Source organism: Microtus oregoni, unplaced genomic scaffold, assembly GCF_018167655.1.
Source record: "Microtus oregoni isolate MIOR12 unplaced genomic scaffold, Mior012 000015F_ref0000493, whole genome shotgun sequence".
Lineage (NCBI taxonomy): Eukaryota > Metazoa > Chordata > Mammalia > Rodentia > Cricetidae > Microtus > Microtus oregoni.
The window spans coordinates 26,071,304-26,129,975 of NW_024543074.1; the positions used below are offsets into that span (position 1 = coordinate 26,071,304).

The following is a 58,672-nucleotide window of genomic DNA, read 5'->3' on the forward strand; positions in this document are numbered from 1 at the left end:
GCCCTGTTTCCTTCCTTCCTTCCTTCCTTCCTTCCTTCCTTCCTTCCTCTAGGATTGATGAGTGTTTTCCTGCACCACTGGGAAGAGAAAGTATAGACACTCAGTCTGTAGATACTTCAGATCAAGAATACTTGTTTACGTAATTATACAGTGCTCTAAACCTGAGTACATTTGACTGATATGACATTTCCTCTTTATCTGCTTTCTGTACTCTAATTTTATCCATTCATCCAGCATTGCACATTTCCTCTTCAGTACAGAAGCTGGGTTAGGGTTCTGGGTTGCATGTGATTGTTAGGTTTTCTCCCTCCCTTCCTCCCTTCCTTCTTTCCTTCCCTCCCTCCTTTCCTCCCTCCCTTCCTTCTTTCCTTCTCTTCTTCCCTTCCTCCCTTCTCTGCCCCCAACTCTCCAGGATCTCTCTGTGTAGCCTTGGCTGTTCTGGAACTTGCTTTGTAGACCAGGCTGGCCTTAAACTCACATTATCTGCCTGCCTCTGCCTCCTGAGCGTTGGGATTAAAGGCATGATCCACCACTGTCTGGATTATTATTATTTTAATTATTATTTTTGGTTTTTTCCAGACAGGCCTGAACTCACAAAGATCCTCTTCCCTCTGCCTCCTGAGTATTGGGGTTAAAGGTGTGTACCACCACCACTGCCTAGCATTTTAATTAATTAATTTAATTAATTTCAGACAGGGTCTTTCTCTATAACCCTGGTTTGAAATTCTATTTTTTTTCTTTTTCTTTTTAGATTTATTTATTTATTAAGTATACAGTGGTCTGCCTGCATATGTCCCTGCAGGCCAGAAAGGGCACCATATCTCATTACAGATGGTTGTGAGCCACTATGTGGTTGCTGGGAATTGAACTCAGGACCTTTGGAAATGCAGCCAGTGCTCTTAGCCTCTGAGCCATCTCTCCAGCACTCTTTTTTTTTTTAAAGAAAACAAACTACCTCTTTTCATTTACATACCAATCCAAGTTCCCATGCCCTCCCCTTCTCCCATTCCTTCCATATATCCTCCTACCCCACACCCATCCAATCCCTTAGAGAGGGTAAGGCACATTGCTTTGGGGAAAGTCCAAGGCCCTCCCTACTATATCTAGGCTGAGCAAGGTATTATCCAAAGAGAACAGGTTCCCAAAAAGCCAGTACATGCAGTAGGTATAAATCTTGGTGCCACTGCCAGTGGCCCCTCAGTCTGCCCCAGCCATGCAACTGTCACCCACATTCAGAGGGACTAGTTCGGTCCTATGCTTGTTCCTTCCCAGTCCGGCTAGAGTTGGTTAGCTTTCATTAGCTCAGGTAAACTGTTTCAGTGGGTGAACCCATCATGGTCTTGACCTCTTTGCTCATATTCTCATTCTGCCTTCCTCCTTCTCTATTATCCCATTCCCTCAAGTTCTCCTCACCTGTCCCCTTCTCCCCTCCTCTTCCCCTTCCACCCTCCTTTATCCTCCTACCCCCATTTTTTAATTGATTATTTAGAATTTTGATGTTTAATTTCTTGAGTTCTTTATACATTCTAGAGATCAGTCCTTTGTCTGATGGGGGGGGGGGGTTGATGAAGATCTTTTCCCATTCAGTAGGCTGCCTTTTTGTCTTATTGACTGTGTCCTTTGCTTTACAGAAGCTTCTCAGTTTCAGGAACACTTCTGTCCTTGCACATGAACTTGTACGCTTCTGTTCATGTTATCGTGTAGGGGTCAGAGGACCACTTTGTCTCCCCTTCCACCATACGGGCTCTGGAGATGTCAGTAGGCTTGGTAGCAGGTATTTTGCCATCCCCTAATTGAGTAGTTTTATGTAACCGTCTCTATGTCTCCAGTTCCTTCTGTTATCTTGTTCTGTTCCTCTGGGCAATTTTCTCACCACCTAGTCTGGTGGTCTCCCAGATAACCCCACATACTTGAATCTGACCTGGCTCATGGCCCTGCTCACAGATCAGAGGCAGGCCAGTTTGTAGTGATCAGGGCTTGGGGACACTTCTTTCATTTTCTGTCTTTGAGCTTCCCTTCCTCATGCAGCTGCAGCAGCCATAGGCTAGATGGAGGGCCCACGGAGCTATCCAATCACCAGTACAAGACCCTCTTTCCCCAGCAGGGCGAGGAGGCTGAGAGTGATGAAATCCCACCAGGGTGGTTGCAGCATGTTCAGCAGGACCCTATGATAAGATGTCTAACAGTTTCAGGGCAGCTGTTTTGAGGTTGAGAGGCTGGGAGCCCACAGGAAGTGACTTGGTGCTGAGCTGATGCAGCTCTGTTCAGCACCCGTCCTGGCACGGAGGCTGCAACTGTCACTCCTGGGAATGTCCACAGAGTGCATCGATCCTTGGACAGGAGGGCCACAGAGCCAGACTCAGAGTCCAGGTGGGGGGTATGGAACCTTGGCTTCAGGTGGGTGTCTGCCTCCCCCCACATCTGCCTCCTGGAACCTGCCCCGCTGGAGAGCATCCTTGGCTGCAGCTGTTCTCTGCTACATCAACCTTCTGAACTACATGAACTGGTTCATCATCCCAGGTGAGCAGGGAAGGGGTGACCCAGGGCAGGATCTCCAGGTACCCCCACCCTATAAGCCCATGACTATGCACCCATCATGGTCTTCCTCCCAGCACCCATCCTTCTCTTGAAGCACATCTCTGGTGGTCTCCCCTCATTAAGTGGTCTCTAGCCTCTCCTGAATGGTCCCAAGCCAGAATGGGACACAATGTTTGGGGGCAGGGACATTAGGAGGTAGATGGATAGGATCGTGCTCTGCAGCAAAGGCCTCAGGTTGAAGATGGAGCTGCAGGCAGGGTTATGGAGAGCAGGACAGCTTGGCCCAGCTCCCCAGTGAGAGTGGCTCTTCCTGGACTGTTTCTGGGGCAGCTGGCTGCTGGCCTACCTTGCGCAGTTTGCCTTCCTTCTTGTCGGAAACAGGGCACAACCTGCTTCTGTGTTTTGTGGCTCGCTTATGCGTTCGCTGTGGTGAATGTTTTTCTCGTTTGCTTTTCTCTTCTAGGCATTCATTCTTTCCTTCATCAATTCATAGGCAATCCTTTCTTAGAAAGATCATTCTAATCTGTGTGTGCATGGGTGTGTATGTGTGTGTGTGCAAGCGGTCAGAGGACCCCTCCATGGAGTCGGTGCTTTCCTTCACTTTTATGTGAGCTCCAGGGATTGAACTCAGGTTTCCAAGCTCGTTCAGCAAGTGCCTACACAGGCTGAGCTAGCCATCTTGCCAGCCTTCTTTTCTTTTCTGAGGCCTCATGTAGCTCAGGCTATACTCAAACTCACTATGTAGCTGAGGCTGACCTTAAGATGCTGACATTCCTGCCTTTGCCTCCTGAGAGCGAGGATTACAGGCATGCCACTGCAATGGTTTATGTTCTTCTAGGGATTGAAGTCAGGGTTTTTGTGCATGCTACGCAAGCTCTCTACTAACTGACTGATGTCCCCACCTCTTTTGTTTCTTTCTTTGTTTTTGAGACAGGGTCTTAAGTAAGACCAGTTTGGCTTTGAATTCACTATGTAGTTGAGAATGCTTCTGTCTCCCAAATGCTGAGACATGCCTAGCCAACCTTCACTTTTCATCACCCACATCACCACTGTGCACTGTGAGCAGGAGCCTCTGGTAGGACCCAAGAGAAACTCAGATGTGTGGTCCCTACTGCAGGGACAACTGTCTTAAGAGGCACAGAAAGAAGCTTACCAATAATGACCATGCAAGGCAGAGAGATGGGGAGCAGTGCAGATGAGGGGGCTCAGGCCAGGCTGGGAAGCCTACTCGAGTAACTGTAACTGCTGGCCATGCCCAAAGCCAGGACGTTGAGCCATCAGTTATGAGTTTAGGATAGCCAGGAACCTCTGGAATAATGGGAATCTGGGGCTGCAGACATTACCAGAGCAGGACTGTGTCGTTGAGGAACTCAGAGGGACACAGAACATGGGTCCAGCTTGCTCAGATGTGAGGCAGAGTCGGGTGAGTGCCCGCAGAGCAGCCCCGAGGATGAGTGACTACAGAACTGACACACAGGGACCGTTTTTCCTGGGCCTTGGGAACTGGGATGACTGGAAGGCAGGAATCATAGATGTGAATGGAGGCAGGTGAGCGTATTGATCAGAAGTGGCAAGAGGGAGAAAAATCAGGAAACAATCCTCCAGAGGGTGTTTGGTGCAAGATCACAGGCTTTTGAATGGCTGCCTGGGAGCTTGTACTTTCTGATCCAGGCAATGGGGAACCATGGGAGAGAACCTCAAGTGGATTTGGATCCTTGGAAGATGCAAGGTGAGCTGGGGAGGTCAGTTCAGAGGCTACCACAGGGGATCAGGCTGACCAGGAGGCCAGAACCTCAGTATGGGCTGAGGGGCTTGGGGCAGTGGGGCGCGGTGAGAGGCAGGGGGCTGCTGGGAAGTGTCACTGTGCACCCTTCTGAGACTTAGCCCCAACTGCAGCACCCTCTCTGCCCTGGGAGCCCCTAGTGGGGCTGTCAGACCCTGAGACCTGCCTGCCAGAGTCCTTCCTTCTTGGGACTTCCTTTGGCTGTGGTCACAATGGGGAAGGCGTGGAGAAGTGAAACCATGCAGGGGTTCTTGGGGACTGCTGGGGTCAAACATTGGTGTAGAAGCTAAGGTCTCCTGTGGAAGTAGTGCTTAGGAAGACCAGGGTGGTAGAGACTGGGGGAAGAGCTGGCTTTGCCCTTGGCCTTAGGTTACCCACAAGGTTGAGAAGTTCTCAGGAGACAGATCAAGGGGACTCTCCTAAAAATGGAAAATGAGTGCACTCAGAGGACTTTTAGGTAGCTATTTTTCTTGCTAACTTATGTTGCATATTTTCCTTTCTCTCTGATGATTATGCCATCTGGTGTCATTAAAAGATGAAAAAGGGCCGAGGATGTAACTAAGTTGGTCGAGTGCTGGTTTGGCAAGCGTGAAGCCCTGGGTACCATCCTCAGCAACCCATAAAACCAGTGCAGTGGCACATACCTGTAATCCTAGTACTTTGGATAGAGTCAGGAGGATTAGAAGTTCAAGGTCATCCTTGGCTACATAGAGAGTTTAAGGCCAGCTTAGGCTATATGAGGATTTTTTTCTCAAAATAATAATTTTTAAGGTGAAAAAGATATATAGATGTATATGTTTGGCTGTTATGGAGATCAGGTTCAAACCAGATGAATAAATGAACTCTCCTACCTGGTGCCTTTAGTTCTTTGATCTTCATCTAATGGCTGTAGAGATCATATCAGAGGGGTGGATGCAGGGCTTCTTGTGGGCGGGGCCCCATGTGGGGACTTTTGTTCCCCTTCTGTGATGCTGGATGGGGGAGCTGCCTCTGTCAGAGTAGCAATCCTTGCTCCTCCCATTCCAGCTGGACAGTCTTGGGCAAGTGGAGTCTGTGTATCAGGCACAGTGATGGTCCCGCCTCTCCTTTTGAGACAGGGTTTCATATACCTTAGGCTGGCTTTGATGTCTGCTGGCCTCAAACTCCTGATCCTCCTGTCTCTACCTCCTGACTGCTGAGATTACAGGTATGTGCTGCCATGCCTGACTTTGGTGTGTGTTTTCTACGGGCATGTTTCTGTTTTTTTTTTTTTTTTGTTTGTTTGTTTTTGTTGTTGTTGTTGTTGTTGCTGTTGCTGCTATTGCTGTGTGGTTGTAAAAATGTCCAGGTCGGTGGGGATGAGGACTATGGGTCCAGCTGCCATGTCCTGTGCTGTGCTGCCCATCTGGGCCTGTCCTGATTTCAGAAGAAGCAGCCTGGGAGGGCAGCCAGGTGGGTTGCTTCCCATTAATGCTGTCTATCTGTCCCTAGGAGTGTTACTGGATGTCCAGAAGTATTTTAACATCAGTGACAGCCATGCTGGTTTGCTGCAGACAGGTAAGGAGCCAGTTCTGGACCCTGGAACAAGGGCTCTTTTGTTATAGTGTGGTGGGTTCTGTGTCCAGTTCCAGACCCTAATCTTCTACAGGAGAGAGCTGGGTCTCGAACAGGCTCTGGAGCTGGAGTCAGCTGCAGGATGTACTGAGGGAGACAGACTGGGGAAGGCTCCTGAGTGTTCCTAGTTTCCAACCTGCTTGTAGCTCAGCTGAGTATTCCAAACAGAGAAGCCAGAAATCCCAGTGTGTGCTTTTCTCTCACAGAGCTGAGAAATCTGACTAACAGGCTCATAGACAGGTAGACAGATGCACCTTGTGCCTCAGGTGGGCTCAGAAGGGCTCTGGGTCGCAGAGAATCTATTAATCCAGCATCAGGAAGCAGCCACACTCCATTCCAAGGGGTTGGTTTATGAGACCATGAAACATAGGTTAACCTTCCATGTAAGCTTGGGTAAGTGATACACACCTATGTGCATGCACAGGAACACACATGGTCACATGATGCCACATGGACATTGTGGGTCCTCTCTGCAGCCTGTCTCTTGCCCCAGCTGCCCTCTATCTTCTGGGGACCAGTTCCAGGACCAAGAGTTCCAGGCCAGTCTGGAACTTAGTGAGTTTTAGACAGCCAGTATTACATAGTGAGACAGACCCTGTTTAAAATAAAAAGGCATGTCTGGGTGTAACGGCGCATGCCTTTAATCCTAGCACTCAGGAGGTGGAGGCAGGTAGATCTCTGTGAGTTCCAGGCCAGCCTGGTCTACAGAGTGAGTTCTAGGTCAGTCAAGACTATCTACAGAGACCTTGTCTCAAAATTTAAAAAAGGCATAGTGTTTGCAGATTCCCTACTACAGCTTCCTCTAAATTCAGGTCATCTCCAGACAACTTGGTATAGCTAACACAAATCTATGAAAACCATTGCTGCAGTGTTTCACTTAGGGGCTGGTAAAAAGGAGAAAAGTCTGTTCGAGGTCAGTGTGGATGTTATGCTTATTGAACTATTTTATCTTAGGCAAAGGTTTTACTTATTTATTTTTATTAAAATTATATTTACATCTATTTTGTTTTGCTTTTTGAGACAAGGTTTCATTACGTAGCGTTGACTGGCCTGGAACTCTCCGTGTAGAGCAGACTGGCCTCAAACTCACAGACGTCCCTCTGTCTCTGCCTCCCAAGTGCTGGGATTATTGGTGAATATCACCATTCCTGGATTTATTTATTTTTAAATATTTATTATTCTATGTGTACAAATGTTCTGCTTGCTTGTGTGTATATGTGCTACGTGTATGCTTGGTGCCTTTGGAGGTCAGAAGAGGGCTCTAGAGCCTCTGGAACTGGAGTTACAGATTGTTCTGAGCTGGGAACAGATAACAGATTGTGGACGCTGGGAGCTGAACTTGGATCCTCTGCAAGAACAAGTGCTCTTAACTCTGATCCATCTCTCAAAAACATACATTTATTTATTTATTTACTATTTATTTATTTATTCATAAGGCCTCATGTAACTCAGGCTGGCCCTGAAACCATCAAGTAACCAAGAATGATCTTGAACTCTTGATCCATCTGCTTCTGGCTTCCCAGAGCTGAGACTATAGATTTTATACAGATAATAAAAACGTTTTAAATGTCAACTGAAAGCATATGAAGGAATAAATAGTTCTAGAAGGAATGAAAGGAACAACACAGATTTTGCTAACACTGGGACTGGTGACACGTGCTTCAGGAGGCAGAATCACGTAGATCTCTAGGAGTTGGAGGCTAGCCTGGCCTACATAGTGTGCTCTAAGTCAAACAGGCCTCACAGGGAGACTCGGTCTTGAACAGAAGAAAACAAATAAAACATCACCGAGAGCACTGGGTGTAGGTATAGTTGTTATCCCTGGGAAGTAGCGGCAGGAAGAAGAATCAAAGTTATCAGCTACATAAGGAAAGAGAGGTTACCTGGGCCTGAGACCATTTGTTCAGTGAGATACCATGTGTTTTTCATGAGACAGACAAAATTGAAATTCTAGCTCGTATCAGTTGGTGGCAAGAGCTCTAACATGCATTTCTATGCCAGTGTAAATTGATATAGCCTTTTTGGAGCCCTGTTTTGGCAGCAGCTATTAAAATTTTAAACGCCGTCAACACTGGAGATCACTCTCTGTGGAGTAGTAGGTTGAACCATATTAAATTGCTGGTTTTGTAGGTCAAAAGTGGCCTAATTTCCACAATTACATATTGCTTAACCAAGTACTACAGCAGGTCATGGGAGAGTGGGGGGACTGGGACCTGAGCTGGACATTCATTGGGCTAAGGACTCGTCAGTAATCTATGATCAACAAATAGAGTCCCAGGTTTTAGACAGAGCACTCCTGAATCTTGGCCTTTTCACAGTGGATAAGGTAAAAGGGGAGGGGTTTTTAGGCCTTCATTATCTACCTGCTAGCTTTACCAACTAGGAGGGCAGGACTCAGCATCTTGCAAGGAAGGAGGAGATTTTATTTTAGACACAGACATTGTGCATTAGTTTATCCACATGCTAGCCAGCTGGGCAAACCCAAAACTAGGTCTTTGTTCTCACAGAAGAGCAAACACAACACTAATAAGTGCTTTGCTTAGTTTTAGCTATTACAAATATTGTTATAGTCTGCAACAGTGACTCACCAGTTAAGAGCACTGGGTGGACTGAGCAGCGGTGGCACATGCCTTTAATTCCAGCCCTTGGGAGGCAGAGACAGGAGGATCTCTGTGAGTTCAAAGCCAGCCTGGTCTATAGAATGAGCTTCAGGATGTCAGAGCTGTTACACAGAAAAACCCTGTCTTGAAAAACAAAACCAACCCACTGAGACAGTGGAGCTGATCTATTGGGAGCTCACCAAGGCCAGCTGGACTGTGACTGAAAAAGCATGGGATAAAACCGGACTCTCTGAACATGGCGAACAATGAGAGCTGATGAGAACCCAAGGACAATGGCACTGGGTTTTGAACCTATGTAATGTGCTGGCTTTGTGGGTGCCTAGCCAGTTTGGATGTTCACCTTCCTAGAAATGGACGGAGGGGGGAGGACCTAGGACTTACCACAGGGCAGGGAACCCTGACTGCTCTTTGGACTGGAGAGGGAGGGGGAGAGGAGTGGGGGGAGGGGGAGAAGGGTGGGAGGAGGGGGAGGGAAATGGGAGGCTGGGAGGAGGAGGAAACTTGTTTTTTTTTTCTCCTTTTCTCAATAAAAAAAAAGTTAAAAAAAAAAAAAAAAGAAAAACCAAACCAAACCAACAACCCAAAAATGAGTACTGGTTGCTCTTCAAGAGGACATGGGTTGAATCCTGTGTCCTTACAGCCATGAAACTTTAGTTACGGAGGATTCCCACACCCTCTCTGGCCTCTGAGAGCATTGTATACATGAAGTACACATACACACATGCAGGTAGAACAATCATACACACAAAATAATAAAAGTTTTTAAAAAATAAAAGAAACATTTTATTACATTTAGTGTTGTGTCTGTGTGTGTGCTCTTGTGCTTGTGTGTGTGTGTACGTAAGTCACGATGTGAGTGTGGAGTCAGAGGACAATTTTCAGGAGCTGATTTTGTCCTTTCACCGTGTGGGTCCCGGGGATCAACCTCAGGTCTTCGGACTACCTTTACTCACTGAGGCATCTCAGCTGGCCCCTTGTCTTTGTGTTTTTGAGACAAGGTCTTGCTGTGTAGCCCAGGTTCCCCTGAAGCTCTGGTCCTTTTGTCTCAGCCTCCTGAGTGCTGTAATTTCAGCATATACCATACCCGGCCTGATGCAGATGTAGCTGTAGTCCCCTTAGTAGGTGCTTGTGTAGGATGCACAAGGCCCTGGGTTCTATTGCATTGCATAAAAATGGGGTATGGTGACACACACCTGTAGCACCAACAGCCAGGAGGTAGAGATAGGAGGATCAGAAGCTCAAGGTTCTCCTCGGCTACATAGCAAGTTCAAGGTCAGCCTCGGATACCTGAGATCCTGATCTAGACATAGGTGTCAGTGTGGAGAATAGTACGTGTACTGAGGCATACCAGTTCTTCCCCCAGCATCCCGCATCATCATTGGTTTGTAGTCCATGTGCTTGTTTCAGATTCCTCCTCTGCTGGTCCAAAGGTCTGACCTCTTTTTCCTTTTGCCAGCAGCAGGTGTATGAGGGAGAGGTCAGATCAGTACCTACACCCAAGCTCACAGAAGCCATGCATTCTTGCAAATCCAGAAGGCTAGCTTTTACTCTGTGTTGGTGGTTCTACATTCTCTTTATGCTGTCTGATGTCAGCTTCCCAAGACTGGGGTGATGTTCAGAGGCCATATAGTAACATAAATCAGAGTTGAGATTTGGTCCATGCTCAGTGTCGTACACTCTGGGCTGTGGGTTGTATAATGGACCAGGAAAGTAAGATTCAACTTTTTATCTCTTCCTTTTCTTGCCCTGGGCCCACTGCCAAGGTGCCAGCTTGTGGCATCTGTGCCAGGCCTCTTCCCTGGGCCAGAAGGGCTGTCTGCCCAGCCACCCTCTTGGAGGATCCAGGCAGTCCCTTGTGTGTCTCCTCCAGTCTTCATCGGCTGCCTGCTGGTGTCTGCGCCTGTGTTTGGCTATCTGGGTGACCGCCACAGCCGCAAGGCCATACTGTGCTTTGGGATCCTGCTGTGGTCAGGGGCTGGCCTTTCCAGCTCCTTCATCTCCTACCAGGTAAGGCCTACATCCCTGCCCAGTCCCTGGAACCTTCCCCATCTGCTTTCTTCCTGATCCAGTTGCCTCAGAGTTCCCTTCTGGTCCAAGCCATCTCAGGGACTGTACTGCCAGGGCCCTGGAGGGAGCTGTGGTACAGCCTCTAAGCCTGAGTAGGGAGGCTGTTAGACATGTTTTGTTGTTTTTGTTTTTACTTTTTTGAGACAGGGTCTCACTATAAGAGCACTGGCTGTCCTGGAACTTACTTTGTAGATCAGGCTGGCCTAGAACTCACAGAGATCTGCCTGCTTCTGCTTTCAGAGTGCTGAAACTAAAGGCGTGCACCACTAAAACCAGCTGTTGTTTTGGAAACAGTTTCTCACTCTGTAGCTCTGGTTGGGTTAGACTCTTCATGTAGAAGAGGTTGGTCTTAACTCTCAGAAATCTGCGTGTGTCTGCCTCCCAAGTGCTGAAATCAAAGGCATGCACCACTATGTCCACCTGGCCCATCAGATTTTCTTATGTTTCTTTCTTTTCTTTTTCCTGTCTCTTCTTCTTTTTTAAATGTTTTTTAAAGATTTATTTCTTTGTTATGCATATAGTGTGCTGCTGGCATGCATGCCTACAGGCCAGAAGAGGGCACCAGATCTCATTATAGTTGGTTGTGAGCCACCATGTGGTTGCTGAGAATTGAACTCAGGTCCTCTTGAAGAACAGCCAGTGTTCTTAACTGCTGAGCCATCTTTCCAGCCCCCTTTTCAATGTGTTTTTTTTGGGGGGGGGCAGAGTTTCTCTGTGTTTTGTTGTTGTTTTTGTTTGTATTTTTTCGAGACAGGTTTTCTCACTATATAGCGACGGCTGTTTTACAACTCACTTTGTTGACCTCTCAAACTCACAGAAATCTGCCTGCCTCTGCCTCCCAAGTGCTGGGTTTAAAGTGTGCCACCACGGCCAGCGTGGACCGTTAAACTTTCTTAACAGGAGGCTTCCTGGCCCTTCACTTCCCTTTTTGGGGGGCTTTGCGGGAGTTGGGGGATGTTGGTGTAATAGGTACTGTCTTGGGAAACTGCCCCAGCTAGCAGAGAGCCAGAAGAAGGATTTTCACTCTCTTCTGAGCAGGCAGTGGCTATAAGCACCAGTAGGACCACACATGTGAGTTTGGGAGCCTGGAAATGTTTCTCCCTCCTTCCCTATGGGCCTTTGTCATGAGATCCCTTTAGGCCTTCTGATTCATCCTCTGGCCCCTTGTCCCATGGGAAAATTCCGGATCTCACCATGGTCTTGTGCCGGCTTATCCAGTATTCCTGGCTCTTCTTCCTGTCCCGGGGGGTCGTGGGCACTGGTGCAGCAAGCTACTCCACCATTGCACCCACCGTCCTGGGTGATCTCTTCGTGAAGGACCAGCGAACCTGTGTACTGGCTATCTTTTACATCTTCATCCCGGTCGGAAGGTTGGTATCCAATTCTCCAAAGGTAAACTGAGGCCAAAGGAATCAGTACAGGGGCTGCGCTGTGGGTAGGAGAGATCAAACCAGGAGGGAGGGGTCTGAATCCCATCGTTGCTCCTTCCTTCCCCATCACTGCATCTCTCTTTCTGAGCCTGTCTTCTTGGCTGTAGTGAGGAAAACGCTGCCGCTCAATGGGCTAGTGGGGAGGGAATTAAGTTCCCGGAAGGGGCGAGACGAGGCAGTGTGGCCCAATGGGGAGGGTAGCCTTGGGAGACCAGCGAGGAAGTGTGCTTTGTAGCCCTGCAGCCAGGCCCCTGAGCTCTGACCCTCATTTCCTGAACCTGCCTGACTCAAGCAGAGGCGGGGTTGGTGGTGGGTTATGCCACTCCTTATTTGGAGGGAATGGCACAGGGCCTGGGCTAGAAACCAGAGGTCACTAGGGTTCTGATCAAGGGTGGCGTAAAACTGGCCCTTTCTCAGGGAATGGGCTCTGAGGCTCAGAGAACTGTCTCCCTGGGCGGGGGAGCCAGTTCCCTGCAGTCAGACTGGCTTGGGCCCCGCCTTCCACCCCTCATTGCCCTCTCTCTCTTACTCCACTGTTGCAGTGGTTTGGGCTACGTGCTGGGGTCAGTTGTGGCGGAGCTGACAGGGAACTGGCGTTGGGCCCTCCGAGTGAGTTCCACTTCCTTTTTATCCCTCTGCTTTGCCCCCTGGGTTGGCTGGGACTTTCCAATCTTCTGTGGCCTTAGCCGCTTGGCATAGTACCTGGCGCCATGTGGGGTGTTGGGATGCTGGTGATTGGGGCCTCATGGGGAATATGGACTGTGGAAATTGTGACCTTGGGGTTAAATCTCAGCTGCTCAGTTTGCTGGCTGTGTGTCCTCAGGAAAATTGCCTTCCTGTTTGGGGCCTCAGCTTCCCTTGCTGTAAAAGTTAAGGCTACCAATGGACTCTTAAGGATTATTTGGACAAGGACTGGTAAATTTCTGGGCGAGGCCAGGCACAGAGCATCCCTAAGGACTGCCATCCGGGGTGACTTGGTAGTGGAGTCAGGACAACTGGGAACATAACCTGGGAGATTCTGCTGGCCAGTGGCTCTCATTAGAATAAGAATATGACTGGTGGAGAATGCCCTTAATCCCAGCACTTGGGAGGCAGGTGGATCTCTGTGAGTTCGAGGCCAGTCTAAAAAAGAACAAGGATATGGACCACTCAGAAGAGACAGAAACTGGGTAGCCAAGGGTGCTGGGGCTTGGAAGAGACTGGGGCAGGAAGAGGCTGCGAGGAAGCCGGCCTGACTTGCTTTGAACAGAAGCCTTCTCGTGGTCTAAACTGTTTGAAGCTGCCCCAGGGTAGGCAGTGAGATTCATGTCCTGCGGACAGGGGTGCCAGGAGAGGAAGGCAGGGTGGGACTGGTGTGGCAGCTTTAAGTGTGAGCCAGGAAAAGGGCTTGTGAATACTCAGTGGTCTGAGTTTCCATTTTCGACTACCTTAGGCTCCCTGGTGCCAGTAGGGGACAGTTTGTACTGAGCAGGGGGGGCGTTAATTGGGTGTCAAGGTAACCACACTGGCAAGAGAGTCTATCCTAACTCTATAAGGGCGAGGGCAAGTGTTAGGGCCAGCTCTATATAACCAGCACCTGGGACTCCAGGCTAGACTAGAGTTCAGCTACTGTGGTGGGTCATCTCCTGTCTCCCTAGGCTACAGTAGAATTTGTCCCTGAGCTCCCTGGCCCTCCTTTCCTAGATCATGCCCTGTTTGGATGCTGTGGCCTTAGTTCTGCTCATCCTGCTGGTTCCAGACCCACCCCGAGGAGCAGCTGAGAAACAGGAAGAAGTGGCTGTGAGGGCTCCGAGGAGCAGTTGGTGTGAGGACGTCAGATACTTGGGGAGAAAGTAAGTGTGTCCCCGCTCTCTGTTGCAAGTCTCAAGAAACCCTTCTGCCAGGCCTAATAACTCCAACCTCTGTCTCTCTGCCGCTAGGATGGCCTCAGTGTTCATTGCCTTTTTCCTCTTCTGAGCTCCACACTTACTGAGATGCCCCTCTCTTATGTTCCCTCTGCATGTGGCAGAGGGTGGGGCAGGCTGCATGAGCTCTAGCCTTGTGCTGTGTTCATTTATCCAGTGGTCATATTTCTCTAGCCCCACCTGCTTCCCCAGGCTTCTGGAAGGATGTTGTGAGTTCATTGTCCATCTCTTCAAACTGCATGGGAGCTACATTGGCCCAGGTGCCTACCAGGTCTCGAAGAGAAGCAGGACAAGCTCTCCTCACTGTGGTCTCAGGCCTTATGAATCACTGCGGCATGGATAGCTGGGGACATTAGGGAGGCTGGATCCTGCATGCCTGGGGCACTGGTCAGGCCCTTTCAGTCCTGGCCCTATCACTTTCTCTTGCAGCTGGAGTTTTGTGTTTTCAACCCTCGGAGTGACGGCCATAGGTTTTGTGACTGGAGCTTTGGGCTTCTGGGCACCCAAGTTTTTGTTTGAAGCTCGCGTGGTCCACGGCCTACAGCTTCCCTGCTTCCAGGAACAGTGTGGCAGTCAGGACAGGTGAGGAGGGGCTGAGGGCACTGGCCTGGTTCCTGGCTCTTGCTGGGACAGTTCCCTGGAGGCTGTGAGCCCAGGCTCAGTCTTTCCAGGCAATCTGTGAAGATGGCTTATCTTCACAGATCACTCACGGCAGGTCAGGGTTCCAGCTCTGACCTGAGCTGGCTATCATATGTGTACAGACATCTCCACTGGTTCTTGTGGGTACTGGAATCCTTGGCTTCTTACTCTTGTGGCTATTCCGGGAGTTCCAAAGACACCAGGGGGAGGATATGAGGCTTCTGTGGAGCTTCAGGGGGTGATAGGAATCATAGATTCCTTGCCTTTCAAATGGGCCCCAAGTGTCTTCTGTGAGGTCACCCCACTTTACAGATTGCAAACTAAGTCACTGAGAAGCTCCTTCTTGCGTTTGGCTTAGGGATGTCAAGGATGTGTTCACTTCTTCTCTGTCCCATCAGGGCTTCTAGACAGCCAGGAGAGTTGTTGAGGTATCATTTCATTTCCTCCTGACCGGTCCTCTGGTTCTGTTGGGCTCCCTACTGTCCCTACCACCTCTTGACGTATTCTCCAAAGACTCCATTGACCTCCTGAAGGGAGTCAAGAATATCTCCTAGGCCTACATCCCTTGTCTCCCCTCCTCTTTGACGCCCCTAATTCCTTGCCCCCTCCTCTGAAAGCATGCTTTCTCTTCTGTATTCTTTTTCCTCTTTGACTTTGCCCTTCTGATTTCTTGGACTTTTAAATTAAGTGAAATTAAATTTTATGTATATTGGTGTTGAACGAGCATGTATGTCTGTGCACCACATGTATGCAGTGCCTGAGGAGGCCAGAAGAGGGCACCAGGTCCCCAGCACTGAAGTTACTGATGGTTGTGAGCTGCCATGTGGGTGCTGGGAATCAAACCTGGTCCTCTGCAAGTGCAGCTAGTGTTCTTAGCAGTGCTCTTAACCATCGAGCTTCTCTCCAGCCCCTCCTTGAGCTTCTAAATCCCCAGCCTCCCCTCTGCCTGGTTCTCTGCTGGTCTCACCAACACCTACTTTCTCTTCTCCAGCCTCCTTTTTTGCCTCAATTTTACTCCCCGATGCCCAGAGGGAGCTTGTGTGATTTCCAGAATGTCTGTGCGTCTGCCCCAGTGTTATCTCTGCCCCCAGTTTCCTTCCCTTTCTCATCAATGTTTATTAAACTTACTTATTTTCCAGTTCTGGGGATTGAACTCCAGGCCTTGCACATTCTAAGCAAGTGTTCTTTGGGGCGAACGCTAGTCAAATATTCCACGGATGAGCCACGCACCCAGCCTCTCCAGCAGGTTTTTGTGAAGGGCTCTATCAATGAGCCCCACCTCCAGCTCTAAACATTTGCTTCAGGCCTCATGCCAATTGTTTTACATAGAAAACCTGCCTAGGAAGGTATTTATGCTGTCTCTGAATTACAAATGAGATGCAAGGTCACACAGATTAAGTGACTTGTCTAGGATCACACAACTACCAAGCAATAGTCAAGATCGAATCTATCTAACACCGCAGCTGTTGTTCTGAAGCTCCACACCCTGTTGCCACTGCAGACAGCAGCTGTCAGTAACCTGCCCCACCAGCTGGCAGAGCTGTCAAGGATATAGAAAAAATCCTGTGAACAAACACATAGAGGTGGAGAGGTTTGCCCTTGTTCCCCACTGGTGCAGTTGTACTCCCTGGAGGCAGAGACAGCTTCCGGAAACAGCCCCGAAGACTCAATCCCATTGCAGGTATTGATACTTGTTTATAGAAGCCGTTGTCTCTGCTCAGCTTCCACTCTCCGGCCTCTTCACACCATCTGTCTGAGAACTGAGGGGCATATTTGTTTCTTGTGCTTGATAAAGTCAGTGACCACACACTTACTGGTCTCAAACCACAGAAATGTGGGCTGGGGCTGTGACTCAGGTAGCAGCTTTCCTGGAGTGCATGAGGCCCTGCATTTGAGCCTAGAATTGCACAAGTCCCGAATAGTGTCCCACACCCTTAATCCTATCACGTGGGAGGAGGAGGCACGAGGACCAGAAGTTCAAGGGTGGATCCTTGCCATCAAGACTGGTGACCTGATTTTCGATCCCTGGAAACCTACATGGTAGAAGGGGAGAACCAACTCCCTTGACTTCCACTTGTACACTATGGTACCTCATACACACATACAAACATACACATATATACACATGCTTATGATATACATAAGGTTCAAAGTCAGCCTCAGCTACATAGGGAGTATGTATGAGGCTAGCCTGATAGCTGACCCACATGAAAATCTACCTAAAAAAAGGAAGGGGGAGAAAGAAAGAAAAAGGTTATGTCCTTGCTCAGTACTGAAAAATAAAATAAAATAAAAAGCCCAATTTAAAAAAACCCGGATATTAGCCAGGCAGTGGTGGCACATGTCTTTAATCCCAGCACTTGGGAGGCAGAAGCAGGTGGATCTCTGTGAGTTCGACGGAAGCCTGGTCTACAAGAGCTAGTTCTAGGACAGCTAGGGCTATACAGAGAAACCCTGTCTCGAAAAACCAAACCAAACCAAAACAAAACAAAACACCAAAGTGGAGAAATGAGTTTTGTCCTGAGTTTGGAGGCCTACACTTCCAGCCATCACAAATCAAGGTGTGGTGTCTGCAGGGTCACGTTCCCTTGGAGTTCTGTGGAACCTTTGCCTGTCCTAGGTCTTTATAGGCTGATAGCATTCCTTGGCTATATCTCTCTTACCTTTGCTTTCAAAGTCACATGACACGATCCTTTATTTCTGGGCTGGAGGTCCCCCAGTGAACACAGAAGTGACTATGAGCAGGGCTAAGGGAGGGCAGTCATTCCAGGCAATATGAGGGTTCCGAATATCCGCAAAGTGTGGTTTTCCCCAGAAGGTTCCAGAGATTGGAATATTTTGTGAGGCTACAGTTTTAGCCTAGGGAAGAGCAGTAGAAAGTCCTCATGTTGGGGCTACTACAACCCCTTGGTTAGGATCAGCCCCAGATGCAGTGAGAGAGAGGTGGTGTCCTAGCTTGCTTTCTGTCGCTGCGATAAACACCATGACCAAAAGCAGCTTGGAGGAAGAAGTGTTCATTTCCTCATCTTCCACTTCCGTGTAACAGTCCACCACTGAGGTAGCTTGGGGCAGGAATGCAGGCAGGAATGGGGTGGGGGAGGAACTGAAGCAGAGCCATGCAGGACTGTTCTTTACTGGCTTGCTCTCCTGGATCACCTGCTTGGGGTGGTCCAGTTCCTTCCCCCAGCAATCCTTAGTCAAGAAAACGCCAGAGGCCGGAGAAGTGTCTCAGGTTTTTTTCTTTTCTTTTCTTTCTTTCTTCCTTCCTTCCTTCCTTCCTTTCTTTTTTTTAGAACACTTGCTTGCTCTTGCAGAGTATCTGGATTTTGTTACCAGCACCTACAGGACAGCTCACAACTGTCCTAAAGTCCAGTCTCAGGGGATCCAGCACCCTCTTCTGACTTCTATGGTTACCAGTGCACGTACACACGCATACACATACAAATAAATAAATAAGTCAGGAGTGGTGGTGCATGCCTTTAATTCCGGCACTTGGAAGGTAAATCTGTGTGACTTTGAGGCCAGCCTGGTCTGCATAGTAAGTTCTAGGACAGCCAGAGCTACATAGTGAGACCCTGTCTTGGAAAAAAGCAAGAAAGGAAAGGCCTCACAGACTTGACCATCTGACTGAGGTCTCTCCTCAACTGAGGTTCCTGAAAGTTCTTCTCTGACCTCCACTTGCACATAGGACTCCAGTTTGTGACAAGTTGACTAAAAAAATTAAGTAACACCAGGAGGAAGCTCCCTGTGCAGCCACGGGAGAGCTTCCAACCCTGAAGCTGAAGTGGCCCACAGGAAGTTGCAGCATGGCAGGGAGTAGAAGTCCTATCTCGGGGTGTGTGCAGATGGAGTCTGGACTGCTGTAGAGCTTATAGGAGCCCCATTGGGATCTTGCGTTGGGGGTGGTACTTGAAGGTCTTACGGGCTGAGGCATATTTTCTCCTGGCAAGAGAGCCAACCCACATGTCACATTTGTTGAGTGTGTGTGTGTGTGTGTGTGTGTGTGTGTGTGTGTAGAAGTCAGTGTCACATCTCAGGAGCTGTCCACTTGATTTTTAGGCTGGGCCGGCTGGCCAGAGAGCCTGACCGATCTACCCATCTCTGCTTTCGCAAGCCTGAGATTATGAAAGCGTGACATCATCATGTTCGACATTTATGCTGATGCGAGGGATTGAACTCAGGTCTTCGTGCTTGAGAGGCAAAGCACTGAACTGACTGAGCTACTCTCCTCAGCTCTCATGGGGATAACAGTTGGGCCCTGGCCATCTCACACAAGTCTGTGATTTTTGTGTCTGAGCGGGGACATGGCTGGGGAGACAGGTGTTTTTTGGAGCCACAGAGGCTGGCCAGAAATCATGAGACTGGCACAGAGAACTGTCATTTGTGCAATGAGGGTCTGAGAGAGGAGGCCACACTGGAGGCCAGTCCCACGGGGCCATATGTTGGCAGGGGTTTGTAGAGAGGACACCAAGAGTGCCACAGAGGTCCCACAGAGGTTAGATTTGGCTGTCAGAGTCCACATTGGTCACTGTCTCAGTGAGGCCTTGAAAGTCCTTTAAAAGGAGCAGTGGGGTGATGGTGTCTGTCTGTCTGTGCAGATCCTGTCTCTGTATCCAGCAGCTGTCTGATACTGCCCTTCACCTTTCCTAGTCTTGCAAGAGTTTGTTTGTTTAACATGTGTCATTTATGTTCTGGGCTCCCAACACAGAGGACAGGAGAGAAACCAAATCTGGACATTGCTTTTCAGGAATCTGCAAGGTATGGATGGTAGATAGTGCTACAGGGACCAATGGAAATAAAGTAGACAGCATGGGCACAGTGGATGGTGTCCCCTGGGAGGGAATATTTGTGAGAGTCACGTGGGCAGAGCAGGAATTTGGAAAGCTGAGAATACAGCAAGCAAGGAAACAAGAAAACTACTGCAGAGTGTCCCAAATGAAGAAATGGAAGTACGTGGGGTTTGCAGAGTTGAGGACAGGAAGAGCAGAGCTGGGACTTGAGGTTCAGGGAGCTGGGACCTGATCTCTGGGTATTTGAGAGCTGATGGAGGATTTGGACAAAGTGGGGTTAGGAACATAGTCAATCGTGTCTTAAGAAGCACTTCCTGGGACTGGAGAGGAGGCTCAGTGGTTAGAGCACTGGCTGCTCTTGCAGAGGACCTGGGGCTGTGTTCCCAGCACCCGAGTGGCAACTCACAATTCCCTGTCACTTCATCTTCAGGGGACCTGATGCCTCCTCTGACCACCATTGGTACTACATGCACACATAAAAATAAGGTCATGGAGGAGGAAGAAGTGCTTTCTGACGATCTGTGTAGAGAGATAATCTCTGTCAAAGCCTATGGGGTTGAAGTGTGTACAAGAATGGGTGGGAAAGGTGTCCTATTGGGGGCTGCTTGGGAGATATACAGAGCCAGTGTGAAGATGGGTGAGATTCAAGAGGGGAATGTGGAGGTGTGGTGGTACTTACCTCTGATACCAGCACTGGGGAGGCAAAGATAGGTGGATCTCTGTGAGCTAGAGGCCAGCCTTGTCTACATAGTGAGATTCAGGCCAGCCAAGGCATAACAAGAGCCTATCTTAAAAAAAAAAAAAAAAAAAAAAAGGAAGAAAGAAAGAAGAAAACCAAACAACAAACCCCACCACCACCAAAACAAAATGAACAACAAAAAAGAGGTGAATGTGTGCCATCATCTAAGCATTGAGGATGGGTGGGGCCCTAGAGTTAAAATTTCTGAGTGGGGCTTTTGGAGCGGTGAGGCAGAGGTCACCGTGGATGTGCCTGGGTGGAGGTTTCTACATAGTTAGGGTCCTTAGCTTTCCAGCTGCAGCTCTGGGCTTGCCTCCTGCTGGTACCAGATGGTGTAACTGGGTCAGGTAGCCTAACCCTGGAGGCAGGGATAGGATGCAGGTCTGACCAGGTTCTCTCTGTCTTTTTCCATCAGCCTGATTTTTGGGGCACTGACAGTCGCAACTGGCATTATTGGTGTCATCCTGGGGGCGGAGGCCTCGAGAAGGTACAAGAAGGTGAACCCCAGGGCTGAGCCCCTCATCTGCGCTTCCAGTCTATTTGCTGCAGCTCCCTGCCTCTTCCTGGCCCTCATCTTGGCCTCAAGGACCCTCCTGGCCTCCTATGTAAGTGAGGGCCCCCTGGAAGTGGGTGGGAAACCCTTGAGGATGCAGGTGCACACTAAGCTGTGAATTTGTGTTCATTGTATGGGTCATCTCTTCCAGCCTGGTCTCTGAGAACTGCCCCAAAAGAGGCGGGACTAGATTTGATTGCAGTCCCCTTTTGACTGTGGAGTGAGTCTCTCTGGCCTACTGGTTGGTTGTCTGGGTAGGGTAGGAATGTTTACCTGTCCCAGGGTGTGTTGTGAACCTGGGGAGGCAGAGGGAATGTCCCACAAGTTCCAGATGAGAAAGGTTGGTTATGGCTGGTGCAGACCTTGCTGGAAAGACAGTTATGGCCAGCATTCCATTCTAGTCTCTCCTGTGTCCCATATTCTGCCTAGGGGTCTACATTTTGCTTGTGTCTGTTCCTCTTCTGTCGGAAATCTTTCTCTTCCCACAGTCATTATTCACTCCTCTGAAGTGTCCCCAGATTGTCAAGCATCCTGTCACTATTCACTGTTGCCACCCTCCTACCTGTCCCGCCAAGTGGGAAGGACTTGCTGTTTCTAGGAGGACAGAATCAGCTTTGCACCCTTGACCATAGGCATCAGGTCCACTGAGCTGGCTGAACTCAGTAAATTGGTTGTGGTTTTACTGTTGTGCCCCCTCTCCCCTGCCGCGGTCCTGGTGACTGTCCTGTTATGGCCAGTCACATTCAAGGACTAAAAAGTCTGGTTCCACTTAAATCACAGCTTCTGCTCTGCCTCTGAATAAGGCTGTTATCCAGGCACAGAAAATTGCCCTGGGATGAGGGGACCCACGGTGTGCCCAGGTTCCTTGTCGCATTTCTGTCCTTTGTCTTGGTTACCACCCCTCCCCACGATTCTGACTCCTGCCGGGCTGAGCAGGTGAAGGATGGCAGAAAATGGACAAGGGCTACCTGGGAAGGCGTTGTTTTCTGTCATTGCCTTCTGAGTGACAGTTGCCCAGATGCTAAGGTTGGGAACACTTCTGGAGATTTGGAGTGGGCTCCGACCTTGCTTAATTCCTTAAGGCCGATGTGGCCTCTCTAGCAGTTCACCGCAGTGCACACCCATGACCTTCATGACTCCCCTGAATGCTGTCCTTCCGACTCACCTGGTCTCTCTCCTTCCCCATTCTGTACTCTGCTCCCTCTTGCACTTCACCCTAAGACTTCCCCAAGGGGACTCAGTCCCTAGGGACCATACTTCCTAGTGCCACCTAACAGGGGTTGGCGAGCACAGAGGAGGCCTTGAGGTGGCTTTAGTCTAAGAGGACCTAAACTTAGCAGGTGTCCTGCCTGTCCCTTTCTGTCCTTATCTAAGAAAACTTCTCTTTCTTTTTATTTTTCACCCGGCTTTCCTGAAACTCTCTCTGTAAACCAGGCTGGCATCCAACTCATAGAGATCCACCTGCCTCTGTCTTTTGAGTGCTGGGATTAAAGATGTACACACCACTACTGCCTGCCAAGAAAAGATCTCTTTTGAGAAATTCCCTGGGGGCGGGCTGATGAAACGGCTTAGTGGGTAAGGATACTTGCTGCCAAGTGACCTCAGTTTGATCTTTGTAAACCCCATGGTAGATGGAGAGGTTCTCTCTCTCTCTCTCTCTCTCTCTCTCTCTCTCTCTCACACACACACACACACACACACACACACACTCACTCACACAAATGTTTAAAGAAAGAAGAAGAAGGGGCTGGAGAGAAGGTTCATTGTTAAGAGCACTCACTATTATTCCAGAGGACCTGGGTCCTATTCCCAGCATCCATACTGTGGCTTATAACAACTTGTAACTCTACATACAGGGGATTTGGCCTCCTAGGCCATCAGCACACACATGATATACATACATGCAGACAAAATACCCATACTCATAAAATAAATACATAAATTTTTAAAAAGAAAAGAAAAAAAGTAAATGCTCCAGGCCCAATGTGGAGCCTGCTCCTGGACACACTGGCTGGCAGTCGGTGGAAGATGCCTTAGGGTGCACCTGTGCCCTCTTCAGGGGATGTCTTAGGGTTTCTATTGCTGTGATAAAACACTGTGACCAAAAGCAAACAGGGGAAGAAAAGGTTTATTTCACTTAACACTTTCACATCACAGTTCATTGTGGAAGGAATTCAGGGCAGGAACTCAGAGCAGGAACCTCAGGACAGTGCTGATGGAGGAGTGCTGTTTCCTGGCTTGCTCCTTATGGCTTGTTCAGCTTGCTTTTTCCTTCCTTCCTTCCTTCCTTCCTTCCTTCCTTCCTTCCCTCCCTCCTTTCTTTCTCTCTGCCTTTCTTTCCTTCCTTCCTTCTTTCTTTCTGCCCCTTCCTTCCTTCCTTCCTTCCTTCCTTCCTTCCTTCCTTTCTTCCCTTTTCCCAAGGCAAGGTTTCTCTATGTAGTCCTGGCCATCCTGAAACTCACTTTATAGATGAGGCTGGCCTCGAAATCAGAGATTCTCCTGATTCTGCCTCCTGAGTGCTGGGATAAAGGTGTGTGCCACCACCACGGAACTGAGCCTGTTTTCTTATAGAATCCAGGACCACCAGTCCAAGAATGGTACCACCCACAATGGGCTGAGCCCTTCCCCATCAATCTATCAATCTCTAATTAAAAAAATGCCCTATAGATTTGTCTAAAGACTGATCTTATGAAGGCATTTTCCCAGCTGAGGCTCTCTCCTCTCAGATGACTCTAGCTTATGCCAAGTTGCCAAAAAACTAGCCAGAACAGGGGAATTTCCCTGAACTTCCTGGAGACTGGAAGAGGCTACCATCATCCCTCTCACAGGTTCACCATGGAAGATTTTTCTCATCCCATCTCACAGACTGGAAAACTGAGGCCCAGAGAGAGCAACAAAAGAGTAAGACAGACAGATGTTTGCCTCAGGCTTGGATATATCATGTCTGTGCCCTTGCGATTCTGTAGGAGAGAAGCAGCTGGGCACGAACAGATGCTTCCATGCTTACTGTCTGGGTGGAGTGGAGAGGCATGGATTGTTCCTTCTACTGGTGAGAGCTGGTGGGACTGACAGGGACTAAACTTGCAGGGAGACTGAGGCCCAGGTGGACCGGGGCCCTGGCAGAGGCCCTGGCAGGCAGCTTTGCTTCTGCTAATGTCTTCTTTGGCTCCTGCAGGCTGCTTCTTGGCTATGTTTTGGGGACACAGCTGTCCCCCACTCTGCAGTCTGGCAGGCTTCAGAGCTGCGTGTCTCATCTAGGAGTGCTACTGCAGCTCAGCTAATCAAGCCCTCTAGGAGAGGTCTAACTGTTTTCCAGTCCTGTCCCTGTTGGGAGTGGGGGCCAGGAAGGTGCTCAGAGCAAGGAGGCATCCACCTTCCAGTGCTAGAAATGTCTTGACTTTTGGAGTGTTCTGTGGGTCGAGTCTCCATGATCAGATTGCAGCCCTTACTCTCCAAGGCTCTGTCAGTGCTACTACCCCGGGCCTACTGGAAGTTGTGACCTGAAATGCAAGTTGAGTCTACCCTTACCAGTCCTCATTCATGAAGTCCTTACCACCCAGTCCCACTGCGCCTGCCCATTCCTTCTTCCCTGCCCTGTATCATCAGCCTTCCCAGCATTCTCTGGGACTGTCCTCTGCCATAGCCACTTCTTGCCCTCCATCACCTTACTTGCTGTGTCTGTTCATCCTACATGGCCAGGGGAGCTTCTGGACACCATGGTCCTTGCCAGCTCTAAAGCCTAGCGCAGCTCCCTGGTTCTCTGGAAGAAGGTATAAGTTCATCCTGGCATTTAAAGCTTCACATGAACTGCCCTGACAGCCAGCCTCACTGGCCCTTCCCTCTGCACTTCTGTGTTTCGGGACCCTTCCTAGATTCCTAGAGCATACTCAGTGGCCCCCCTTTCAGTCCACTTATCACCCCTCCTTGTCCATATGTCTATACCATTCTGGGCCTCCAGGGCAAGGTCAGATTAACACTGGCTCTTCTTGGAGCCTTCCTTCTCTTATTGGTGGCCTAGTCCTCTGTCCCCAGCATTACTGCTTCTCAGTGCTCTCATCCTTGGATCAAGTTATTTGATTCTGACATATTCTTTATTCTCACTTTCTCTCTCTCCCTCCCTCTCTCTCTCCCTCTCTCCGTGTGTGTGTGTGTGTGTGTGTGTGTGTGTGTGTTTCTTAAGACAGGGATTCTCTATGTATCTCTGGCCATTCTGGAACTGGCTTTGTAGAGCAGACTGGCCTTGAACTCAAAGATCTGCCTGCCTTTGCTTCAGAAGTGCTGGGATTAAATACAAGTGCCACCACGCCTAGTTTCATTTTGATCTCTTATAGCTCCAGCTAGTGAATTCTAACAGGGCCCTAGCCTTGTTCCTACCCTTCTCAGCACTCCAGGCCCAAGTGCAGCATCAGGAATGCAGGAGTAAGGTGGGAGTGGTCACTGCTTGCTGAGAGAGAAGTTCAAGGAAAACCTGTTTATATCTATTTGCTTATTCAGTCCTATTAAATATTGGTCATTGACTTCCTAGTTCAAATGCTACTTACATTTTAGCTTGGAGAAAAAGACTGCAAGCAAGACACATGAGGAGAAGCAGGGAATAGTGGAGCGGCCCAGGAATCATAGCACTCAGGGGACTGAGACAGGAGTTCTAGGCCAGGCTAGACTGCCATACTGTACATCAAGACCCCATCTCAAAGCAAACAAGTAAACAGATACCTAAGTAAAAAGTTTATGCTATTTCAAGTGATTAAAAATACATAGAAAAAGCCGGGCGGTGGTGGCGCACGCCTTTAATCCCAGCACTTGGGAGGCAGAGGCAGGCGGATCTCTGTGAGTTCGAGGCTAGCCTGGTCTACAAGAGCTAGTTCCAGGACAGGAACCAAAAAGCTACGGAGAAACCCTGTCTCGAAAATCAAAAAAAAAAAAAAAAAAAGAAAGAAAGAAAAGAAAAATTACATAGAAAAATTTTGTAGATTGAAGAGGGGAAATAGTAAGTGACTGTTGATGAGAGAAGGGGTCAGTTATATAGAGAGGCCAAAGGGCTCTGAGAAGGTGCTGCGGCTTCTTCTCCTTCCTGTAGCTGCCGGAATGAAGGAGGGAATTGTGTAGAATTTGGGAGAACAGAGTTCTAGGAATAGGAAATAACAACTAGAAAGGGCCTAGAGGGTCTGAGGAATGGCAAGGAGACCACCCTCATTAATATAAAGAAAGTGGGAGGCGAGCACAGAGAGGATGATGGGGCCTTCGGACATCAGGTGGAAGAAGCATAGACAGAGCAGGGTGGGATTTTATGCTGTGGCAGGGATGATATTGTGGCTGCACCTTTTTATCTGCTAGTCTAGTGAATTGCATCGAGAGTTGCATGTTTAGCTAACCTTGCATTCCTGGGGTCTCTTCTCCTCTATTGCTGGATGTGAGGTGGTAGCATTCTGCTGAAGATTTCTGCATCTGTATGGATGGTGTTGGGGGATATTAGGGAAATGTGTATTTGCATCTGTATTTTTGTGGAGTGCAGGACAATGGCCTTAGGATGACCTAGCGAGTCTGTCTGTCTTTCTTCCTGCTGTTTATGAAGGATCTGTGTTAATTTGTCTTTAAACATTTGGTAGAATTCATCAGTGCAGCCATCTGGTTCTGGGCTTTTGTTGGGGAGAAGTTTTTGATTATGGACTCAATATTTACTTGTTGAAGGTCAGTTCAGATTTTTCTGTTTCTTTTTTGACAGTTTCACTAGTTTTGATTTTTAAATTATTTTTTGAAATGGTAATATTCCATCATTCCTCTTCATTGTGTATATTCTTAAATACATAAGTATAACCTGCTTAGTCTGTATAATTTGTACGTATACATACACACACACACACACAGACACACAAACACCCACACACACACATGTTTTCAGGGCTGACCATTTGATATTGAATTACCAATTGGAGTGCTCTTTCCTGGAGAAGACGATTTCTCCTGCTTTCAGCATTCCCTAGTTCTGTAGTTCTTTGTGTGGGGTTAGGTCTCATGAGCTTTAGCCATCCACCTTAGCACGCCTATAGTTGTCCTTGTTCAGCTCGTGTTTAGGCAGTCATACTGATGAGCCTTTCTGGCATTCTGACTTTCCTAAGAGTCCCTGATCCACTGGCTCTTGTTATCTTCCTCCCCCAACCTCGTGCTCCCTGATCCTGTGGCTCTTACTAGCTCCCCCCCCCCCCCCGTGCTCCCTGATCCTCTGGCTCTTACTAGCTCCCCCCACACCTCGTGCTCCCTGATCCTCTAGCTCTTACTAGCTCCCCCCTCCCGTGCTCCCTGATCCTCTGGCTCTTACTAGCTCCCTCTCCCCCGTGCTCCCTGATCCTCTGGCTCTTACTAGCTCCCCTCCACCCTGTGCTCCCTGATCATCCTTTGGTTCTTACTAGCTTCCTCCCCCCCATGCCGTGCTCCCTGATCCTCTGGTTCTTGCTATCTTCCTGCCCCCACCCCATGCTCCCTGATCCTCTGGTTCTTGCTATCTTCCTGCCCCCACCCCATGCTCCCTGATTCTCTGGTTCTTGCTATCTTCCTGCCCCCACCCCATGCTCCCTGATTCTCTGGTTCTTGCTATCTTCCTGCCCCCACCCCATGCTCCCTGATTCTCTGGTTCTTGCTATCTTCCTGCCCCCATCCCATGCTCCCTGATCCTCTGGCTCTTACTGTCATCTTCCTGCCCCCACCCCGTGCTCCCTGAGCCTTAGGTGCAACAGTTGTGCTGTGACTGTATCAGCTGGGACTGGGCTCCACAACTCTGCATCTTGATTAGTTGTGGTAAAGGTTATCATCTTTTGCAAAGAGAAGTACTTTTCACTTTTTTCCTAGGAATTTTTTTATAATTAATCTACAGTAATCTAATTTCTTTGTATATAAATGTTCATAGCATTTCCTTATAGGCCTTTTGATTTTGTTTGTTTGTTTGTTTTGTTTTTCAAGACAAGGTTTCTCTGTGGCTTTGGAGCCTGTCCTGGAACTCACTCTGTAGGCCAGGCTGGCCACAAACTTATAGAGATCCGCCTGTTCCTGCCTCCCAATTGCTGGGATTAAAAGCGTGTGCCATCACTGCCTGGCAGGTCTTTTGATTTCTATGAGATTGATATCAGTATCTCTTTCATTAAAGATTTTATTAAGTTGAATATTCTTTCCTTTTTCTGTGTCAGTTTAACAGTTTGTTGATTTTTCTTTTCAAAAAGCATTTATTTATTTTATGTGTATTTATGTGTGTGGGCATGTATGCCTCTCTCTCTCTCTCTCTCTCTCTCTCTCTCTCTCGCTCTCTCTCTCTGTGTGTGTGTGTGTGTGTGTGTGTGTGTGTCAGAGGACAACTAGGGGAGTTGACTCAGTTTTCTGTTTCCACCATATGGATTCCAGGGACGGAACTCAAGCTGTGAGGCTTGGCACAGGCACCTTTACCAGCTGGGTTTTCTCAATGAGCTTCCTCCCTCCTCGCCTTTAGGACAGGCTCTTACTATGTAGTCTAGGATATCCCAGAATTTGCTATATAGCCCAGGCTATTCTCAAACTCTCAGTCCTCCTGCCTCAGCCTCTTGTACTGGAATTACAATACTGTGCCACCATGCCTGGCTGTCACTTTGCTGCTCTTTCAAAGAACTAACTATTGGGTACATTGGTTTTCTGCCTTTGTTCTCTGTTGTTGACTTACATTTAATAGCATTTCTCTGGCTACTCACTTGAAAATAGACATTGTAGGAATGTCAAAGATAGGAACACATAGGAGTCAGGAGGCTGAGTTCCCTCAGATGAGAGTGGAAGGGGACAAACCAGAGTGGCAGCAGTGGTATGCTGAGGAGCAATTAGATATTACAGGAATGTTAAAGGCAGAGCTATTAGAATCTCCCAACAGCCCTGACGCGGTATCAGGGGACCAAGAGTCATAGCTGACTCCTCAGACCTTGCTTTGAGGTGGTAGCACAGGGAGGAGGCAGGAAAGTGAACTTTAAGGATGGTCAGCAGCTTAATTTCCTTCTTTCTGAATTTGTAGGGGATGTGGACACCCACCCAAATGCAGGTACTGGTGGAGAATTCTGTAGCTGGCTATATTACAGGAGACATGGCCTCATTCCTAAAACCTCAGCAGGTGGTAACTGGCCATAGGCCACCGTGATAATGTTGTTAGATTTGGGGGAAAGTTTAGGGATCAGTGTTAAGGTGTCCAAAAAGATGGAAGAATTGGTTCCTGTTGGGCTTTAAAAAAATAAGAAGTGCCACATCAGCGTGGTCTGCTATTTAACTGGCTCATCCATCCGTCTGTCTATCTATCTGTCTATCTGTCTGTCTGACTAACAATCCATCCATATCCATCCATCTATATCCATCATCCACCCACTCATCTATCCATCCATCCATCCATCCATCCATCCATCCTATTTATCCTTTGAGTTTCCAGGGACTAAAATCCTTCTTTCACTGCCTCTGTGTCTAAAGGAGCAAGTAGTTCTGGGAGAAAATCTGCAACACCTTGGGAAGAGCCCATGGGAAAAAATGTGTGTGTGGTGTGTATTGATGTGTGCACACACATAAGTATAAACATATTCTTGTAAATGAGTAGGATTGTATGTATGTGTGCTCTTGCACATGTACATTGTTATGCACATGTATATCCAGGTAAAATATATGTTGAACACACATACTGAATCATGTTGGTCTGTGCACATTTATGTCCATGGTGTGTAAGAGTGTGCCCTTCTATTCTGTCTACTCGGTCTGGGCATGAATATCAGGGGATGCAGATAGTTGCGTGGGGTGTGTATGCCTGTGTGTAGCTGAACATAGCTTTTTTCTTACTTTGGTCGCTGTAACTGTGGTGCGTGGGTAGGGGCAGGTTTTGGCAGTACAGTGTGTCTGCTCCCAAATTGGTAGAGACCAAGTTTTCCTGAGTTCCATGGAAATGAAGTTTCCTGAGCACATAAAGCCTGGCCCGGGCCTTTGTTGTGGGAGCCCAGGCCCTGTGGCCCACCTGCAGGTGTGAGGGCTCCGTCTCCCATCCTTCGGGTCTCTTGGCAAGGGAAGTGGACTTCCCAGCCGTTAATTAGAATCCAGACACACTCGCAGCAGGTCTTGGCTCTCACCTCTCCCTTGGCTCTTTTCCCAGAGCAGCTGCCCTTCAGAGGAGAAGGGGTTTGTCCTCAGAGGAGAAGTGAGCCTGATGCAGGGGCTCAACCATGACTGACCTCGTGGCTGGAGGATGTGGTGGGATGGTGACAGTCCCACTGTGGTGGGCTCTGTGTTCAGGGTGAAACAGCCAGCGTTGGGGCATGGCAGAGAGAGTATACTCTGGGGAATCTGAAAGATCTGACTGCCATTCCTGCTTCTTCACTTCCTAGCTGTGTATCCTAGAGCAAGATACTGGCCTCGCTGATCCTCAGTCTTCTCAACAATAGATGAAGGCTACTTGTGGTCTCGCTGAAGAGATAAATGGACTCCGGAGCCTGTACTAGTTACTATAGTTATGTGATGAAACCTGGCTGCTCAAAACAGCGAAAGCATTTGCTTTGCTCACAGATTTTCCATTTGGAGGCAGGAAGGGGTGACATCGTTTTTCTACCTGAAGTCAAGTAGGCAGATGGGTAGGGCTGGATCCTGGAAGTCAGAGCTGTCTGGCAGATGATAAGAACTTAGCTGGAGCACCTGCCCATGGCCTCTCTATGTGGCTTGGACTCCCTCACAGCATGGTGACCAGATTCCAAGCACTAGCAGCCAGGGATAGCGAGCCAGGTGAAGCCATATTGCCTATATGACTGGTTCTCTAGAAAGTTACTTTGAAAGTGATCCTTTCTCTCGAGCCCCAACTTCCTGCTCAAAACAGCAGGCTGGAGAAACAGAGTCCATTTAAAAAAAAAAACCAGATTTATTTTGATTTACAAGGGTGTGTGTGTGTGTGTGTGTGTGTGTGTGTGTATTTGTGTGCCTGTATGAGTGTGTCTGCTTATTTTGGGGTGCCCAAGAAGGTCAGAAAAAGGTGTCAATTTCCCTGCAGTTGCAGCTACAAGTGCTTGTGAGCTGTCCAGTATGGGAGTGGGGGCTGAACCCGGGTCCTCCAGAAAAGTCCCTGGTGCTCTTAACTGCTGAGTCATCTCTCCAGCTCCCTAGAGTCTGTCCTTTGATGGGAGGATCAATGACTGAAAGAGCATGTGATGACAAAAAAATCATCATCTTTGGAAAATACAATTGGTTAGCGTGGCTCAGGTCTTGTCCCCTGACCCTGGTCTGGGTCCCTCTGAGTTTTCACCTTGAAGGGAAGCATGTCCGTGCACACAGTCCAGACGCCCACTGGCTGTGACTCTCCAGTTTTATTCTGTTCTTTTGGTATCACAGGTGAGAAGCCTGAGGTTCAAGTTGCACCTCCAACCTCAGCTGGGCTTCCTAAGCTGAGGAAATGCCTGTCCTGATATGTCCACGGTCTCAAGGAATAGATTGGAGGCCTTCTCTTATCCGAGAGGAGCAGCAAGGATCCCTGTCCCCATCAAATATGTCCCAGCATGTCCTGTGTGTCATACACCATTCTAAATACTGCCAGAATAGTACTGGACAAGATAGGACACAATCTATGGTAATAGTGTTGAAACCCAGGAGCATGGTGATATTGCAGTGTAAAATTTATTCATAGCCAGGCCTAATTATAGCCCCATTTTTGGGAGTAGGAAAATGTAAGTGTCCCTCAACTGTAGTGGAGAAATTTTTTGTTTGTTTGTTTTTTCAAAACAGGATCTCTCTGTGTAGTTCTGACTGTCCTGGAACTAGCTCTTTAGACCACACTGGCTTTGAACACACAGAGATCCTCCTGTCTCTGCCTCCCGAGTGCTGGGATTAAATGTGTGCACCAGCACTGCCTGGCCAGAGAATTGTATATAGGTCTTTCATGACCTTTGCAAGTAAGCAAAGCTTAAAGAAAAGCAGACACTTATGCTGTTAACACAAATGCGTTGTCAAAGTTTTTGACGTCATTGTGATTGGCTAGTTTCGGAAAGCTTTGTTAAGTAGGCCTGGTTTTTCAGAAGGTCTTTGTGGTCTGTTGGCTTGAAAAATCAGTCTACACAATAGGAGCATAAATCTTATTTTATCTAAGAAATACAAGTGCAAACACCAAGATTCTGGAGGGCTGAGGGCTGAATAATAAGAGGGCTGGAGGCTCTGTTTTGCTTTGTTTTAAACAGATGAAGTAAATCATTTAACCCATATTAAAATCAGTGGTGAAGGCAGAAATGAGGGAATCAGCCTCTAACACTACATGGAGTGAAAAAATATAAATCAGAGGGAGAAGGTGCTCTGTGGGGAATAACAGACAAGGAAATAGGGTGGCAATTCGAGGGCCCGGGGCATCTAGGACCCTCACTGTGATGAATGTTTAATACTGGCCAGAAACAAGTGAGGAGCCCTGTGATGTGGGGAGGAGCAACCTGTGCAGGGAGAGCAGCCCGGCTGGAGACTCCAGTGGAGAGAGAGTGACTGTGGGAATCAAGGAAAAGTACCTGGGATGGGGTGAGCCAAGACAGGGTGGAGAAAACGCTTGCGGTCACCTGGTACCTACCCAGCTCATTGGGGGTGGTACCATCCCTGGACTGGTGGTCCTGGGTTCTATAAGAAAGCAGGCTGATCAAGCCATGGGGAGCAAGTAAATAAAAAGCACTTCTCCACGGCCTCAGCATCAGCTCCTGCCTCCAAGTTCCTGCCCTGTTTGAGTTCCCGTCCTGACTTCCTTTGATTTTGAAGTGGTGTGGAACTGGAAGAAACCCTTTCCTCCCCAAATTGCTTTTGCTTGTGGTGTTTCATTACAGCAACAGTAACCCTGATGAAGGAAGCTTTGAACTCACTATGTAGCCAAGCATAGCCTTGAATTTCTGGTCCTCCTGCCTCCACCTCCACTTCCCAAGGGCTGAGATTACAGGTGTTTACCAGTGCACACAGTTTAAACAATATTGGGGATCAAAAGCAGAACTTTGTGCATGCCAGCTGAGCACTCGGCCAACTGAGCCACATCCCTAACATTCAATGCTGTTAAATGTAAGTACTGTTTCTCACTGCCAGATGGTTTCTCTCCTGTTTTGTTTTTTGCCTCCCTCATGCAGCTGCACTGACCTGGGATGGGCTGTAATGCCCACGCTGGTCTCCTGAGGCTCTTCTCTGCATGACTCTGTATCCTTTGTTAGAGTAGATCAGCTTCTTTCATGGTGGTTTCAGAACAGTAGCTAAGAGACCAAAGTGGAAGATACAAAGTCTGCTAGTCCCCAGGAAAAGCATCGCTTCTGCCTTCTTCTGCTGGTCCAGGTGATATAGGGACCGCCCAGGTTCATTGAGGAAGAGCACAATATAAAGGCATGAACATGACGTAGCAGGATTAACAGGGGCTATTTTGCAAATGTCAGTCACACAGCTTAAGGAACTCTCTCTGGGGCCAGTGAGATGGCTTAGCAGGTCAAAATGCTTGCTGCCAAGTCTGGCGACCTGAGTTCGATCCCTAGAACCAACAAGATAAAAGGAGAGAACTGATTTCTGCAAGCTGTCCTCTGGCCTTGTGGTATGTGCACACTTCTCTCCCCCGTGTGTATATACAAGCACAAATAATAAATAGATAAGAGTAAAACTTGAGATTAAAAAGGCAGGGGCAGTTCTCTGACTGCTGTGTTGAGATGGAATGGGAGGTACCAAGTCAGGATGAAGAGGTTTTTCCAATGCTACTGGCCAGCGAGGGCTGTGGCTTGGGCCAGGCCATTGAGGAAATGTGGAGAAGTGGTCAGGTTCTCGGGGTGTGATGGAAATAGAGCAACAGGATTTCCTGACAGGTTTGTATAAAGAGAGGAGTTGAGAGTGTCTCTCTGTGGCTTGGGGCCTGAGCCACTGGAGTGAAGGAGTTGCTATTTATTGAGGGGATGTCTAAGGGAGGGGCAGGTGGCTGTTTTTAAAGTTCTGTGGGGTTCCAATTTAGACATGTTAAATTTGGGATGTATATTAGTTGCTTTTTCTGTTGCTCCGACAACAGCAACTTAAGGAAGGGTTTATTTTTGCTTCATGGTTTGAGGATACGCTCCACTGTGGCGGGGAAGCGATACGGCAGAAGCATGGGGCAACTGGACCTACTGTGTCTTACTTAGGGTGTCTACTGCTCTGATGAAGACCAGGACCCAAAGCGAGCAGAGGAAGGAATGGTTTATTTCATCATAAAGTTTGCAGTTCATCACAGAGGGACAAACTCAAGGCAGTAGGCTGGGGGCAAGAACTGAAGCAAGGCCATGGAGGAGTGCCACTGCTGGTTTGTTCTCCATGGGTTTGCTCAGTTTCTTTCTTATACAGCTCAGGACCACCTCAGGCTGCCTCTCAGAACATCCAGCTGAAGATGCCAAGAAGCAGCTGATATGTATGAGCCTAGGATTAAGGACAGAGCTTTAGGCTGGTACTTTGAAGCCAGGAGTTTGAATAAAGAGAAACAGCACCAGAATAACCCTCCAGGCATTCTCAGGCTAGGGGTTGGGGATGCGTGGCACTATCAACATTCCAGACTACTTCGTGTATCAAGTTACACACACACACACACACACACACACACACACACACACACACACACACGAGCGCTTGGTCTGCATGGATGTATGTGCACCACATGCATGTCTGGTGCTTGTAGAAAACATTTTATCCCCTTGAACTGGAGTTAGAGATTGTTGCTGGCTGCTGTGTGGGTGCTGAGAACTTAACCCAGGTCTTCAGCAAGAGCAGCCAGTACTCTTAACTTCCAGTCCAAACTTAAAAAAAAAAAATCAGCGGTTAGTGGGGTAGGAGGCAGAGGCAAGTGAATTTCTGTGAGTTTGAGCCAGCCTGTCAAGGGGGTGAGTTCAAGGACAAGGACACTCTGTCTCAAAAAAACCAATATGTGTGTGTGTGTGTGTGTGTGTGTGTGTGTGTGTGTGTGTGTATTATATATATCTCCCAGTGGCTGACAGGTGAGGTAGCACCTGAGAAGCAGAGACACAGTGAGAGGCAGACAGAGAGGCAGAGAGAAAGGCAGAGAGAGAGAGGCAGAGAGAAAGGCAGAGAGAGAGAGGCAGAGAGAAAGGTAGAGAGAGAGAGGCAGAGAGAAAGGCAGATCTTTGAGAACTTGAGGTCAGCCTGCTCTTCATACTGAGTTCCAGATATATACAGTGAGATTCTATCTCAGAAAAAAAGTAAATAAAATAAATCAGAAAGTACAAAAAGATAGTTATACTCATTTTCATCTCTTAGAAGTAACTGCTCTCAGCATATTGGCCAATGTACATCCATGTATGTTTTGGTAGATGCCCATCATTCTACTTGTCTTTCTGTACCCATTCCTTGGCTTATGGTTCTATAGAGATACCTTTGTCTCACTCTGTAGCCCAGGCTGGCCTGAAACTTAGTATGGAGCCCAGGGTGGTCTAGCTGGTCTGAAACTTGTGGCAATTTCTTGCTTCAGGCTCCCACATGCTGAGATTACAGGCATGTACGACTGTGCTTAGAAAGTCAGAAATGTCTTCATTCAACTGGGGTCATGTGATTTTAAATAACTTTTACAAATGATTATAATTTTATGTGTATGGTTAGTTTGCCTGAATGCACATCTGTGCATCATCTGTGTGCCTAATGACCATGGAAGCCAGAAGTATTAGACCCCTTGGAACTGGAGTTACAGACAGTTGTGAGTCACCATGTGGCTGCAGGGTATTGAACCTAGGTCCTCTGGCAGAGTAGCCAGTGGGTGCTCTTAACCATCATAACCTCTGAGCTGTCTCTCCAGCACCTTAAACTACCTTTTTTTTTTTTACATTTAATTGCTTATTTTGTGTGTGTGCATGTGCCTGTGTGTGCAGGGGCTACAATGTACATGCGGAGGGTAGGAGACAATTTGCAGGATGATATTCACTTTTTCCACCACGTGAGTGTGGAATTGAACTCAGATTATTAGCTCTGGCAGCAAGGGCCCTTACCCACGGAGCAATCTCACAGGCCCACTTTGTAATTTTTAGAACAGATTTGTTGAGATATAATTCACATACCATACAACTCACATATTTAAAATGTGTAGCTCACGATTTTCTATGTTTTCAGAGCTGTGTGACCATTTCTATATTGATTTTCCCTTTTGAGAAAAGGACTTGCTGTGTTGTTCAGGCTGGTTTTGAATCCCTGGGCTCAAGGGATTGTCCTCCCTTGGCCTTTCAAGTGCTGGGACTTTAGGTGTGTGCAACTGTGTCCAGCTCCTGCACTTTCATCACTCCAGAGGGAGGCTTCTTACCCATCAATGTCACTCCCTGTCTTAGTTACTTTTCTATTGCTGTGATAAGATACCAGTGACACACCTCCTCCAACAAGGCCACACCTTCTAGTTCTTCCCAAACAGTTCCATCAGCTGGGGACCAAGGATTCAAACATTCGAGCTTATGGGAGCCATTCTTATCCCAACCATTCCATCCCACTTCTTGGCCCTCGGAGAAGTTGTGTTACTAGAGGCAGCCTTTGAGGTTTCAAAGGTCCACGCCATTCTCTGCTAGCTCTCACTGTTTCACAGTTGTTGTCTCAAGATGTGAGCGCTCAGCCACTGCCTCAGTGCCATGCCTGCCTGCGCCATGCTCTTTGCCATGATGGTCATGGACTCACCCTCTGACACTGTAGGCCCAACATAAACACTTTCTCCTCTAAGTTGCTTTGTTCATGGTGTCTCATCACAGTAGAAGAATAACTAAGCTACTCCCCATCTTTACACCATCTCTTATCTTTTTCCCAGGCCTAGGCAGCCACCGGTTGACTTCCTGTCTTTGTAGCTTGCCTCTGCGAGACACTTCACAGAAACAGAATCACAGAGTATGTGTCACTTCCGTGATTCTACCTGAAGACTCTGAGGTGAAGTCAGAAGTATTCAATTCAAATTAGCTGTAAAAGTTAGGATTTATTGATGAGTACCAGCTACGAAAGAGATCTCCTCCCCTCCTCTCCCTAACCTCTCAAGTTTTGTGATTTTTATTTTTACATTTTCTGGAGTTTTAACATCCACAGTCTGTTCTCTGTGCATAATCGCTGTAGCTGCTTGACAGTGGTTCCATATTTAAATGAAGTTGGTGCTCACTATCAGTTCGTGTATACTGATTCTCCTCTGCTGAGTTCTTTATTTTGTGTCACCTCCAAAGTAGTTGCATTTCGGGGTTAACTTGGCTGAAATAGTTTTTCTTTTTCTTTTTCTGAGATAGAGTCTCATTATTTTTGCTCTACTCAGATGGAAACCACGAGAACATGAGAACTAATTCTTCCTACATAGGTGTCCTGGTCCCTTGGGTGCCATAGGCTTAGGAATCCATTGGACTGATAGACTCAGAGGCTTATAGCTCTAGGCCAGTGGTTCTCAACCTGTGAGTCACCGCCCCTGTGGGTCAAATGACCCTTTCGTGGGTGTCGCATATCAGATATCATGCATATCGAATATTTACATTATGATTCATAATGTAGCAAAATTTCAGTTATGAAGTAGCAACGAAAATGATTTTATGTCTGGGGTCACCACAACATGAGGAGCTGTATTAAAGGGTGGCAGCATTGGGAAGGTTGAGAACCACTACAAGCTATAGAGTCTAGAAGCTTATCGCTTTAGGCCATAGAAGCAGAGACCTGTGATTGTAGGTGCTCAGGCTGGATGACATTGCTCTGATTTGATTGCCAGTGGCTGGGCACTCTCAGCTAGTAAAATCCTTGCTTTTTAAGCAGCAGTTAGGGGCAGCAATCAGCAGCAGTCAGTGAGCAAGCGTTCTAGCTCCTAACCTTTGAGTAAACCTTGGCAGTCCCCTGGATCTCTTCTGGGGACTGTGGTCCTTCACCTGTAATCATTGGCTCTATAGCTTCTGCTTTCTGTATTTCTGCCACCCTTTGCTGGCTCCACCACCTGTGATCCCTACCGTTTCTGTTCCCTGTATTTCCACCACCCTTCGCTGTCTCCACCACACAACCTGTGATCCCTACCGTTTCTGTTCCCTGTATTTCCGCCATCTTCCGCTGTCTCCACACACCACCTGTGATCCCTACCGTTTCTGTTCCCTGTATTTCCACCACCCTTCGCTGTCTCCACCACACAACCTGTGATCCCTACCGTTTCTGTTCCCTGTATTTCCACCACCCTTCGCTGTCTCCACCACACAACCTGTGATCCCTACCGTTTCTGTTCCCTGTATTTCCGCCACCCTTCGCTGTCTCCACCACACCACCTGTGATCCCTACCGTTTCTGTTCCCTGTATTTCCGCCACCCTTCGCTGTCTCCACCACACAACCTGTGATCCCTACCGTTTCTGCTCCCTGTATTTCCACCACCCTTCGCTGTCTCCACCACACAACCTGTGATCCCTACCGTTTCTGCTCCCTGTATTTCCACCACCCTTCGCTGTCTTCACCACCTGTGATCCCTACCGTTTCTGTTCCCTGTATTTCCACCACCCTTCGCTGTCTCCACCACACAACCTGTGATCCCTACCGTTTCTGTTCCCTGTATTTCCGCCATCTTCCGCTGTCTCCACTACCGTTTCTGCTCCCTGTATTTCCGCCATCTTCCGCTGTCTCCACACACCACCTGTGATCCCTACCGTTTCTGTTCCCTGTATTTCCGCCATCTTCCGCTGTCTCCACACACCACCTGTGATCCCTACCGTTTCTGTTCCCTGTATTTCCGCCATCTTCCGCTGTCTCCACACACCACCTGTGATCCCTACCGTTTCTGTTCCCTGTATTTCCGCCATCTTCCGCTGTCTCCACACACCACCTGTGATCCCTACCGTTTCTGTTCCCTGTATTTCCGCCATCTTCCGCTGTCTCCACACACCACCTGTGATCCCTACCGTTTCTGCCCTTGGTACTTTCTGCAACTGCTCAGCTGCTGTCTTGTCACCTTACCACTGCTCCCACTGCCTCTGCTGCTGCTGCCACTGCCACCATGTTACCGGCTTAGTCTGCTTTATGTGCAATAGGGACAAGCAAGCGGGAAAAGACCGTTTAAAGTGAAGCCTTCTACTGGGCCTGTGTTCTAACTTCACTGGGTATCTCAGGAGGGTGTCTCCCAAAGTGAGTCAAACAGCCTTATATAACCAGCAAAGGGTTGTGTGGTTGTGATATAGTTATAAAATGCAAATGTGGCATCATAATTTGCCCCAATCACAGCTCATTGTTCAAGCTACCAACCAAAGGCCTTGTGAATGAATCAGTTATAGTCATGAGTCATGAACTTTCTTCTGAGGCACCATAAAGTGCTCCTTCCTGGCCTGGGAGAATAGCTACAGGGTAAGCAGGGTCATCTGGAGTTCCCGGGGCTTGGAATGCAAGCTGCTTGGAGCAGGCATGACTAGTCCAAGGTGTCTGGAGCGGGAGTCCTGGTGTTTCCTGGTCGTTATGATTGAAGTGGAGTGTTTCTCAGAGTGGTAGTAGAGAACGTGAAATAATCCTGTGATGTATAACATTTGATCCCAGCATTTAGAATTTCTGAGGCAGGAGGGGTGAGTTCAAGACCATCCTGACTAGAGGCTACCAGGACAGACAGAGCCACCTAATGAGATCTTGACTCAAAACAGTAAAACCAGTACTGGGAATGTAGCTCAGATGGTGGGGTGCTTGCCTTAAATGAACGAGGACTTGGGTCTGAGCCCTAACTCTACATAAGCTGCATAGAGTGGTATACCTCCGTCGTGCCAGCACCCAGAAGGTGGAGATAGGAGAATCAGAAGTTTAAGGTTGTCCTTAGCTGTTCAGATCAAGGTTCCCTGAGACCCAATCTTAAAAAAACAGCACCCACCCCCCACCCCCTCACCACCCCCTCCCCCCGACACCACCACCAAACCAAATCAGGTCAACCAACAACAAAAACAAAAATCAAATATGGCGAGGCTATCCTGGAGGCAGTGCCGCTGTTTACTAACAGACTGCTTGGCTGATATTTCCCTGCTGGAGGCAGCCAGGCGTGGAACAGGACCTGACAACTGCCACTCAAGGTTGAGTGGCTTGCTGCCAAAAGTTGAAGTTTATCCGAAGGAAACAAATATCAAGAAGTATATCTCAAAGAATTATCACAAAATTAGCATTCCCTAAACAAACTGTTTATTTATTCATTTTCGTGTGCATGTAAAGCCTGAGGTTGACATCCAGTGTCTTCCTCTATTGCTTCCACTGTGGTTTTTGAGACAGGCTCTCCCACTGAACGCAGCCTTACTGATTCAGGTAGATTAACTTGCCAACAAGATCCAGGGGTCCCCCTTTTTCCTAGCTCTGTCTCTGGAGTACCGAGATTACACTCGGAAACCCCTATACCTGACTCTTTACATGAATACTGGGTATGTTTTCTTTTGTAAATTTTATGTGTATGAGTGTTTTGCCTACATATATGTATGTGTGTACGACATGCATGCCTGGTGCCCATGGAGACCAGAAGAAAGCATATGATTCCCTGTAACAAGAGTTACAGACGGTTGTGAACCACCATGAAGATGCTGGGAATTAAACTCGCATTCTCTGACAGAGCAGCAAGTGCTCTTAATCACTGAGCGGTCTCTCCAGCCCCAAATTATCATTCTTAACGGTGCTTACCAGAATTGCCCTGTGATGCTTAACTGTGCATAACCCCTGGCTTAAGGCTCCTAGGAAAGGCTGGGCTCTTCTAATCTGTCTAGGCTGGCCTCAAACTCAAACTAGTGATCCTCCTGCATCCACCTCCTGACTATTGAGATTACAAGCATGTGCCCTGGTGCCCAATTCTTTCTTTTTTTTTTAATTTTAATTTTTTGGTTTTCTGAGATAGGGTCTCACTATGTAACTCAGACTATCCTGGAACTAACTATGTAGACCAGGCTGTCCTCCAACTCACAGAGGTCCACTGCCTCTGCCTCCCAAGTGCTGGGGTTAAACACTTTGGTTACCATGTCCAGCCTTTGTCTTTAAAATCCTTAATGTTGATCCTTATATTTTCCCCCTTGTGGGTAGCCAGATATTTCATTATTTGTTCTTGAAATTCAATAGCTTAGTCAGTCAGTATATTAGTCTCTATTGCTGTGTAACAAACCACTCCCAGATGCAGCAATATAAAACAAATATTGTCCTCTCATAGTCTGTATGGGTTACAAATACAGGCACAGCTTAGTTGTGTCTTTGTCTTTCTCAAGGGTGCAGCTGAGGTATTGGCTCAAGGTCTCTGTGCTCACCTGCTGGCTCAGCTGGGGAGGCTGCCAGGCTCACAAGTGGGTTTCCTGCAAGATTCAGATCTTTGGGTGGCGAGCCCCCTTTGCTTGCTGACTGCTGCCTCTCAGTTTCTTGATATATGGATTTAAAAAAATTTTTTTTTTACTATCTTGGTATCAGCATAGGGCCTCAAGCAAGGTAGGCACAGTCCTTCCCAGTGAGCTACACTCTCCATCAATGGCTTCTTTGACTTAGCAGTTTGCTTCCTCAAAGCGTGCAGGCTAAGGGGACAATGACAGGATGACTAAGAAGGAAGAGAGTATTTTGCAGCCCAGTCACAGAAGTGTCACCCCATCTCTGAGCAAGTTGCCAGGTAGAGCTGACTGTAGGGACAGGAGACTGACCACAGGGCAAGGATTTAAGGAAATCACAGCTGGGAAGTGCGCCCATGGTAGGTGGTCCGCAGCATCTCAGAGCTGGTCATGGCAGTGCTTTCCTTCTGCAGAGTCACTAGTGGGTCCTGCCTCATTTGGTCTGAGTATTCCCTAGGTTCCTTGTGCTGGGTCATGGCTGGGGCTGGGACTTGAATGAGGCGAGCAGACGTCAACAGGGCAAAATGTGAGAAGGTAGGACTAATAAGTCTTGGTCGCACATCTCGGCACCTCACCGTCCCATTTGTCTGCGCCGTGCTCTCATCGTCATCCATCCTCCAAGTCACTCTCCTCCTGCTCCTCCTCCTTCTCCTCCTCCTCCTCCTCCTCCTCCTCCTCCTCTTCCTCCTCTTTCGTTTTTCAGGACAGTGTTTCTCTGTGTAGCCTGTCCTGGAACTCACTCTGTAGACCAGACTGGCCTCAAATTCACAGAGAGCCGCCTGCCTCTATGTCATTCACGTCTATGATTTTTTTCTTGTTGTCCTCTTACCAACCACCAGGACGTGAGATTATTTTTATTGTTATTGTTTGTGGTTTTGCTCCTCCATTTAGTAATATTTCCTCAGGTAAGTCATCTCCTTTCATGTCCTATCCTATTGAGGGCAGGTTTTATCTGTAAGCACTTCCTGTGTTGAATTTATATCCTTATATTATTCTGTAGTCTGAGACAATTATAAGGATGCTTGTGTACCTTCTCTTACCTTCTGCCTTCTAGGTTAGCTTCTTCCCTGTCTCCCTCTTCCTCCCTTTCAGCTCTTTCCCTTCCTTCTTGCCCCCTCTCTTCCTTGTTTGCTGTTCTGCTCTCCTTTCTTTCCTTTTCTTTTTTTTAAAAAAATTATTTTGTTTCATGTGTATGTGTGAATGTGTGCTGTGTGTGTGTGTGTGTGTGTGTGTGTGGTGTGTGTGGTGTGTGTGAAATGTGTGTGCAGTGCCCATGGAAGCCAGAGGAGGGTGTGTGTTAGATCCCCTGGAACTGGAATAACAGGCATTTATGAACTGTCTGATGTGTGTTCGAAGAACAGAGCACTCTTAAACACTGAGCCATCTCTCTAGCCCCCTTTCCTTCCTATTAGAGATCAGGTGAGCTGGGTGTGGTGGCACACTCTTTTAATCCCAGCACTCGGGAGGCAGAGACAAGTGAATCTCTGTGAGTTTGAGGTCAGCCTGGTCTACAGAAAGAGTTCCAGAACAGCTAGGGCTACACAGAGAAACCCTGTCTCAAAACAAACAAAGAAACAAAAAAAAAAACCCAAATACACAGACAGACAGACAGACAGACACACACACACACACACACACACAGAGAGAGAGAGAGAGAGAGAGAGAGAGAGAGAGAGAGAGAGAGAGAGAGAGATCAGATGTGCATTCAGTGTGGTATGGCTGTAGACAAGGTTTTCCCAACTTCTCTTTCTATCTCTTTATTCTCTTTCACTTCCTTCTCCTTATCTCTTCCTATTCTCTACCTTCCTTCCCCCTCCTCCTCCTTCTCTCTCCCCTTCCTATATGCCTGCATAGTTCCCATGGGGCATACAAATCTCATAAATCACATTCCCCGAGCCTGGGTGTGGGCAGCTCCGCTCAGATACTGCACTGACTGTGCTCTCAGAGCTCTTGACTCTGGTCCAGGCTTCTCTGTGGCTGGCCTTTTCTGCACAGGGGCTGCAGTTTGAGTTGAACATTAGATCCCGTAGGTTTTTCTGTCGCCTGAGGGGTCTGCAGAACCAGGTAGTAGGGAGTCTTTGTAGGGCTCTGCTCCTAGGCAGGGATTTAGGTAAATGCTGTGTGCGGCAGGGCTCCTCTGTGTAATTGGTGGGTACAGCTCCTTCTGGAATCAGGGGCTGCCTTTAGGTTGGTGGAGGCAGGGCGGGAGTCATTGTTTACTTTCCCCATTTTTGCAGCAACTTGCCCCGCTGCTCTCTGCTAAGGACACCTATGGGCTTTATTCTCCTGCCGAGCAGAAGGGTTTGCAGAGCGGCTCTGGGGAGGAGACACCACCGAATCATCTGCCTTTCTGCTTGCCTGCCAGTATTTAATGTTTAGTTCATTACATTTTGTTCTTGTCTTTGGTGAAAAACGCTTTCTCCTGCCTTGCTACTTTCGGCTTCTGGAGAGAAGGAAAGTCTATGATGCAAGCTTGGCCGCTGTCTCTACCCGGGAGCTGCCCTAAATGACCTCTAAGGCCCTTCCCAACCCAAACTTGATCAGGACATTGTATTTGCTCCATACCCAAGGAGCAGAGCCAGCATGGGCATTCCTGTGGCACTTAACATCACCTGAGGTGGCTGTCCTTCTCAGCCTTGAAGACTCCTGACTCTGTCCATGATCAGCCAAGATGCGTATCCGCTAGAGTTGTGGGGCAGTACCAGCAGTGATGCCTCAGATCTTCAAAATTCTCCTACCACTTCCTTATACTGCCCTTGAGGACTTTTGGAAGAAGCCCCTTTGCCTTCTGCTCTTTGGGATTGAGTAACCAGCAGCCCACAGTCAGGCCTGTCTTACCATCTTGCTAGGATCCCACAGGCGTCTCTCCTTGCATGACAACACAAGCTATCAGGAAAGTTCACAGCCTGACAGGATTTCCCCAGGAGGACCCCAGAGCTTGCTGCCTCGCTTTCCAGCTGCCAGCTTAGCAGGTTGTTGGGTGGTTGCTGGCCTCTGGAGACCAGTCAGTGCCCTTGTGTCCCATGCCAGTCCCTGCCATTACAGGTTGGCAGGCCTGTGGATAGAGCATGCCAGCCACATGGCAGCTTGTTGGCAGTCAGGTCTGTGTTCTGGCTGACTCGACCATGCTGAATGTGGCATTGCTGCATAAGTGGAGGAGGTTTGTGCAGTTTTTTCCTAGGTACCATGAGTTCAGAAGGGACAGTAGCCTTCTCACTTCTCAATGGGTTTTATACAATGGGTTTTATAATCCATTCTTCAAGCCAGACAATGGTGGCACATGCCTTTAATCTCAGCATTCGGGAGGCAAGGGCAGGTGGATCTCTGTGAGATCAAGACCAGCCTGGTCTACAAGAGCTAGTTCCAGGATAGGCTCCAAAGCTACAGAGAAATTCTGTCTCAAACGAGAAAGAGAGAGAGAGAGAGAGAGAGAGAGAGAGAGAGAGAGAGAGAGCCCACTTTGGAGGCTGGGATGAGCTTAGGTTGAAGACACAGGCCCTTGGGAACTGGCCCTGCCCAGGATAGACCCTTCATCTTTCCTCCTGTGTGTGCCTGCCTTTGTGTGTATGCATGATGAGAGTTGCGCATGTGTAAAGACATGAGTGTGTGCATGTTTTGTGCGTGAATGTGTAAAGAGTGAGTGAGTATGTGTGTGTGTATGCACGCATGTGTGTGTGTGTGTGTGTGTGTGTGTATGAGAGAGAGAGAGAGAGAGAGAGAGAGAGAGAGAGAGAGAGAGACTGACTTGTTGGCTCTGCCACAAGGCCACAGTGTTGTGTGGGTGCATGGTAGGCTTCTCTTCAGTAGCTCTACAGCCTGTGACTGTACTAACACCAGTACTAATTCATGCTTCCATGGTGTAGTTGGTTTTTGTTTCTGAGAGAGTGTTTTGCTATGTTGCCCAGATAGGATTAAACTTTTGAACTTAAGTGATCTCCTGCCTCAGCCTCCCAAGTAGCTGCAACTTGCAGGGATCATTCCGTACCTGATACCACATCTTTTTTTTTTTTTTTTTTTTGGTTTTTCGAGACAGGGTTTCTCTGTAGCTTTGGTGCCTGTCCCGGAACTAGCTCTTGTAGACGAGGCTGCACATCTGTTTTGATATTTTGCATATCTCCTCTGTTACCTGCATATGTGTGCACATCGATATGTGAGTGTTGTGTGTATATCTCAGGTTTTGACTATGTGTGCGTGTGTATTGAAGTTTACGTGTGAGGGCTTGCATACATGTGGTTGTATGTGCAGGAGTCTGTGTATGTTTATGTAGGTATGTGTGTGAGGATGAGTGCCAGTGTGAACATGGGTAGTATGTGTGCAAGCTTTTCAGGCTAGGATGGCTAAAGTCAAACATATCAGTTGTTGCTGACCCAGATAAAGGATGAAATATCAGAGGTCAGGGCTCTCCAGCACAGTCCATTTCTCAGGTCCCAGGCAGTGTTCCCAGCCCTCCTACCCATCAGGAACTAAGTCAGGGCACAGGGAAGACGCCAGGCCTTGAGGAGGAGCCAAAGGCAGAATTAGATTTCCCCTTTGGAAGTCCCCTCTGGGCGGGTGTTGAGGGAGATGATAAGGCCTGAGAAACTGGAGAGGCCTGGATCAAACCATCAGCAGTGGACACAGGGAGGCACAGAGAAGGAGCATCTGAGATAGAGAGTGAGGGGTCATACAGGGTCAGCAGACTCTAGGATTTGCCTGTCTCCTTGAACCTAAGGGGAAGCATCTTGGCAGCTGCTGGCAGCTGGTCTGTGCCTGCATCCTGGCTGTCTTAGCCACACTGGGCAGGAACAGTGATGGGAAGAGACGGAGGGGAAACAAGTTAGGGGACATGTCAAAGTGAGGTGTATGTGACCGACCAAGAGGGACTTGGACCTGAGAGATGAACTGACAACCAAATTCTTCAAAACTGGAGACTAAAAAACAAAAACGCATATTTATTTCATCTCTCTCTCTCTCTGTGTCTCTGTCTCTCTCTCCTAGTGTGTGTGCGTGCACGTGTTCATGCCATGGCACATGTGTGGAGGTTAGAGGACAATTGGGGATGTTTGTTGTCTCTCCTTCCACCCTTGGCATCCTGTTCAAGATAGAATTTGAGTTGTCAGGCTTGCTGGCAAGTGCCTTTCCCTGCTGAGCCTCCTTGGCCAGCCCTTAGTGTGTTTGTTTGTTTTCTATTTCTTTCTGTCTTTCTTTTTTATATGCTTTTTCACTCTGTAGTTAATGATGGTGTGTGAGTTACCATGCAAAATAATTACGTGTGTGTGTGTGTACCACAACATCAATCACTTCTGTTCTTTTGCCACGCAGAGTTCATTTCCCAAGCCTGTGTGATCCTTAAGACTGATAGCAAGTGTGTTTACCTGCGGGGTCATCTCACTGATTCTTCTTTCTTCTTCTTCTTTCTTCTTCTTCTTCTTCTTCTTCTTCTTCTCTCTCTCTCTCTCTCTCTCTCTCTCTCTTTCATTTTCAAGACAGGGTTTCTCTGTAGCTTGGGGCCTGTCCTGGAACTAGCTATTGTAGTCAAGGGTGGTCTCGAGCTCACAGAGATCGGCCTGCCTCTGCCTCCTGAGTGCTGGGATTAAAGGCGTGCGCCACCACTCAGCCCTTTTTTTATTCTTTTAAAAGACAGAATCTTACTACATAGGCCAGGCTCATCTGGACAATGTGCGTGGTTACAGATATACACCACCGTTACTGAGGTTACAGGCATGTGCTGAGATTACAGGCATACACCACTATGGCCAAGGTTACAGACATGTGCCACCATGGCAAGTTACAGGTATATGCTGGGGTTACAGACATTCACTACCATAGCTGAGGTTACAGGTATATGCTGAGGTTACAGGCATGAGTACCATGGCTGAGCTTACAGGTATATGCTGAAGGTTACAGGCATACACCACCAGAGCTGACTCTGTTTGCTTGGATTTTGTTTGAAGCAAAGTCTGACTCTATCATGGAAGTCAGTGGCTGAAGACTGGATTTGCCCCCTGCCTCTGGAGACCATAAGTGTGTGTAACTAGGTTTCCAGCTCCAGAAACGCAGTGTATTGGTGCCTGTCTAGGCTCCCCCACACCTCTGTGCAGTGAGGGAAACAAAGGCCCAGAGGTGGGAGTGGGGGACCTCCCCAAGGTCTCCCAGCAGGTCTCCCTTTGTGACAGTGCCACTCCTTGAGCCCAGAAGGCTAAGCTCCCACTACCTCAAGAGTCTCTGTAATTATGGGATTAGAAGGCTGGCTCTCTCCACTGGCCCCCTGCCCCTCAAAGCCACAAACAGAGTGATGGATTTGGTGGCATGGAGCCTGTTTCCAGGTGTGTCTGAGGAAACCTGGCACCCTAGGCAGCTTGTTCCTCCTGAAAGGCCCCATTGTGGCTGCAGCCTCCCTCGAAGGGGCTCTATTTTGGGCTCAGGATCCACCCTAGGCCAGCTGGAAGAAGGAAAAGGTATATTTCAGCATGTCCTGTGGGTGTGGAGAGGGTAGGAGCGATCCCACACAGGAGAGTTTGCCCTCTGACAGTCGTGTCCAGCCTGTATGGAGGAAGGAGGACTCAGGCAGGCTAAGTACACTAAGAGGCAAGGCCTCTGGCCCAGGTAGAGGTTCACTGACTACAAGAAACCACGGGGAGGGCAGGTGCACTGGGCCAGGCTTTCATGTGGTCCAGAATCTGGGCTGACAGGCCCTGCCAAGATGGAATGCAGGGCTGTGTCTGCATGAGCCTCACCCGAGTCCTACCCACCAGTGACTTCCTGCTTCCCATTACTGCGGGTGCTCAAACTTTGTCCTAAGCCTAGAAGGAGACCCACCTTGACCTCAAGGGCCTCCCAGTTTGGGTACCAAGGGCCAAAAGCAGCAGCCACAGGCAGCCGGGTTGGGTGGAGAGATCACAAGAGCCGCGTAGTCTCTCTGTTCTATTCTTCTTTCGCTGGATCAGGTTATTCTCCTGCCCCACCCTGTGTGGTGGCACATTCCAGCCTCTTGTTGGCACTCACAAGGTTTATCTGCCAGGCATTGTTTGTAGGGCTTCTGCCTCCTGGGTTCCTGCAGCTCTTTCTAGCCCATCCTGACTGTTCCTAGGTATCTGCCAGGGTCACCTCTGCTCAGGGTCACCATCTGATTCCTCCTACCAGCCTTTAAAGGCATGGTAGCCATTGGAGGGCCCTGGGAGTTCTTTGTGGTCAAAGGCCTTCCCAAACTCACCATATGAAAGCCAGACACAGAGGAGAGGGCCTCTCTGTAAAGTGGCCTGGGTATCCTGATCTGTGACATGGGTGTGATGATGACCTTATCAAATTATTGGACCCGAAAGGGGTAATGCAGTGGTGACCCCTGGCATACAGCAGGTGTCCTTTCTAGTGGTGGTTTTCATTTCTCTGCCTTGGAGATGTCAAGCCATTGAGTTCCCAAGCCTGTGCTGCTTCAGACATAACCCCGTGACTCCAGGAATGACTAATTCCACCCTGGCAATCAGCTCCCTGATGCTGGGAGAAGTGAGCCTTTCCTCCTCGTTCTTCAGTTGCTTCATTAAGCTTTTCTTGAGTGAAGGGAATGAGGATTGTCTTAATCCTCTGGCACGAGGTAGCACGGTTCAGAAAGCTGGGTAAGACGGGACCAGCAGCAGAGGACACTGGGAGCAAGGCGGGGTAGGCACTGGATGGGAGCCTGAAGTCTTGCGTTTCAGGTTGACTTTGCCCTGGCCAGCTATGGCCTGAGAAGAGCCTTGACCTTACGTAGGAATTACCTTTGTCTACACAATGGCTGTGCTAATGCTAGCTTGGGGTGGGGGTTTCTCGGGAAGGTGCTTGGGAGAAGCCTATCTAGAGGTGCCCAACGCCTTACTGGTGAACGCAATCCTCAGCAGGAAAAAAAAAGAGAGTAGGCAAGCTGAGACCTTGGCCTTCTTGTCCTGAGTCTACAGATTTGGAAGTGCTCTAGTAGCCCTGTTGCCTCCTCCTTCTGGGTTCCATGGGTGACCCCCAAGGTTCTTGGTGGTCATGAGCCAAGGTTATCAGACTTGTAGCCTGGTGCTCAACTTGGGGGTCTCAGGGGCAGCCTGTCTATCCATCCTGGGGGCTGCTCTTCCACCCATTTGTCTCCACATGCCTTCCTCTGAGGAGCCTCAGTTTCCCCTCTGCACAGTTGAGGAGAGACTTGGAAGGGGTGGGAGCCTGAGGTGGGGCCACGGTCTCATCCAAGACATTCTCTGTCTGCAGGTGTTCCTGGCTCTCGGGGAGCTCCTTCTGTCTTGCAACTGGGCAGTGGTTGCTGATATCCTGCTGGTAGGTATGGGCTGCACATTGGTCCTGGCACTTTTGAGTAGCCCAGGCATTGGGAAGGATGTCAGAGGCCGTGGGGCAGGGGTTGAGGCCTCTTCACAGTTTCCATAGACAAAGTACCCCCTTTCGGACACTCTCAGCTGTTTCCTCTGTCCTCCTTATTCTGCACATGAGCATGGGCGCTCAGAGAGGGCAAGGTGCCTGGACCAAGGTCACACGTTGTCAAGACTCTGAGCTAGGACTGGCGCAGGCTTCCTTTCTTTCATCATCGTGCTACATCTCAGCAAGTGGGCTCCTTGGCCTGTACTCTAGGGTCAGAGAGAGGGACCCTTGACTTAGAGCACTGGCCGCTGAACCCTGCTGGCCTCAGCTCATCCCACCTCATGGATCACTCGAAGGGTTCGGGTAAGACCTACCACATGTGCTGTTCCCACCACATGGCTTTGGTGTCCTGAGTCCATCCACCCTGGTCCTTCCTCAGCTACACCGTCTTCAGCCTCCCTGCCTCCTTTGAGGGGGCACAAGGGCTTTGAACATTGTGAGAGTTTGAACCTGGTTGCTAGCAGGGCTCCTAGGTCTAAGAACACAATGCCCTCCTGCTGCCTTCTGACAGACTAGCACAGTCTTGTGCTGGCCACAGGATTCTACATAGGTAGAAAGCTGTCTCGTGAAAGGTGTCCTGCTTCTGCCACTGCTAGCTGTGTGACTTTAGGCAGGTTGCTTTGTATCTCTGAGCTTCAGTTTCCCCATATGAAAATGGGGATAGAATGGTAGTATCATTGTTGTGAGCGTGGAGGGAGATGACTCATAGAAAGTTTAGCTCAGTGTCCGGGACAGGGATTGATGGGGAGGATTTTCACTGTGACCCTGAGATTTCCACGGTTCTTCCATCTCCCAAAAATGTCTTGGAGTCCTAGAATCTGGGTTTGGAAGGACTATGGGGGTGTATGTCATTTAATCAAACAAGGCCTACTTGAACACTATGTTGGCAGAATGTCGCTGCCTGCTGTAGTCCAGGCTCAACCAATTTTTGACTCTAGTGAGTGTATCAGCAGTAAAGCTAGCCTGTCTTCCCTGCTCCTCCCTCTGCACCGAGACCTGGGCTCAGACTCAGCCACAGGCCTGGCAAATGGCCCTGGGCCTCAGTTTCCTTGCCTATAAAACGGCCTAATCATTAACTGTTAGTGGGGTCAATGAGACAGCCTAAGGGAACACCCATCCTCCACACAGCTCTTTCTCTCTCAGGTGGTTCAAGCAGTGCTGAAAATGCCCCCCACAGCTTCCTCCACCTGCCCCCCACTGTGATCTCTTTTCCACATGACAGCCCCAAAGATATGTGAAGGCTACAGGGCATCTCTATGTCTGTGTCTGCCGGGATCATTAACCTGGCAGCGTCGGGCGCTTGGCAGTGCTAAAGAGGAGTGTGTCATGGCTGTGGAGGAGGTGGATGGTGGCTCTGGGGCCTGGCTAGAGTCTGGACTGTTGGGGAGCTGGTTGACCACATGCATCCCAGCGTATAAATTCTCGGAGCCCTTCACGGCTTGGAGGCTTCTGCTCTAGCCAGCTCCATGCTGCCTTCCCTGCCTCTCTCCTGCCCTAAACCCAGCAGCCAGCAAAGATCTTTCTGTACTAGATAAGAAGTTGGGGTAGGAGTCCAGCCTTTTCAGCTCCTGTGTTTCTATCTCCCTGGCAGAAAAACAGGACAGGGCTCAGGAGGACATGGTCTCAGCACCTATAAGGGGCTCTCTTGCAGTAGAGGGGTACAGGTTTATAAGAGCACTGTCTTAGGGTTTTCACCGCTATGAAGAGACACCATGACCATGGCAACTCTCATAAATAAAACATTTAATTGGAGATGCTTGCTTACAGTTTCAGAGATTCAGTCCACTATCAGCATGATGGGGAGCATGGCAGCATACAGGCAATACCACATACATGGTACTGAAGCTCAGAGTCCTACATCTTGGAGACAGCAGGAAGTTGACTGACAGACTGGGGGTGTCCTGAGCATAAGAAACCTCAAAGCCCACTCCCACAGTGACACACTTCATCCAATAAGGCCACACCCACTCCAACAACGCCACACCTGCTAGCGCCACTCCCTGTGAGATCACGGGCTTTAATTCCATTCAAACTACCACAAGCACTATATGCAGACATGGCAGAAGATGGCAGAAAGCCAAGTGGCAAGGGGCAGGGAGGTAACAAATGTGGAGACTGAGGTCCCTTGGAGGAAGCAGGGCAGGGGAAAGACTTATACAGGGACAGGTTGTGGGGGAAATAGAGGATGGGGCTCTTGCTCCTATGTGGGAAGGTGAGCTTCTCTTTTGGGTGCTCTGAGAGTATTGTAGTAGGAGATATTCAGATGGACGGTTCTCAGTAGAGAGAGAACCAAGAGGGTCTAACAGGAGAACAGGGTAGAGAGACTGTGAGTTCCTGGGGGGCTGGAGTCAGAGGATGGCTGAGGGAGGAGAAGATGGACAGGAGGACGCGGTCAGGAGCATTCCAGCGATTCTGTTTTTCAGGCGCATCCCTGCCACTCACTAGCTGAGAGATCTTGGCCAACTCATGTGACCTCTCTGTGCCTCAAATGTATAATAGATGGAGAAGTAGTTCTTATCCATTGTGCCTCAGGCTGTAAGGAAGCAATGAGCTAAAACCTGTACCCTGTGTGTTCCTGAAGAGGTGGCAGCCATCTCCAACAATCCTGCCTCAGGACACTGCTCTCTCCCCAAGGAGAATCCAGGTTCCTTTTAGACGAGAGGCCCCAGGGCTGCCTGCTCCAATGGTTCTCACACTTCATTCTGCCCGAGACAAACTTGGAGGAGCTTGTCACTGATCCTGGGCCTCAGCACCTGAGCGGGTGGGTGGAGAGAGGGTATAGGAATTGCATTGCCAGCAGACTTCCCTCAGAAGCCTGACCCAGTCGTCTTCAGCACAACTGCTGCTTTGCATAGTCATCTCTTCAGCCTGCATGTTCCTTGCAAATTTCTCATTATCTGTTTGAGTTTACCCAGCCGCAGGGGAGCCCAATCCTACACCCTCCCTATGTACCCTCTCCTGGGTTGGCTGTGTCTTAGATGATCTTTTCTCCCGGAAAGACCAAGAAAGTGTCTTTCTAAATCTGCTTTAGGAACTTGCAGCTGCCCCACTCAGCCTGGTCCTCAGTGGCTCACCCTTCCTCCCAACCGTGAGGAGAAGGATGCTCGAGAAGTGACTGTGTCACCCTTCACAAGTGTCTGGTCACAGGGCTGAGTTGGGGAGGGCAGAAGGCAGGCTGCCAGGGAATCTGTCCTTAGTGATTGTTCCTCCAGCTTTCTGCCAGGCGGTGGCCGCCCGCATCACTTTTGCCCTGGGCTATAAAGGGAGCTGCTTTTCTAAGGGCGAGCCAAAACACAGGTGTTTCTGTCTCCGAAGCTGGTGAACCTGGAATGCTGGAAACCCCAAAGCCACTCATTTTCAAAATTGCTCACCCCCCAGCTTGCCAGAGGCTGCTGGGCGTGGCCTTTAGAGAGCCACGGACATCCAGAAGAAGCAAGGATGTGGGACCTATGTCTCCCTATGCTGAGAAGATAAGAAACTTGTAGGGACCTTACTCTGAGGGTCTGAGCAGCCCCAGCCCCACATGAACCTGTGTGAGGACTTGAGGCCCCTGTTAAGGAAGCTTAGCCAGCTCCCCAGAGCTACCAGTGACTAATCACATAATTATGGGGTGAGAAGGAAGTCCTGGGAAGGTACTGAGCTATGGTCAGTTCCTCCTCCAGTGCTGGCAGATCCTGGAGATGGCAAAAGGCCCAGATTCTCTAACCACCTGGGGAGAAAACCTTGGCCCCAGTGACCTCATACCATCTGACTGCCCACAGCCCTGCCCACCCACAAGCCCCTTTCCAGCAGACCTCTTGTGTCTGTCTGCTGGGGTTCTGGAATCCAGAATCGTATTTTGGGTTCCTACCTTCCAATGTTTCTTTGACCCCTCTCTGTTGCACACTGATTCTCCTGCCCATAGGCAAGACCACTAAGGACACTGTCTTCTTAATTATTTTTGAAACTATATAGCCCTGGTTAGGCTGGAACTCTGAGTAGACCAGGCTGGCCTCCAGCTCATAGAGATCCACCTACCTGTGCCTCCTGAGTGTTGGAATTAAAGGTGTGAGCTGCCATGGCCTACTTCTGTGTTTTTAGTCTAACTGTCCACCTTTTAAATGCTGTGTAATGACCACATTAACATGGCTGAAATTGCCAGCTTTCCCCACCCCTAACAGCAGAAGGTCAGGAGACCAGTCCCTGGACAGGACGGCCTGCCTTCCAGTCTGGGCCCATTATTTCCTGGCTGGGCTGCTCTGGATAATTTAATTACCTGCTCTGTGAAAGCTTTCCCATCTATAAAATGCAGGAAACAATCATATCACCTTCATGGCTTGTTGGGGCTGATATATATATAAACACATGCAGGAAGCAGTCATTAAATGCTAACTGTTGTTGTTGTTGTTATTATTATTATTTTCAGATAATAGACACTGAGGTCCTGGGGACAAGACTCCAGACCAGCATTCTCCTCTGTGGCTGTCATAGTGTGAAGTATCTCTTAACTGGCAGGATTTCTCCTGAGACCAGGCTTCTAGAATGTTCTATTTCTCTTACTTGGCTAGCAGATTTTCGCTGGGTCCCTCTAATCCTTGTGTATTGTGGTACTCCAGGGACACAGGAGAAATTAGGCACTTTGCTATGAATACAGTATGAGAGATAAAGAAATGGCCCAAGAAGGGACCCTTCCCAGTTCCAGGGAGCACACACTCATTTAACTGTGGGGTGTGTGTGTGTGTGTGTGTGTGTGTGTGTGTGTGTGTGTGAAGTCAGGCCCTCAAAGCTGAGAAGGCTTCACAGAGGAGGTGAATAAGGGTAAGTCCTAAGTGATTAATAGTGCTCCCCAAGTATGTACAGTGAGGGAAGGCCTGCCAGGCAGAAGGCATACATACCCAAAGCATTCCGCCAGCAGGACAGATGTTCTTGTGAGCTTCTGAATCTCAGCTGAACGACACTAAGCATAGCTCTCAAGGTGGGTACTATCATTATCCCATTTAGAGAGGAGACAGGAAAAGCCAAAGTGACTTGCTCGAAGACGCACAGCTAATGGGTAGAGACTGGGAGTGAACCCCAGACTGTCTGACTCCAGAAGTCACATTCTTGACGTCCTTACCTTCTCGCATGGAGCTGTGTGAGCCTCCCTGGCACCACTGCCCCACACTGGTCTCACCTGCCTGCACTGATGTCTGGAGCTCCGAGCTGAGATACTGCCCTACCAGTGTGGTCACAGCCAGACAGGCCCAGCTCAAGTATAAACTCTGTGTCTCTGTCCAGTGCTATGCTCGTTGCCTCTACTATCCCTGTCCTGAGGAGGCCTCCCAGGGCCCCCAGGAGCCTGAGTCTTGGAAGTCAGTGATCCTTCCCATCCATCCTCTGACCTGTCTGGCCTGCCACTCTCTGAGAATCTGGGAACAGAAGGATGGGGTGAGGGGTGCTCTTTCTTTCCTTGCTTACCTCTGGGGCTCCTGTGTTTTGCAGTCGGTAGTGGTGCCGAGGTGCAGGGGCACAGCAGAGGCGCTCCAGATCACAGTGGCCCACATCCTGGGAGACGCTGGCAGCCCCTACCTCACTGGACTTGTAAGGAGTGTCTAAGTGTGTGTGTGTGTGGTGGGGGGAGGAACTTGGGGAGGTGCTGTTTGTGCTAAGGTCCTGGGGCCACCTGGGGGGCTCGCAAACACACCTCTCCTCTTGGCAGATCTCCAGCGTCCTGCAGACTGGGCGCCCAAACTCCTACCTGCAGCGCTTCCTCAGTCTGCAACACAGTTTCCTGTGCTGCGCCTTTGCCATCGTGCTGGGTGGTGGCTGCTTCCTCCTGACCGCACTGCACCTGGAAAGAGACCAGGCCCAGGCCAGGCAGTCTGGCAAAGGTACTCCCACTCTTCGTGCCCTTCTGGACTTGGAGCACTGGCAACTACCTATGCTTCTGGACAGCGCATTCCAGATAATTTATTACGTCCCTGCCATGTGCCAGGCAAGGTAGCAGATGCCGGAGAGAGACAGAATTAGGCCAAGTTTGAGCCCTCACGGAGCTAATGCTCTAGTGGCAAGAGACAGGCCAGGAATGGAAAAACTGAGAGAGAAATGTTTGCTGTAAGTGCCATAGAGACAACGGACAGGGAAAGGGATCGACAAGGACAGGTGGTGGAGTATGGGTGACATTGGAGTAAAAGAGCAAAGAGGGAAAAGGGACGTGAGCCAGGCAGCTATCTGTTGGGAGGGGCTCCGGGAGGCGAGGGCAGCTAGTGCAAAGGTCCTGTGGTGGGAATGTGCTTGAGGTGCTGAGGACTGAGAAAGTGGCCAGGGCAACTGTAGCAGGAGTGATGGGGACAGTGAGGCAGCAAGAGAGGCAGAGCACAGAGGGAATCCTTCAAAGGACTGTGACCTTCACTGAGAGGGAGATGGGAGTCCCTGTGGGGTTTGCAGAGGTGGGGTTCCAAGGGCAACCCCAGGCCTCCCGTATTGAGAACAGAATTCAGAGTGCCAGATTGGGGCAGAGAGGTCACAGAACTCTGTACTGTGCTGGGAGGAACTAAGCCCATGGGGTGGCAGTGGCACGGGGATGGCAGTGAAGGGGTCTGTTTTGGGGTTTCTTATGCAAACAGAGCCTCAAGAATTTGTAATAAATTGTTCCCAGGCCTAGTCTCAAAGGTCCTGCCTCCTTTGGGCTGACTGATCATCTTCTGTCTCCCACAGGAACTCTGGACAGCGAGGACGTAGTCAGCAGGAACCCTGAGAGTCAAGGCCTGCTCTCCAGCACCAGCACCCCAGCAGAGCAGTCCTGAGTCCATCTTGCAGTGAGCAGGCTTTATCCTACCCACATCCTCCTCGTGGCCCCACCCATCTTGGCTATGATTCAGGGACCCCAGCTAAGCTACACTAGCCACTTGTTCAGTCCCTGCTAGAGAGCTGCCAGGGCCCAGGAGCTGGCTAAATTGAGTTGTCACTACCCTTCAGGGAGGCTGGGCCCTTATTAAAGCATGACCACTGCAAAGCCCTGGGATTTCAGGGCTTCTTAGACCCATCTTGTTATTTATAGCCTCGTGAAGCCTCTGCGGGAAGAGGGGTGGGCAGTGGGCAGGCCAGGCCAAGGATTCATGGTGGCCTCTACAATAAGGACCCCGAGGAAGTTGCTCAGCTTTGTTGTCTGGGTGTCTCCACCATGAGTACCTCACTCTGACTCAGATTCTCCTGTTTGCAAAGGCTAGGGGGACAGAGGTACCTCTCTATGAGCATTGAGCCTCTGAACAGGAGGTGGTCTTGGAGTTAGGTTCCCTGTGCCTGCTGGTATGGGGATGTGACCCCACTCAAGCCTGTGCAAATTACAGAGGCAGCTGCCTCTGAGCTACATGCAGAGAAGCTCACATGACTGTTCACACATACTCCTGGAAGTAGCCCTCCTTCTCTCCAGCCTATCTTTGACCCCAGCATCTCCATGGGGAGGGCTGGCTCTGTGGGACCCATGCTTGGCACTGGGTTCTGAGCAGCTGGGCTCAGCGGGCCCTGCAGGAGATCAACAGCTTCCAGGCGGGCAGCAGCAGGGAGGCATGTTCTTTCCGCCTATGACCCCAGCTTCTGTCCCCTCCCCCGGAGCCCAGCCAGGCAATCACTCACTCACTCATTGCCACCTCTGCTGTGCCAGGCTGTGCCTGCCTCCCAGCATCTGTGGGCAGAGCAGTGGCCCAGCATTCAGCACTGCTCCTTGCCCTTACATTCATTCTTATCCTGCCTCTTCAGGCTTCTCCTTGTTCCTAGTTAGCTGTGACAGGCTCCTGGAGCTAGGTTCACTAGCTCAGCCTACACATGCTCCCGGGTTTAGCTCTCCTCAGGAGCAGGCATCTCCAGGACAAAAGCTCCCATTCCCTGAGTCGGCATCATCATTGAAGTGAAACAACCACCCCGAAACTCCAAGGAAACGGACTGGTGTGGAGAGCTTGACTATCTGAGAAAGAGGCAACCGCGCTGCTCTCAGTACACACGGTACAGAAGATCAGGGCCACAGCCCGCCTTTCAGCTGCGGAGTCCATAGCTCTGTTTGAGACGCGCCAAATGCAGATTTCTAGCTCCCATGTGACTCCCACAGGCTAGTTCCAGGGTCAGAACCCAGCAGCCACGCTGTCTTGAAACTCAGCTTCGCAGACAATGGGCAGAGTCCAGAGGCTGGGGAGGGAGACCAGAAACATCGCTCGTGCTAAGTCTACAAACACTGATGGTTATCGGTGTGGGGCAATAAATCAGACTCCAGTCTACCCTTGGACCTCGGGAGACATACTTCCTATGACAAAAGGGTCACATGGCTCAGAAACCTTCTAGAGGTGACTTTGGGACTGGTAAGGACAAGAGATGTGGAGGACAGGAACTAGGCAGGGGGAACAGAACTAGGGTAGTGACGATGGGACAGGAAACAGACTGTGAGTCATGGAAGGGTGGAGAGGGGCCAGAGAGGAGGCATGCTCGCCACTGGTGGGAAGAGGTGGCAGGGTTGGCTGGGACTAGGGGCCTCAGTGCAGAGCACTGCAGCTCTCATCTCTAGTCTTGCGGGGGAGGTCACATCTTCCAGTGCATTCGGAAGCTTGAGTTCCCAGGATGCACTGAGACTCAATGCTCAGCCAGAGATTTACAGGATATTATTTTCTAAATGAGCTTGGGGAGTGCCAAAGTTTGGGGACTGAGGGACCCTGGGAGGACAAAGCCACACCTCGTCTACAGTCAAGCTAGGCCCCAGCTTCCCTCAGGTCCTACCTCTCCCTGTTGGGGACTAGTCCCAGCAGATGAGAACAGGTGCAAGCCCTGTGAGAGGCCCCCAGTGCCTCACTACAAAGGGTAGCATAGTAAACAGACTATATCTTTATCACCTGAAGGATGCTGTTGGGTAATCCTGGTTATTGACACTCTGGACTTGTTTGTTGGGAATGTCAACAGCAGCGAAAATGCTATTCAGCAAGACAAGTCCCCAAGCCGGACCCTGCTCATTTCACGTGTTAATGACTCAGCCTCCAGGAGACATCCTGGCAGGAAGACGTGTCTGCCTATGTCTATGCATGTGCCCGTGTGGCCAGCTTGCTCTCTAGGGAGGTGTCTTCCAGTCTGGAGGATGGAGCATGCATTTAGGTTCCTGCACCTCGACCTGGCTTGTTCCCCTGAAACTAGCCATTGGCCTGTCTGTCCCACTCCTAAGTGGGTGACTTCCTGCTGTGTCTGGGTAGTGAGGTAGCTGTGTGTGAGATAGCTGAGCTCACCAAGGTTCTATCAGAGAGCCCAACAAGAAGCACCGGTACTTGTTGAAGCCATGATTTACCCCATTGCCAAGAGGATGGGTTTGCACTGGCTCATACAGCATTTGGGTTATGGAGCTGCATGTAACTGGGCCGAACTGATGACCTTGAGGAGGC

At 49.1% G+C, this 58,672-nt stretch overlaps 1 protein-coding gene across 1 annotated transcript; it reads left to right on the forward strand.

Moving 5' to 3' along the window:
• Window positions 1-2,309: 2,309 nt before the first annotated feature.
• Window positions 2,310-56,169, forward strand: Spns3 (sphingolipid transporter 3 (putative)). The gene is made up of 12 exons (XM_041665527.1): window positions 2,310-2,520; window positions 5,792-5,857; window positions 10,406-10,542; window positions 11,821-11,972; window positions 12,575-12,641; window positions 13,716-13,864; window positions 14,366-14,518; window positions 20,520-20,709; window positions 49,137-49,202; window positions 54,762-54,860; window positions 54,979-55,150; window positions 55,977-56,169. Exons 1-12 carry the CDS (start codon window positions 2,310-2,312, stop codon window positions 56,063-56,065), a joined length of 1,551 nt encoding a protein of 516 aa, XP_041521461.1. The 3' UTR covers window positions 56,066-56,169.
• The last annotated feature ends 2,503 nt before the right edge of the window (window positions 56,170-58,672 follow it).

Bases quoted from the DNA above. Each gene is read 5' to 3' on its own strand.
- Spns3 (XM_041665527.1), top strand. From the start codon at position 2,310: ATGTCCACAGAGTGCATCGATCCTTGGACAGGAGGGCCACAGAGCCAG. The intron at 12,642-13,715 runs GTGAGTTCCACT...CTCCTTTCCTAG, and splicing joins ACTGGCGTTGGGCCCTCCGA to ATCATGCCCTGTTTGGATGC. The intron at 13,865-14,365 runs GTAAGTGTGTCC...TTTCTCTTGCAG, and splicing joins GTCAGATACTTGGGGAGAAA to CTGGAGTTTTGTGTTTTCAA.